Genomic DNA, 59,090 nt, shown 5'->3' on the forward strand with positions numbered 1-59,090 from the left:
CGGGGATGGGGACAGCGCTGGGACCAACAAGTGGCAGACGGAGGGGGGGGGGAGGGGGATTCCCGGCCCCCATCGGGATGGGGTGGGCTGAACCTGCGAGCCCATCCTTGTGCTTCACGTGCCCCGCATTGGCCTCGGGGTCACCGTCACCATGCCCACCCCCCCCCCAGCTGGGAGCCGGGCTCTCAGCACCCCCGAGCCCCTCGTGGATTTGGCATCAGCAATTTGTTTTCTCCCCCTCGCCGAGAGCCGGAGGCAGAACAGGAACTCCCGCGGTGCGCGGCGGTCCATGAAAGCCCATCTGTGCCAATAATAATAACAATCATAACGATATTTATACAGAGCCTAATGTCTGCGAGCGGCTTCCAGAGCCCATTTGGAGGCAGCCGCTCGCCTTTGCTCATTACGAGCTGCGCGCTGGAGCGGAATGGCTAACGAAGAGCTCGTTAGGGCGGCTCGTCGGGGATTTGGCCGGTCCGCACGGGCGCAGCGCTTGGTGACACCGCGGGGTCCCCGCTGTCCCCTCGGTTGGAGGCCCTGGGGGGCTGCATTCCTCTCCTTGCTCCCACCGCGCTCCAAGGAAACGGGTTTTGCTTTCTGTTCGCCGGGGTGGAGGAATAATTTGCGAGCTCTGCAAAGCACCTCGGCGGGGAAAGGAGGTGGATTTCCCTCCGCAGCCACACCGGGCTGCCGAGTCTGCAGAGCGGCGGTCGCTCTCTTTGTGATTATTATTTCTTGTAAAGCAATTACGTGGGAGCTCTTTGCTCGTGCTCCCGCCGCTGTGACCCCTATTCCACGGTAATTAACGGCCCCTGGGGGGGAGGGAGGGGGCACGGTGGGTGCTGCTCGCCCGCTGCCTCCCGCTCGGTGATTTGCAGAGCGCTGCGGGAGCCGCTTTCCCGAGGAGATGCAGCTCATGAGCTCGTGCTCCCGCTTTCTGCCAATAACTTCTGGACTGCTTGGCTGATGGAAAGAGAATTTCACAACCGGGAAGAGGCACGGGGATAAAGAGCTCAGCGGGGCGTCCTCGGGTTTCGGCCGCTTTGCTGCTCCGTTTCCCCACCAGCCAACGGTGCAGCAACGGCTTCCCCAGTGCCAGGAAGAGAAGAGCTTGGAGGCTGGGGCGGGGGGTGGGGGGAAGGTGCTATGGGTTTGGCCAGCATGCTGGGGATGGGGCCAAAATACCGGGGTTCTGGCCAAAATGTCCAGGGTTCGGCCAAAATATCCATGATACGGCTAAAACATTCATTGATTTGGTCAAAATATCCACGGTTTGCCCAAAATATCCGTTGATTTGGCCAAAATGCATCATCACCCTGTTGGGGGGAGGCTGCCCCATTCCCAGCCCTGCACGTTCCTCGCCTCAAACGCTCCACCCCTGATGTGAGCACCGTGGGAGCAGTGCCTCCATCCTCTATTTTTGTGTATTTGTGTAGGGTTTTTTTTGGTTCTCCCCCCCTTTTACATGGTAATTTCCTGAACGTGTCTCCAAACGAGGGTTTTATTTGCCACGTTTGTTTGTTTGCCTCCGGGGCGCTGCTCTCGGACAGAGGTGCTAATAAAGCAGACGTCTGTGGCAGGGGATCAGATTGTGTTCTTGTTAACACGCTGTTTCCTTTAAATAAATCATAGTCCCCCAGACTGGCATTCAATTATTAACGCAAACGCAGGGGGGGGGAGGAGGGTGGGTGGGTGTTGGGGAACATGGGATGCCTTAGGGCTTTCCCTCTGCGCCAGGGCGTTGCTGTGGAGTGGTGGTGAGGCTCTGCTCGTGGATCTGGAGGGACCCTTTGGTAGTGCTGGAGGGGATACGACCCCAATAAGTGGAAGAGATGCATAAGGAAGGGCAGGATCCGTGCTGCCCTGTGATCCCCAGGTCCCCAAGAAGTGACCCCTGCGGTTTCCCCCACCCTACACCACGGGGTGTAAACATGACATGGATGTAGGGAGGGAGTCCCAAGGAGCTCTCCCTCCCCATTGCCCTTTACCTTCCCACTCCCAATTCATAAAGCAGCAGAGCAGGCGTGAGGAGGTTTCCCAAGAGGGCGTTTAGACAGGAGATTGAATGAGTGATTTTCTGGGAACACGAAGATGGCACCGGATCACTTATTTATGAGAACTTTTTGACAGATCCTCCCGTCCATAATTCATGCCGCCTGGCGTTTTAGTTGGGGTCACCGGTAAATAATTCACTTCTTATAAACTGTGGAAGGTTGGACGAGATGCTGAGTTGTTACCTCACACCGAATTCGGGGCTGCGGGTACGAATCCGATGCTGACCCCATAAAGGAGGAGATCCCAGACTGGGAGTGATGGGACGCAGTGGGGTTTGTGTGGCCGCTGGGAGGAAGCAGTGTCACCAGGTTTGGGGCTTGTGCAAGAGATGATGAAATGCATCTTATGCCCTTATAGGGCATCACTGGGGTGAATGTGGCTTTTCCTGTCTGGGTAAATCTGGCGATCCTGGGAGAACAGTGGAGTTGTGCTGGGTGGGTTTAGACTTCGCTCTTGTCCCTCTGGAGCCCAGTGTGGGTCCTACTCATCCCCCAGTCTCAACGCCTGGTCACCACGTGCACAGCCACCAGTAACACCACCAGTGGGCCAAACACAGCAGCCACCAGATAACCCCTGAGTGTGCAGTACCCACCCTGTGCCCCACATGGCCTTGGAGACTCCCCAGCATCCAGGAGCTGCCCCTTGCCCGGGCCTGGCGTGGTCCCCTCCCCAGCATGTGGCTCAGAGCTCATTCCTGGTCCAGCTGTGCTCCTGCTGTGTCCTCCTGTGTCACTGCCAGTTGTCACAGAGGGGTCATCTGTGTGTGAGGGACATGGGGTCAGCGTGGGAGTGCTCTGCGGGGGGAAAATGCATCCATCCATCCCTTTCCCCCCCCCCCAGGATTTGGGTGTTAGCAGGTTTGGATGCACTGGGTGCAGTGTGGCGATGTCACCACAGAGGGAACGGGGATTTCTGCACACCTCCCAGAGGAAGCTGCAGGGCCAGCGGGCTGGGGTCAGGAGGTTCGTGCAGTGGTGATCCGTCAGCACGTCTCCCCCAGGGGCACTGGCACTCACCAAGAACCAACACACGGTAGGTAAACTTCCTGGGGCTGCTGGGTTTGGAGGCGATGTCTACCCCTGCAGAGTACTGGCCTGCATCTGTGCTGCGCAGCTCCGTGATCTCCAGCGACAGCAAGTGGGGATGGATTCGTAGCCGGCCTTGGAAGTCAGGCAGGAAATCCACTGCAAATTCCTTCAGCCCAGGCTTGGCTTCGGCGATGTGCGTGCTGTGGGTTTCAGAAATCCAGGTGATCCTCACGATGTCCTCAGCCAAGGGGCGCAACGCTGGGAAGGACAGCGGCTTTCCCTGCACCCCTCTCAGTACCTTGAGGGCATGGCAGCACTGCAGACCTGCGAGGGACAGGGTGACATGTGCTGGTGACATCCTCTTCCCCCCCCTTGCCCCAGCAGTGAAAGCAATGCCTCCATCCATCCCTCAAAGCCCCCCAAAGGCAGCACCCTTACCTGCAGCCATCGCCAGCAGCACGCAGCTGAACTGTACAGCCCCAACTCTGACCATGCCTGGGGGTCCTTTCCTGCAGACCCCCAATCCGTGGGGCTGAGCGTGGTGGTGCTGCAGCCAGGACTGGGGAAGGAGGAGGCGAATTGCTCAGTGTGTTCAGGGAAGGACGTGAGTGAGCTTTCGGGTGAGGAAGTGGTGATGGGGGGCAGTGGGATGGGCATCAGTGAGGAAGTGACAGCTGCTCTGTCAGGATGTGCCAGGACTGGGGCTTGCCCAGGGGGGACGGTTGGTGGGGGGAAGGCTGACTTGTTGTGCCATGCTGAGCCCATCAAACTGAGAGATGCTGGGAACCCGGGGGGTGATGGTGCTCATGGGTTGGGAGTGGTCATAGGGAGCATGGAGTATCCCAGCCCCATCCCATCAAATCCACCTGGAAAAGGGATCTCAGTGCTGTGCCCCACAGCATGAATGAGTTACATTTGGGGCTCAGAGGCATTGCACAGAACTGTTTTGCTCCCCTATGCACACAAACTCCAACACCCACCCCATTCACTTCCCGAGCTTTCTGCCGCCCCTGACCCGCTCGGAAATGAAACTCGTGCCCTCACCACGAATTTGGGATTCATCCACAGCACCAAAGGGTGCAAGGGGGTGCCCGGCCGGGTGACACTGAACGCGATCCCGTGCTGCCACCTCCCGGGCGGAGCCGCGCGGGGCCGCGAGAGCGCTGGGGCTGAAATCGCTCATTCTTCCCCCATTTCGTTGGCAGAGGAGAGAGGGGTGGGATGCTGCGGGATAAGGCTGCGCACGGGCGGGGGTTAAGGGCAGATAACGGCCCGATGCGGGACGGCTTCGTCCTGCTCCCACCCCGCACACTGTCCCATCGGGGGTGGCATTGGCCGCGTGTATCCATCCCCTCTGTGACCACACGAGCGGCGCCGCCTTCAAGTAAACCCGTCCCATCCACCCCCCCCTCGAGCCCCCTGCACATCTCAGGGGCCACATTTCGCTGGAGGGGGGATGAGAATCCACGGATGATGCACTGAATGAAAACACCTTCTCCTCTGCAATGCGGTGCTTCGAGCATGCAGCATCTTCCCTTCCTCCTCAACGCGGTCCGTGAGACGTGCCGAACGCTTCCCTTTCATTCCCATCCCTTTTTCCCCCCTCCTTCGTTCTCCTTCTTACAGCTCAGCTCTCCCCGGGCAGGCTGCGAGGAGCTCCGACAGCAAAGGGAGCGTCCCCTTGATGTAAATCGTTCCCTACATGTTGAATTCGGCCGCAGACAAAAGCGCTAATTAAGCGGCTCAGCCCCTGCTCTGGAATGGAGGTTTTCAACCTTGCCGAGCGCCGAGTTTCCTTTGTAGCCTTAATTAGTTTTTGCTCCTCTGCTTTCGAGCCGGAAGGGGGGGGGGGGAGGGGGGGGGAGGAAAGGGGGGGAAAGGGGAGATTGGGGTCCGGGTTCCACATCACTGCAGGAACACGCAGGGATCGGCCCGGTGGCAGCTAATGAGAGCCCGGCAATTAACACTGAATGATAAGCGTGGTTGTGCTGCATCCCACCGAAAGGAGAAGTGGAGCAGAGGGGGTTGATGCTGATTGCTGCATCGTTTCAGTTGTTGGGGTCCTATAGGGGTGTGGAGGCACTGGAGGGGGTGTGGTGGAGGAGGAGGAAGGAGGACTTCATGCATTGTCTGTGTGAAGGATGTGGGGATCTTCTCACTGCTGGGGAGATGGAGCTGAGCTGGGGATGCTCGCATGTAGTTTTCCCAAGGATTTGCTCAGGAGCTGCCTGTCTGCCCCTTAATGCAGTGCTCCCATAGAGGAAAGGCTGTGTGCAACAGGGTCCTCCTTGTGTTCGGCTCTGTGTCACCAGCAACGTGCACCAAACCCATAGGGGACTGCTGGGGTGAGCTGGAAGGGCTGCGTGGGGCTCTGCCTGCAGTGCTTGGGGCAGCCTTGAAATCTCAGGTTGGAAGAAAAGCCAAGAGTGGAATAAAGCTGCCCTCATCTCAGTGCTGCCGATTTACTGATGGATCTATGGAGCCCAATAAAGGCCCGACACATCACTGCATGCTCAGTTTGTCTGGACACAGCAGATCTGGAGTTACGGAGCAAAGAGAAGAGACCTCCAACGACGCACAGCGATGGGCTGAGCTTCCCCACGCAGTCGGGATGGAGGGAGGATGCAGGGCTGGTGCTGCTGAGGTCACCGCACTGCTCAGCATCACACTCACAGCGCTCTGGTTCCCTCGATTTGGGAAGCAGCTCTCAGTTCCTCCCACACCTCCCACATCCTCCAGCGCCCCGGGCTGGTGAGAAGGAGCGATTGCCAATACACCCACTTCGGGGCTATTTTTTTTTTCCCCGGAGAAATGCTTGTTACATGCAGCTGATAGGAAGGGAATGGCATTTTTTTCCATGGACAAAGAGAAGCTCAGCCCTAGCCTTTGCTTCTTCCTCCTTCCCATGACCCAAGAGCACACCAAAGCCCCACAAGAGCAGCACACTGTCTTTTCATAAGTGTCTTTCTCTTACAAATAAACCTCATCTTTTCTCACAACAACTCCTTCTTAACGACCCAAGTGAAGTAACACCCACAGCAGGGAGAATTTCAGTCCCTTGGAACAGCGTCCTCTGCATTCAGCACCACTTGATGGCAGCTGTTCTCCCCCAGCACTGCTGGGCGGCTGCGCTGCACGGTGCTGAGTGGGAAGTGCAGCAAAACACGGGGAAGTGCATGAGACAAAACCCCCCAAAGAGCTCCCACTTCATGCCATAAGGGGTTTCAGGTGGCCAGGGCCAGCTCGGCGCTCTCTGAGCTGCAGTGGTGGTGCTCTCATGTTGTAACACCCAGTCCTCTCACAACAGAGGCTCAAAAAGAAAGCAAAACCCCCAGAGAACCTCCTTGGGCCTTTAGAATGAGCTTCCTCAGAGACGCACAGCCACCGAGCCCTGCAGGAGCATCGATCCCCTGTGGTCACAGAGCCGTGGATGGCTCCATCCTCCCGCTGGGTGACGTGGGGACGGCGTGGGGGGCCGAGGGGAGGCGGTGACGCAGAGGGTGTTGCACAGCAGCACGCGCCCATGGGGGTGTGAGGGAGGAAGTTGCTGATGGCTGGGCGCCGTCTCCCAGCGCCGTCTCCTGCTGCAGGCAGCTCGCTCACACGGTTCGGAGATGCGGCAGCACGGGGTTGCATTGCATGCAGTGGAGACGCTGCTGTGCGTCGTGCTGGGGGTGGCAGGCAGCGGGCAAGGTGAGGAGGGGGGCACGGGGTGGGGGGAGTTGGTTGGGGGTTGGGGCCGTGCCATGCAGGACGGTGGGGTGGGCAGAGCGCTCACAGGGGCTCGGGGTACCCTAGGAGATGGAGCATGGATTTGGGGGTTGGCTTTGCTTTGCTCCCAGCCCCGCCCAGCCCAGGTAGAGCCATCCCCAGCCCTCACACAGCCACACAGACCTTCTGACTGCAATAATCCTTGGAGAAGGTTGTGCCTGAGTTTCTCCTCCCCGGTCCCAGGGACAGTGCTGCAGGGCAGCAGGGCGGCGCTGTGAGAAACCCCCTGACACCCCCAGACTCTGCGCACACCTCCAGAGCTCCCATTCCATTCCTACCTCTCACTTCAACTGCCCATCACCTCCTCCCCTGCTCTCCTCTCAGCCCCAACCCCACCACCACCTCTGTGCAAAGCATCCCCAGGGGCTGCACAAGGTGGGGTGCAGCTGCCTGGAAGCTGTGCAGCACAGCCTGCAGCGAGCAGGGGCTCAGAATAGCTGCATGCAAGCCCCCGAATGTGGTTAACACCACCTCTCACACCTCACACCTCTTTTGCTGCTCGCTGGGGCTGTGGTGGCCAGGCACGCACTGCTTTTGGGCTGCTTCTGCGTCCGATGTTGTCCCAAACATGCAGATGGAGGAAGTGGTGCACACCAGGCGCTGCTGACTGCTGGCTCGTATTTGCTTCAAGGGCTTTTCATCTCATCTCTGCCAGAGCCCCGGACATCCGTGGCTGCTTTGCGAAGGGAGAAAGCAGAGCAGAGTTTCTCTGGGAGGGAAGGGTCCTTTGGGTCAGATTCAGGCTGCAGCAGCGAGGAGGAAGATGGGGCATGAAGAAGAAGTGGACACTTCCTGTATGGCCTGAAACTGCCTGCTCTCTGAGCAGGGCAGAGGGGATGTTGGACGGGCGGCTGCAATATGTGTCCAGAGTGCAGGGTGTGGACAGACGCAGCACTGCAGGAGATGGGAGCATGCAGGGACCCATCCCTGCTCCATCTGCACCAAGAAGTGCTGCCCAGAGAGGATGAAGCAGCAGCACACGGGGTGCAGAATAGGGCTCCCCATCCCAGACTGTCTCTCTGCATGGGGACACTGTGCTCACCTCATGCCTTCCACAGGAGCTGAAGGATGCAGGGACACAGCAGTGCTCACCGGTACGGATCTGCAGCTGCTGCTGGAGGAGCCACTGCCACGGGAGTGGATAGCTGTTATTTGGAAAGTGGAGCTGGGGGCAGAACCCCGGCAGCGCATCCTGACGGTTCAGAAGGATAAAGTTGAATATTCAAACAGTTCTCTTTCTCGGAGAGCCATCTTCCACCGGGAGCCCCTCTCCCTGCAGATCACTGTTGTCACCCAAGCAGACAACGGCAACTATTCTGCAGAGATCGAAAAGTCAAATGGGTCTGTTTTGACCAAGTGCTTCCACGTGTCAGTGTGGGGTGAGTGCCTGGACCTCCTGCCCTCCTCCCTCCCCATCCCCTCTAACCTCTCTGTCCCTGCAGAGCCTGTGGGCAGCCCACACCTGGAGACACGCGTGCTGCAGCAGGAGCAGGGACGGTGCAGCTTCCAGCTGTCCTGCACTGTGCCTGAGGCCACCGCCGTGTCCTACAGCTGGTTCCGTGACTGGGAGCCACTGGGCAACCAGAGCGTGCTGGAAGTGCCCAAAGATGTGCAGCCTGGGCTCTATGTCTGCAATGTGAGCAACCCGGCCAGCTGGAGCACGGCCAGCATCGACACGGCCACAGCCTGCAGCCAGACAGGTGATCTGTCCTCTGCTCCACTAAAGCCAGGTTTGGGGTTGCATCGCTGCATATTTAGGGCCTTCATCTTCCCCCCAACCCCTTCCCTTCCCCCCTCCTCCCCCCCCCAAGCTGCTTTGCTGCTACCAGGGAGAAAATGTGCCCTTCTACTGAAAAGGGAAACATTACTGCTGGAAACTGCGTGCAAATGGATGTTGTGGTTTCCCTGGGCAAGTCTCTTCCCCATGCACCGGCCATGATGGGAGCTGTGCTTTGGAAATCGTAGAGTCGTAGAATCATCTTCAAATGTCCGCCCTCTGCTTTCATGTCACCCGTTCCGTTCATTCCTCCCCAGGGCTGTTTGGTGCCATCCCGTGGTGGGCAGTGACCGTGTTGCTGGTGCTGGCTGTCTGCATTGCTGGCTCCACTACCTACTGGTGCTGGAGGAGGAGGAGGAAGGACCACCCTGCAGGTTTGGATCCACTTGGAGTGGGGATTTGGCTGCGCATCTCCTCCTGACACCCCTCGTGCCCCTGAGTCCCCCCCTGTGCTGCCACCAGCCCCCGCTTCTACCCTGCTCTGGGGGACTATTTCCATCCCAAAGCTGCTGCTGGCACAGGAGAGTCCATCTCATGGTGTCTGGGGCACTGTTTGGATTTTGGTCAACATTTGCTCTATTTTGAGCTGGAGAAGCAGCCCCTTATCCCACGGCCGAGGGGCGCCTTCCTCCCCTGCTTCGCTTTGCTGGGATGTGTGGGACTGTGAGCTCTAACTTCTCTTCCCCAGCTCCGACCCCTTCAGCTCCCCCAGAACACACAGAGCCATCGCTGACTGTCTATGAGGAGGTGGGCAAACTCCAAACTGGTCAAGAGCCTGTGAGTGTTGGGTTCCCCCCCCCCACACTGAGCCCTGGGCAGCACATGGCTCCAGGATAGCTGCTGTCAGCCTGGACTGCGTCCTTTTAACCAGTTTGGGGCTGTTTTCTCCTGCAGAATGGGAACAGTGAGGCTCACATGGTGGGAAACACCGTCTACGCTGTGGTCAACCCCAAAGGACAGGTGGGACCCTGTGCTGGGATCCATCCCAGGGGAGCTGTGTGGCCCCAGAGGTGTAGGGTTTTCATCCATAATTTGCTTTTCACTCCATATTTCCTCTGCTCCCCACTGGTAGAGGCCCAGAAGCCCTCAAAAACCCGAAAGCTGCACCATTTACTCCACTGTTCAGCACAGCATGAAGGTGAGTGTTCTGTGCTACGGCTATGGCCCCTGTGCAGAAGCAGAGAAGCTCAAATCCTCATCAGTGCTGAGGACACCTGTGGGAGCTCACAGCCCCTGAGCTCTGGAGCTGCTCTTAGGGTCTCTGGTGGGGCAGCAGCCCCTTACCCCATCCCTAAGGGTAGATCCACGCTCTGCTTTTCAGTCCCCCTCCTTCAAGAGGAAGAAGTTGGACCGAGCTTTGGTTTCCACTGCCTACATGGAGGTAACGGGCACAGGGCAGCGGACAGACGAGCCCTGCACATCTCCTCTCCAAATACCACGCTCTTGAGCTTCTTGGTGCTGGAATTTGGGTGACTTTCTGGGTGATTTTTGGTGACCGACAGAAGCCTCACACCACGCACAAGGAAGGGCTGCAAACGCTTCTGTTGTACTGACCCTCACCCACTTACCTGCAGGTGACGGCACCTTTGAGACATTACCCCTCCTCTCAGAGCTCATCCACATCTCCCACGGACCTCCAAAACTCCTGAGCCCTGCAGGCACTTGGATTCCCCCCCCTTCTGCAGCTCGGGGACTCATTGGGGATGGGAAACATCTGGACTTGGGTTTTGCTAACACCACAACCACCCCCTATCCTGACTGCTGCTGAGGGTTCAGCCCTGCACCCAACGGTCCTTCCTTCCTCCGACGCCCTCCGACGGCACGAGAGGCTCCGGGAAGAGGGGAGGGGGGAGAGAAAGGGGACTCTGGCTTCAAAAAATCGCACCAAAGGCGAGATCAAGGCTTTTATTTGGGATTAAAATTAAACGTGTCTCTTTGATGGGAGCTCACTCCCGACGGCGCCGCCCGCTTCCTTCTGTCTGAGTCCCCCGCATCAAAATACCTTTGTGTCTGCTCCCTGCGAAAGGAGCGTTAATTGGGATCGTTAATGGGGAGCGTGCTAAGAGGCTGCTATGGTAGAGGGGTGGGGGGGGGTTGGGGGGCTGCTGTCACAACACGAAATTCGGGGGGTGGGCGCTGCTCACTGGGGTTCAGGCAGAGCCGTGCTGCTGCTTGGTGCCATCATCTGCACCTCGAGGTATCCAGGTGGGAGGGAGCAAAGTACTTCTGGCCCCAACGTAGGGGAAGGCAAAATGCAAACGAATGCAAAGCCACGTGGGATTTGGGCTTCTTCGGGCGAGCAAAGTCTTCTCCAGTGCTGTCAGTACCGACTTACTGCTGTTTCAACAGCAGGAGGTGGACCTCTGAATGGGGTCGGGGCAGAGTGCCGTGCTGGCATGGGTGGAAATCCAGGGCAGAACACACAGAAGGGGCTGAGGCTGCTACCTCATTTTGCAGGAGGGATAGGGAGGTGAGAAACCTCTCCTGCAGGCACTGGCTCTTTTCCCTGATGGATATGAGCTGGAGTTGGAAATCAGCAGCTCAGAGCTCTGCAGCTCTGCCACGCGTCCTTGTCCCATTGCCCCCACAAACAGAATCAGTCATTACCTTGGAAATAGGCTTAAGGTGCTGGTGCTCATCGTCAGTGGGGTCTCAGTGAGGACCAACCGCTTCAAACAGTGCAGAAAGATAACGAGCTAAAAAACTCATTTGTTAGTGACATTCCTGGACATTAGGAAGTATTACTCTGGACATTAGGAAGCATTACTTTTCAGAAAGGGTGGTCAGGCACTGGAATGGATGCCCAGGAAGGTGGTGGAGTCACCGACCCTGGGGGTGTTCAAGGAAAGGCTGGATGTTGTGTTGAGGGACGTGGTTTAGTGGGAGCTGTTGGGAATGGGGGAACGGTTGGACTGGATGATCTTTTAGGTCTTTTCCAACCTTGGTGATTCTATGATGGTCTCTCTGATGACTCCTTGTGACAGAAACTGGTTGATTGAGGAAGTAGAGCACGCCTGCGCTCTGCAGAGCGTCAGCAGAAGTTAAAACGGGCAGCTTTTGGTTTTCAGTTTTAGTGATAGTAGCTGGCGATCGCTATGGCTTCATGAAAATGTTTCTGTAGGTGGAAAAGTCAGACCTGCAGCTGGGGGGTGCTGCTGGGGGGGTTGTTTGCGATGTTCGGTGTGGATTTTGGACACCAACATGGAATGAAGGCGGCAGTGGTGCTCACGGGGCAGCTTCTTGTTTTCTTCGTGAAAGGTACGTCTGGGTTCCTCCGGGGCGATGCTGAGCGGGGGCCATGTAGGTTGGGTCCACGTTAATTGGGGCCATGGTGCTGCAGAACGTGCTGGTGAGGAACATGCTGGTGGGGATGGCGATGGTGGTGCGCAGGAAGGATGTGTGGGGCTCGCATCGCCACCCCATGCTCTCCTTTTACTCTTCCTGTCCCCATTTTGTGCCCCAGATGTGATCTGCTGGGATATCCTGCAGTCTGATCGCTCCCCATGGGACACCCCACTGTCCCATCATGCTGGACGCGAGTGAGCTGGGAGGGGAATGAGCAGAGGGAAAAGGGAAATTGAATATCAGGATGTTTTGAGCCTGTAAAGGAGTGGTAAGAGGTGGGGGCTGTGACTTGCTGTCCCAGCTGCCCCAGTAGATCAGCTCTGTGCTCTCCCAGCAGCATGGGCGCAGCAGGACCAGACACACGTGAAAGAGCTTAGCGGGGGGGTGGCCTACCTCATCCCCAGAACCCAGGGCTCCTTCCAGAAAGTTGAGTGGCGCTTTGGCAAGGACCTGAAAATTGCCATCCATGAGAGTGGGGAAAAGGTCCGCTACCCCAATGGCCCTTACAAGGGTCGCCTGAAACTCTTCTCCAACAACACCCTGAGGATGGACCACCTGAGGAAAGCCGACAGCAACACCTACTGGGTGTATATGGAGGATAGTGCGGGCACAGAGCACACTGAAAGCATCCAACTGCAGGTGTATGGTGAGTTGGAGGGGTGGTCCTAGCAACCCGCAGGGAATGGGGTGGCTGTGACATCTCCCCGTCTCCTGCAGACGCGGTCCCCAAACCCACCATAAATTTCGTGGTGGATGAGAGCAACCCGGAGAGCTGCAGAGTCACCGTGAATTGCTCAGTGGGGTTGATGGATGTCACTTACGAGTGGTTGCCTCCCAAGAGGATCGCATCAAATAACGGCAGTGAGCTGTTCCTCACCTTCAGCCCCTTGATGGAAGTCTACACCTGTGTAGCCAAGAATCCCATCTCCTCCAACAGCTCTAGGCTGATCCACAGGCATCCCTGCTCCTGGGAAGGTACTGAGTGGGATGGGTGGGAGAGAGCATTGGCTCAAGGAGTGCCCAGCAGCAGTGATATGGGGTCCCTGTGAGGCTGGAGGTGGTCTCTGGGAGGTGCCCCTTTTCCCCTGGGTTGGAGGTGGAGGAGCCCCTGGGCTGATGGAGAAGTGGGGCTGTGAGCCCTGTGGTGGTCCAACTTGCTGCTCCATTTCTCCCTCTACCTCCAGCTGAGTCCTCTGCTGCCACTACCTCCACCAAGACCAGTGTGCTGGTGTCCCTGGGATGTCTCCTCCTTCTCCTGCTCACTCCGCCATCATGATGCATCGCAGTTGATGCCTATCCTCCTTCCACTGTCACATTCCTGCTTTGGGACCAGTGTGGATGCAGCACTCTGACCATTGAGAGACTGCAGTTCTCCAGGAATCCATCACAACCAGCACCCAGGACACGCAGTCCAGTGACCCACGTGCTGTGCCAACATCTCAACCTTTGCTATGCAACCGTGAATGGTTTTTCATGGGTACTCCATATCATGATAACTGTTAGAGCTGGGAGGGGTTCCAGAGAGCTGCAGCCTTCCTCCCTTAAATATCTGCCAAAACTGTCAGTGCACCATAGGTGTTCAGCAGTGATATCCTAATCGTTGTGCCCCACATTGGGTGCCATTGGGCCACACTGGAATCTCTTGTTCCACGATGGGGTGGGGTGTTTGATTGAGATAAAGAGAAACTAATGTATGAGAACTGGCAAAGGAATGTGAGATGATACAGTATAAAAGGAATCAAGGGTAATAAACAAATGGGAGAGGGACACGGGCTTCTGACCATGCTGTGGGATGGTGGCACAGTCAGAAGTTTATGTCACATCCCCCCTCCTGGAAACTACATGGGAATGACCAGAGCTGACAGGATTTGTAGCTTTCAGCTCTCAGGAACCAGGAAACACAGCCCTCCCAGCTCTGACAGTTCACTGCAGGATGTTATGATATGGAATATCAATGAAAAACCATGACAGCCACAGGGACTGTCTTTCACAACGATGCTTTGAGAACACCAGCAAAACAAATCAATAAATTGATGGTTAACTGCTCAAAACCGGTCCATTCCTCAACCATAGGACATCCAGGGAGAGCTGAGCCCTTCCTGGAGGCTCCCCATGGCCCTGGGGCATCTCAGGGTCCAAAACCGGCCCCTGGGGCACCCTTGGGAGGCAGAGCAGGGGTTTCTCATTCTGAGACAGCAGCAGAGGGACTCCGTGCTGTGATGAATTAAATGGTTTCCTTTTCACTGTAGCTCTCACGTTTTTGGTGCACGCGTTTTGTCCCTCCTGCTCACTGTTCCCTTCTCTTCTTCCTTTCCTCTGGGCTGTGGTTTGATGTCGGGGACTGGGGGTGACGGGGGAGTTGTTTTTATCCCCACTGCCCTTATTGTGGACAGGAGCCATTCCACAGCAGTCCCTGGGCCACTTCCCAGAACCATCCCAAAGCACCACCTCCCGGGGGACCTTGGTGGCTCATCTGAGAACCAGGAACAAGCAGGAGTCATTCCAGCTCATGTTAAATTGGGAGGCCCAGGGTAATTCCTGGTGTGTTACAGCCCGATGCTTCCAGCACCAATGTGAGTTTGTGCAGAAATTCCCCTCTGTGATATTTCCCAGTGCCTCACATGCTTTTCCAGCCCGGAGGCATCAGCTTGCCCTGCCTGGTGCTCAGCCAGATGCTCTCTGAGCAAGGACAACCCTGCAGGACACGGGTTGGTCCGATGTGGATTTGGGCATAGCTTTGCTTTTAGCATCAGAAATAATTTATTGGTGACAAAAGTCATGGAGCGCTCAGAGCCCGGCTCCTCTGGAAAACGGTGGGAGGCATAAATTGCAGCTTTTATTTCATCCTGACACCTAAATGTGGTCTGTTTTAAAACAAACAGAGGAATTTGTGCTTCATGCTGCTGCCTCCGCTTTCTTCCGCAAAACAAGAGAGAAAAAGTAACAAAAACTTGAAAAGAGTAATAGGAAAAAACCCTTCTCCCATTGTAAAGCAGCGGCACTGAGCAGCGGCAGAGATGAATAATTCATTCCACTAAAAACACAAAAACAACCAAGATCTTCTCACCCCTTTCCAGCAATGGAACATGTAGGCAGAGTTTTTCCAGCCTCGGTGTGTATTGAGCGTTGTCCCTGCTCCATCCATGCCTCATGCAAGTCCCATCCATGTCTCACCAGTGTCCCATCCATGTCCCATCCATGTCTCACCAATATCCCATCCATGTCCCATCCATGTCTCACCAGTGTCCCATCCATGTCCCATCCATGTCTCACCAATATCCCATCCATGTCCCATCCATGTCTCACCAGTGTCCCATCCATGTCCCATCCATGTCTCACCAATATCCCATCCATGTCCCATCCATGTCTCACCAGTGTCCCATCCATGTCCCATCCATGTCTCACCAATATCCCATCCATGTCCCATCCATGTCTCATCAGTGTCCCATCCATGTCCCATCCATGTCTCACCAATATCCCATCCATGTCCCATGTCCCATCCATGCCCCAACCATGCTGCAATTGTGTCCCATCCATTTCACATCCACGTATCATCCATGCCCCATCCCTACTCCATCCACATCCCATCCCAGCCCCATCCTTGTCCCACCCATGCCCCATCCATGTCCTATCCTTGCTCCATCCACATTCATCCATGTCTCATCTGTTTCCCATGCATGTTCCATCCATATCCTGACTCTCTTCCATCCACGTCCCACACATCTCATCCACACCCCATCCCTGCTCCGTTCATATCCCGTCTTGCTCCATCCCATCCACGTCCCATCCATATTCCACCTATGTTTCACACATATCCCACCCCTGCTCTGTTCATATCCGATGTTTCTCCATCTATAACCCATCCCTCCTCCTTCAGCCAGGAAATGCCCACAGCAGTGAGGACAGCACCTGTATGGGAGCTGTTGAATCATGGCCTGAACCTCTGATTGACCACCTGAGGCAAGCAATGATTCAGCCACAGGAGCACAGACAAAGGCAATTCACCTGTGCTACTGGAAGGGGTAGAGCCTGGCTTCACCTCTCCTAGACCCCATTTAAGTGCTGACTGCCACTGAGCAAGAAGAATCTCTTCCTGGAGATTGCTCCTTGTGAGGAATGTTGTGAGCCTAAAGCATTGGTAAGCATTTTCTATTTATTGTCTTCCTGTTGCAATTATCTTTCTTAGCCTAAGTTTCCTGGCTATTTCTTAATTGTAACATCTGTATATTCCATTGATTATACTGCCCCAATCCCCAGACCCCACCAGAGTTGGGGGGTTGGGTTTAAGCACTGCGGGAGCAAACTGGAGCCTCGCAGTGCTCAGATTGAGGTTCTTGTGGGCTTTAAGGACCACCTGTGCTCCTGCTTGCAGCACAGCCTTGGAGCTGAGGCTGCAGACTGGGACCACGCTGGATCCCGTGCACCTGGAGTGGGTTAATCCCCAAATATTCACTGTTTTTCCTACTGCGAGGTGTGGGCTGTGCTCGTGCCGCTTTCCTCCACCCCAGCCGATGCTGGGCAGCCCCGGGAGTCTGTTACCATACATAAAGTGAACTTGGTGCTGGCCGTTTCACAGAATCACAGAATCACTGAGTTGTAGGGGTTGGAAGGGACCTCCAGAGATCATCGAGTCCAACCCCCTGCCAAAGCAGGTTCCCTACACCAGGTCGCACAGCTCGGCATCCAGGCAGGTCTTGAACATCTCCAGAGAAGGAGACTCCACCACCACCCTGGGCAGCCTGTTCCAGTGCTCCGTCACCTCACTGTACAGAAGTTCTTGCGCATGTTTGTGCAGAACTTCCTATGCTGCAGTTTCCAGCCGTTTCCCCTTGTCCTGTCTCTACCCACCACTGAAAAGAGTCCGGCCCCACCATTCTGCCCCCCACACCTTAGATATTTATAGACCTGGATCAGGTCCCCTCTCAGTCTTCTTTTCTCAAGGCTGAACAGACCCAGTTCACTCAGCCTTTCCTCATAGCAGAGATGCTCCAGGCCCTTCACCATCTTCGTGGCCCTCCGCTGGACTCTTTCCAAGAGATCCTTGCCTTTTTTGTACTGGGGAGCCCCAGATTTGGATGCAGTACTCCAGATGAGGTCTTACCAGGGCAGAGTAGAGGGGGAGGATCACCTCCTTCGACCTGCTGGACACGCTCTTTTTAATGCACCCCAGTAAGCCATTGGCCTTTTTGGCCACAAGGGCACACTGCTGGCTCATGGCAACCTGTCGTCCACCAGGACACCCAGGTCCCTCTCCGCAGAGCTCCCCTCCAGCAGCTCATCCCCCAACCTGTACTGATGCATGGAATTATTCCTCCCCAGATGCAAGACTCTACACTTGCTTTTGTTAAACCTCATCTGTTTTTTTTCTGCCCAGCTCTCCAGCCTATCCAGGTCTTGCTGAATGGCAGCACAGCCTTCAGGCTGTCAGCCAATCCTCCCAACTTCGTATCATCAGCAAACTTGCTGAGGGTGGCCATTATCCCCTCATTAAGGTCACTGATGAAGATGTTGAACAAGACCGGACCCAGCACAGACCCCTGAGGAACACCGCTAGTTGCAGGTCTCCAACCGGACTCTGAACCACCAACAACGACCCTCTGTGCTCTGTCAGTCAGCCAGTTCTCAACCCACCTCACTTCCTCTTCCCCAGTGAGTTAAGGGCCTGTGGCAGATGATGTACTTCTGAAGAAAGCTATAAATCGATGCTCTGGGCCCTTCATCGCTCTTCAGCGATGCGTTCAGAAGCGCTTTGAATACTTTCCACTCGAGACGGAATCATTCAGCCAAAAAAACAGGAAACGGCCCACAGCAGTGCCTGTGATCTGAGTACACCTGTTTTCATAATGAGCATGGCAGCAGATATTAACTCCACTCTAGCAGCAGCTCCGTGAGCTGAGGCACGGGCTGCAGAGCGTTGCTCTGGCTGCTCATCTCTTCTTGCTGGGTTTGGAGTATGTATATCTTTGCCATCTGCAAAATGTGTGGTTTGGATGGCTTGGGGGTCTGCAGGTATTAGAAATGGTGCGTTGTGGGCTGGGTGGACAGGTAGATAAATGTAAATATTCATCTGGAAGACAAACGGCTCCGGACTCCAGGTGGGATGTGTGGCGCATCCCTAATGTGCTCTATAGTCAGACTGAGGGAGGAGAGAATAAAAGGTGATGAATGAACAAAGGCAGTGATGGTTGGAGCATATATGTAGTGGTGAAATACTCTGCCATGGGTTTTCATGGGGTATCACTGATGCTTTGGGCTGGGGAGCAGGAGATGCAGTCCTGGCGGATGTTCTCCAGGGGTCTCAGCTCTGGGTGCTGGTTGGGATGGAAATGGTACTTGAGCAACAGAACATCTATAGGAGCATCAGTGCGTGGGGAGGTGGGCTGAGCCCCGACCCTCTTTACAGTGCCATTCCTGGAGGCAACACGCGTCCCCATGTGCTGCTGCACCGTCACCAGGCACGCAGTGAAAGGTCTGCCTGGCAAAGCAGCAGCGCGGGGCTGCCTCCTTTCTGTTGGCTCACAGTTACTAGAATACCTGCCCTCAAAATCCCCCTGGGTTTTTCTGCCTGGACAGAACTCTGAAAGTCCCATGAATGCAATTCCTGATGCAGGGGCTGCTCTGGACCCTGTACTATGCCTACATTCCCCCAGCTGCTCCACAAGGTTGCTCCTGGCCTCTCATAACCTCCAGTCCCACATCCCAGCGATCTTCCCGCAGGAGGCATCTCCTCTCCCTGGGAGCTGCAGCTTACCAGGCTGAGGGCTTTGCTACCATGTTTCAGAAAAGGCTTTTCCATTCAGTAATTAATCAGGAGCTTAACCGCTGTGCTCCATGCCACTGAGAAAATGCAGCCTCCAGCTTCATGCTGAGCTTTGCTGCGTTCCTGTGCAATAGCAGCCACTCTGCATGGCTGGGTCGGCATCCCGGAGATGTAATTCACAGGGACAGCACTGAAGCTGCTGTATTTCATGCCGTGGAGGGAGAAAAAAATAAGCAGTGGCAAGGACTTGTGCTGGGGGAGGGAAGCAGTTTCTGTGCGTTCAGTTGAGGATTTAGTGGATGTGTTGTAGTAAAAACAGATAGGGATATTATCTGTGCCAAGATTATCCTGCTCTGTGTTCTTCCCTTCTGGGATGAGCCCTTGCTCCATTGGAAAGAAGAGGGCAGGAGACATGAGGGTGATGTGGCACAGTTCCTTTCCACGCTCTGTCGGTGAGCAGTGCTGAGCTGGTGTCATCCCCACACTGTTTCCTACGAAAACAAGCCCACGGCTCACGGGGGCTGCAGGCAACTATGAATCACTGTCACAACCAGAGGCAACCCACGAGCAACCCAGGGCTGATTGGTGACCAAAGTGCTTTGGTGTGCACCAGGTACCACTGCCACTGGTGGTGCTCAGACACCCTCGGGGCACGCAGGGGTTGCTGGAGTGTGGGGCCACTGTCACTGGGGCAGGATGTGGTGCCCAACCCAGAGCTCGGGCTGAAAACACGATGAGGCACCTCAGTAGAGAGACGAGCAGATCATTGCACAGGGGTTGACATGAGATTACCAGGGCAATCCCAGCACTGTTCCCTGCTCATGCAGCTCTGTAACCAGAGGGGTCACAGCTCCTCCAGGCTCTTCCCACACATCTCTGCTCTCCTTCCAGGCTTAGGCTGTGGGATGATGGAGACACTGCTTGGCAACCTGGGGAAGGCAACGGTCCTGGGGATCCCCCCCCTTACTTCCAGAATCTCACCCAGCACTTTGGAACAGTCACATGGAAGAGGAGCATGGAAAACCCACTAAGCAAGGAATACTTGTGCACGTACTACAAAGGTAACTACACCAACTACAAGCTGGGACAGATTCTCTTCCACCCAACTTCTCACTGGAGATCCTCAGCACCCAACGGCTTGACCAGCAGCTCTGTGAATACTCTGTCACCATGGAAGCAGGGGAGAAAAACTGGCAGATCCGACTGGTGGTGTATGGTGAGACGCATTGCATTGATGGGATGGTGGGAGCGTTGGGCTGAGAGGTGGCGGTGAGCCCAAGACCCTTTTCCAGAACCTTCTAGTGAAGGCAGACCTCAGCCTCATTTGCAGAGCCTGTGGCAGGATTGGGACAGGAGCAGCACCTCCAGGTGATGGCAGGAGGGCTCGATAGGATTTCTCAGCCTTTATCCCTTCTCTCCATCCAGAACCCGTGTCCGATCCCAGCATCCACATCCTCGACTGGATGCTGGCCAATGACAGCAGCACAGTCACCCTCAACTGCACAGCAGCACAAGGGGACAACGTGTCCTGCAGCTGGGCCAGCTCTGAGGCCAGCACCTCGTCGCTCTGCACCCACAACAGCAGCCTCTTGCTGCTCTCCTCTGACCCCACCAACAGCACCCTGCCTCGCGCCTGCACTGCCAGCAACCCTGTCAACTGCTGCACCACCGCCCTCCATTCCTCCATCTGCAGATCCGAGGAGCAAGGTGAGCCCCCGGGGATGCAGCAGCCCTGGTTCCACTCTCTCCCCCACCTTCAGCCCCGTGGGGGATTTTTTCACATTGCTTTCTTCACCTCGAAGGAACCTTTGGCAGGAAAAGAAGCCACAGCACCTCTGTGGGCTGCATGGCCGTTCCCATAAGCGCTGAGCCGTGCTCGCTGCGCCCCGCTGCACCAGGCCCATTTGAAACGCATGAGATTTGCACACCAGGAGAGCTGGGGATGATGAGAACCTCAACTTCCCCCCAGGAGGCTCTTGAGGCCAAAATCATGCTCTCTGTCATTGGGTTTTTCTTGCCCTCCCTTGTGACGTGGGGACTTTTGCTGTGGGCTGTGTGATGCAGTGGCTGCCCCTCGCCCTTGGGGACACAACAGTGACACCACCTCTTTGTCCCCCACCCACGTGGGGCTCTCTCAATGCCTTGTGCCTGGCAAAGGTCCCCACATCATCTCTAGGTCTCACTGTAGAGGGGAAGATGCTGACACGAGGTGCTGCAAGGCGCATTTCCCAGCACTGGGTCCCTCCAAACCTTACACATGCAGGGACGCCCCTGTAACACTTACATGTGTGGCAGCCTCTGTCCCTTCAGGAGGACTGGAGGTGCAGAGCTCTGCCCCTGGGCTCCCCACAAAGCCTCCAGAGAAGCGTCAGAGCCTCATCCGCCCCTCAGAGACATTTTTATGCTGGCCGTTGCGTTTTTGTTGAGAGTTCAGCTCAAAAAAAAAAAAAAAAAAAGAAAAAGAAAAAAAGAAAGAAAAAAAAAAGCATTTCCTGCTCTTCCTCTCTGAAATCCTCAGCCCCATAAATAGGCAAGAAGGTACAGGGAGGGGTGGGGTTAACGATGAGCTCTCTCTGCTGGATGCTGACCCTCGCTCTCTCTGAGCCACAGGCAGCTGGAGGACAGGGATGCTGCTGCTGCTGGGGGTGGTGCTGCCCATAATGATCCTGATGGTGCTTGCCGGGGCCTTCACTGTGGCCTATGTGGCTGCAAACATGAGTGAATGCAGGGCGTGAAGGTTTGGGGGTGACAGGAGCAGCTCACAGCTCCCCGAGGCTTGTGTTGGGTTACCCTGCTCCCACGGGTGGAAGGCTGAGTGGGTCCTGCTTCTTTTTAAGCATCGGGTAACAGACAGGAAGGAAAGCAGCTTTAAAAAAAAGAAGAAAAAAAAAAAAAGGCATAGATACCTGCTTTGCCTAGTATGTGACCTGAAGGGCTTTGTGCGGATGCTGCACTTCTGTGATGATATCACACAGCTTCAAGGAGAAACGTGTGATCTCAGCCCAAGCTCAAGAGAGCAACATCTCTGCAGAACGCCCTGGTGAGGGTGAACACCCTGAGCAGTGACAAATTCACCAAGCCAATGAGCCCGTAGCCAAACAGCTGCGTCAGGGTTGGATGCAACATGGGAAACCACTGGGAACCTCACCGGGGGAGGAGTATGGGGTCAGTGGGGGTCCTGCTGCTCCCCCCATCCCCGTGGTGACTTTGCTGTGTTCCTGGTGCAGGACAACCAAGGGAGCAGTTGCCTCTGGCTGAGGATAGCACAGTGCACATCATCTACTTTGAGGTGCAGCGGGTGGAGGTGAGTGAGCCCTGTAGGGTACAATGCCCCAAAGCTGTGTCCTTGCAGCTCTATGGGTGGTGAGGTTGGAGCACAGGGTGCCAATGCAGCCTTGCAACAGGGGACAGTGAGGTCATACCCACTCTGAAGTGGGTGGCTGTGGGCTCCCCAGGTGTCACCTCCAGCAGGGCTGCTTTACTCTGGGATTGTTCTGGGTGCTGCATTCTCCACAGCCCTCAGCATCTCAAGGTGGCTCTGGGGATAACTCTATCAGGAGGCCTTGTAGTGCTGGAGGAAGGGGAGATCAGCAAGCTGGCTGCCATTGCTCACTTTCTGCTCCCTGTACAGAAGCCGAAGTCCCCCTGCAGCCCCTGGGCTCTGATCACCCCACCTGCACCACCACTTATGCTGCAGCCACTGGCACATCCCTGGCCCCCCACAGCTCTCAGGTAAGTGGAAAGGGGTTGAGGTGGGTCCCACACTGAGCACCCCGATCTGAGCACCTCGCTCACCCTCACTTTGCCTTGCAGAGCCCCAACACGGAGCCTGTGGCGTGATGCTGCCCATCAGCTGAGGCTCCGCCACTGCAACCTGCATCCAAATCCCTGCAGGGGATTTTGCCCATCCCTGCGGAAATGGGACACGCTGCTCCCGGCCCCGAAGCATCGCGCTGATGATCGCTGGAGCAACGCGTATGGCCGAAGGAAGGAAAGAAAGCAAAGAGAGCAGCGCCGGGACAGGACGAGACAACAGCAGCGCTCGGAGGGACGAACTCGCCAGGGGGAGCCCATAGGGGACAACGTGGAGCGCCGAACTACAGAAGAAAAAGAAAACCAACGACTCAGAAGGTGCCCCTTGGGAGGTTTCGAGGTGTCACAGCGAGGAGCCCCCGCGGCTCTCCCAGCTCTCCCGTGGCCGTGGGAAGCGCCACATCGCTTCTCCATCCCCTGGGCCGGGTGTCCGGCTGAGTTTAGGGGTATGGGCAGCTCCGTGTGCCCACCATGTACAGCACCAGGACAAGGGGTGGTTCAGGGCTGTCTGCTCTTTCCAACTGTGCCGCTGCTGGGCTCGGGCAGCACGGCCGATCTCACCTGCTAGAGAAAATAAAGCTATGGGGAAATCTTTCAGGAAGGCTTGTGAAAGAGCATGCAAGGGTTGCAGCTGGGTAAGGCTCTGGGGGGAAAGAACTGCATTTCTACACATCTCAAGCTTCCTCTTCCCATTACTTCAGCAAAAATCAGCTGAGCTGCTTTCTTGGGAGGTCCGCAAAGATGCTGCTTCCCCAGGAGCACATCCTCATAACTCCTTCTTTGCCTTGTCCTCCACCAGCATGGGACAAAGAAGGAGCTTCCCTTAAGGGCTTGGTAACTATTTCTGTCTTGAGCAATGATAACTTGCGTGCTGAAGAAGTGCCTGCATTACCCCACAGGATGAGTTGATCACATCCACTGCTCCTGCTCACCCTCCCATAGCTCAGCACTGGGGAGGAGAGCAACAGCTGAGCCTGTTCCTTCACCCCAGCAGAGGAATCAACACAAGTTTGAAACCAGACATCCCCATCTGGCCTCGCACACTTCCCTCCAATTTTGATATGATGCCAGCGTCAGACCGCTTCCCAAAATAAGCCAAATTGGGGAAGTGGCTGCTGTGTTTCAGCTGACCCTCTGCTGTCCAGCCTGGCACAGCCATCCATGCCCCCAGCACCATGTGGGTCCTCCCTCTCCATCCCTTTACCCTGGGAAGTCTGCAGAGCTGTGCTGCTGCTCTAAGGACCACTGCCAGATGAGCACACAGAGCAGTTTGTGCAGGTGGACAGCTTGGCTGTCATCTCCCTTACACTGCATACCCCAGTGATGGAGGTCCATGAGCACCAGCATGCTGCTGGGTGCGACACTGCTCACACACACGATCATGCCTTGTGTCACTGCTGCCACGCTCTGCCTGGAGGCTTCTCACCTTTGGTTTTCATTCCATGTGCCCTACGGGATTTTCTTGCACCTCAACCCTCTTTGCAATGGGAACATCAAGTTGAAGTGATGGGGGGAAGGAAATCCGTGGGTTAAGCTGCAATGCTCTCTTCTCCGGGCTTCAGGGACCAGCCTGAGCACAGCCAGAAGCAGAGCAGCCGGCACTGCAACCTGTGGATTCTGCTTCGAAAGCTTTTGAACCCTCTGGATCAGGGCCTAAGATCACCAGGAACACCTGGAAACCCTCTGAGAAATAGAATTGAGCTTAAGCAGAAGGACCTGCAGGTGGGCAGTGAAATGCCTGCCAGGTGTGGTTAATGCAGAAACCCCCCAAGCACCCTATCACCGAAAAGGAGGCCCAGGGGAGACCTTATGACTCCCATTCTCTAAAAGGAGGATGTAGCGTGGATGGGGGTTGGTCTTTTCACCCAGAAAACAGCGATGAGATGATGACAGGTGATGGCCTCAAGCTGCGCCAAGCGGGAAGCCGCGGTGGCTGCCGTCCCTACATGGAGATGGCAGCCACCAGGGGGACCATGCGCACCTCCATCCATCGGTGCTCACCGGTGTTGAAATACACCGCTCCCCATTGACTGCTCCGTTCTTTCCCAGCCTACCAAAAAGTGCACACACTATGGGAAGTTCCGTCACGCATCTCCTGCCAGCTTGCTGGGCTCAGAAGAATTCCGTTATCACACATGCCTTCCTTAGGGATGGCATTTGGGGTGAGCCCAAATGGGGTTGGATGCAGAGGGTGGCATCAGAATGGACTTTAGGAACAATTCCTTCTCCAAAGGAGTGGTGGTGCATTGGTCCAGGGGGGTGTCACCATCCTTTGAGTTTTCCCAGCACAGTGGGGATGTGTTGGAGCTGGGCTGATGTGAGAGTTCTGTTTCTGATGATTCTGTCATACTCTCACTTCGTTTTGTCATTGCAAGCAGTGGTTCTTATATGAGCAGAGCACACCCAGCACACACATATTTTGATGCCTGTTGCTCACCTTCCACCTCCAGTAAGCAAGCAGGGGTGAGATGTGTGCTTCTCTCGTGGATGGGAGGGAGGGTGGGATCCCAAAGCTAGGGCTGGTTTGGGAACACCCAGGAGAACAGAGTTCTGGCAGCTCTGTCTCATGCAGAGCCATCAGCACACAGTGCAGTGCCTTCTGTGAGGACAGATGTTGTTTTTTAACTCATTATTAGGGCTTTGCTGTGCTGTCCCAAAGCAGTTGGGCAGATCCCAGATCTTGTCCTGATCCCACTGCAGATAACGATGAGTGCCAGCTCCCAGCTCCAGCCTTGCCACCACGCTGCTGCTCTCTGCATCCTTCTGCAGCCCTCCTGTGTTGAGCTTGGGGTCTTTGCCCTGTTGCCACCCATGAGCTGCTTCAGAATTTTCAGTACCTCCAGCTCTCAACGTTTTCATTATGGGGTATTTAGGTCTGGTTCCGAAAATGAAGCACAGCTTTCTGTCTGATTTCCAAGCTGCCACAAACACTGGGAAGATCTGTGTGTCTCGTTATGTCCTGGGCACGGTAAGTAAACCTGAGGGAAGTGCAGAAGGGAAAATCACATGAATTCCCAATCAGCACTGGAGAGCCAGGAGAGGTCCCTGAGTCCTGCTGGGGTCCTGGCTTTGGCCAGGTGCTGGCTCATGGTGGGGTTTGCTCCCCTGCAGGACAGAGATGCTCTTTGTAATCAGAAACCAATGCTTCATGTTGGGTCTGCAGCTGGCTGTGACACTTGTAGGGGCAATGGGGTGCAGCTGTGATGCTGGTGGTGACTCCATGCCCTTGTTATCAGCCTGGACAGGAAACTGAAGGACATGCATCATGCAGCAGCACTTCCATCCCTTCCATCCTTATCTCCCCCACCAACACTTCCCCATGGCCACGGCAGCTTGTCCTTGGAGCCTTCACCAGGGAAGGGGTGTGGGCAAAACTGCCTTTGCTTGGCTTCAAAAATGAGCATTGGAGAGAGAACACCTCCCGGTGCCAAGATCCATTCTTCCCAAGCTGTAGGGAGGAAAGAAGCTCCACTCCAGGTTCAAGCAAGGCAGAGGGGATTTAAAATGGAAGTAGGAAAGATAACAGGACAGTGTCTTCTCCCTCCTCAGAAGAGGGAAGTGTCAAATTCAAGGAAGAGGCCACCTGCTTTCCACAGGCTCCTTTAGGTGAACTTGGCCATCTCATCTGCCATGAAGAGGGAACCTGCTCGACTTCTCCAAGCTGATCCCAATTCCTCCTTGCGCTTTTGCTTTACCCCTTGCATGTTCCTGGTGCAGCCACCTACTTAGGGGATGTGAAAGCACAAACAGCACGAAGGGACTCAGGGAACAAAGATCCATCCCCTAGGGTGGAGGGCTCCACAAGCAGCACCCTGAAGCCTTGCACCCCTCCTCTAGTCTCAGCTGGGTTTTTCTACTCAGCAATGGGATGGACGTAGCCGGGGCAGAGGGCAAGTCTGTCACACTCCACCTTCAGAACCTGATAGGAGAATACTTGACCTGGAGCTTCCGTGATGAACCCATATTGGTTATCAGATTGGGGGCATCTCCTAAACTCGTGTTTTGTGACAAATCCTTCGTGTTCTGCGTGGCCTTTCCCAACAGCAGCTCACCATCTAGCAGCTGAGGAGGAGTGGCACCTACTTAACAAAAAACGACGAGGTCAAAGTGAACTTCACCCTGCATGTGTACCGTGAGTGTTTTTTGCTTCTGGCCCCAGGCTGGAAGTGGGGTGGGGGAATTTGCTGACAGCCCCTTCACTTCTCACAGGTGGAGCTGCTGGAGCTGATGGTGAGCTGCACCGGGTGGAACTGCAATGCACTGTGGACCCCCCCAGGGGGCAGTTCCTTCTTTTGGAGCTACAAAGATCAGCCAGACAGACAGGGATCTGAGTGGTGGTGGTGATGGAGAGGCAGAAGAACCCTGCAGATCTGAAGCACCTGCACAGCACAGAACCCCGTCAGCAGCTGCAACAGCACTGTCTTTCCCTCTGCCCTTTGTGCAGGTGAGAGCTCTCAAAGGATGCACACGTGGGGGATGCTGGGGATGTGCTGGGGATGTGCTGGGGGCAGGACACATCCTGCAAAAGGTCCCCAGTCAGGGGCTTTATCGAAGCATTCATTTCTCTCCTCTCTTCCCTGTTCTCTCCCCCACCCCACCAGAAAGCACAGCTTGCATCCCTGCTCTGGTGAGCTGCCATCTGTCTGCATCTGGTCCCCAGATGTCACAGGGTCCCCAAGGCACCACTGCCATTGCCATGCTGCCCCAAATCCATGCTGGAGACTGAGGAATTTGAGGCCGGAGCAGTTTACCTCTTCCTACAGCTGCTGGGGGATATCCAAGCTTTCTGAGCAGCTTCAGCATCATTCACTCTTTTTGCCACTGGAAAATCAAGAGGGGAGGTCTGGGTTGGCCCACAACTGTCCCAGAGTGGAATGGGGGTGTGCAGCAGGGAGGCAGAGCTGGGGGGAGCAGTGGTGCAAGGTAGGAAGGGTTTAGCAGGGTTTGAAGCATCCCTGCTCTGATGTTGAGCAGAGGTGCTTTGGGATGTGCCTGGCATATCCCTTTGTCGTTACCAGAACCTCCTTCTCTTCCCAACAGCCACACAGTCATCATAGCAGGATTGATGATTGGACTTCTCTTACTCTTGGCTATCATCATTACCACTGTTAAATCAAAAGGTAAGGTGCAGGTCCACAGCTCCCTGCCTGGCAGTGTGTGGGCTGCTGCTAACAGGAGCCTCGTGTCGCTTCTCCCCAGGCAGGAGCAGCCATGACCTATCTGGTTCCTGCAGCTCCAAGAGCAGGTAAGATTCCTGTCTCCCTCAGCCTCCTTCCTTGTTTATTCTTGAGATCTGGAGGAAAATCATCCATCACCACACCTTGGGAGTGTAGTTGTTCCCAGAGCTGCAGATGCTTTCACCCCTTTTGTCCTTGTGATCCCAGTGTTGGTTCCTAGTCGTGCTTAGGCTTGCAAGCCCCCAGTGTTCCCTGTGCCTTCACCCTGCATGCACAGTGACAGGGAAAGGTGCCTATGGTCCTTTTTTGGAGACATTTGTGCCCTCCCCATGAGGAGGCACAAAGACCATGAGGGCATCTCCAAAGCTTGAAGGTCTCTGGAGACAGGAGGGAGCCAGGCAGGGTGCAGAGAAGTCGAGCAGCAAGATGGCTGTGCCCCATCCAGAAAGAGAAATGAGCCCCTGCAGCACCTGCCCAAACTGAGCATCCCCTGCCTGCAACAGCCGCCCAAAACTCATGCTGCCTGGATTCCTTGCTTTTGGGGGCTTTGCAGAAACATTTGCATCAGTTCTGCCAGATGCTGAGGCTCAGGGTCCACATCCAGCACTGAACTGGGTGCTGTTCAATCCTACGGGACCAACTGTTGTTTCCACCTCCCTGGCATCCAGGGCCGTTCAATGGTGGATGCGCCACGCACATCACTGCCACAGCTGAGTGCTGATTCTAAGAAGGGATCTCGTGGACCTCTGTAATGTGCATGTTTTGTTCTTTCCATGAGCTGAAATAGAGCTGATGTAAACAGGGGAGCTCCTGCATGAGTGGGGTGTGCAGGCACATCCAGCACCTGGAGCAAGGGTTTCTCCTTGGCTGTTCTCTGGGGCCCAGCCCTTCATTGGCAAACAGCAAAACGCAGCACAAACAGAAGTCCATGTGGCTGTTTCAGATGATAGAAACTGAAAATCTGGCCCCAAACCCCAAATACAGGATGTAAACCCACTCTCCTTCTCTGTTTGATGTGCTGACACCCATGCTTTCTGAAATGGTACTTAAAATGGAGAAGAAAAGGCATGAAAGCAGCCGTGGATCCTGCACGAAAATAAAAAGCTGACTGTCATGGCAAGTTGCTTTAGCTGCCTTTGGCTGCAGGTGCATGGTTGTGGTTTTGCATGGGATCCTTGCAGCCCTTAGCGAGGAGAATCCCAGTGGTGCAGCAGTGATGCTGCTGCCAGCACTGGGGCTGCCCCCCTAATTGTGTGTCTTTGCAGGGGCTGCAGCAGAGTACATGACGGTGTATGCTGAGGTGGGTGCTGTTCAGCAGGTGAGTCCATCCCTGTCCTTTTTGTGCATGGCAGGATGGTTCTGCACAGCCCCGGGGTGGGGACAGCACAGGGGATGTGTGGTGGGGACACAGAGGAAGGACAGCCCCAACTTCAATTGCTGCTTCCTCCTGGAAACTCAATGGGGGACAGCCTCAGCCACCTGCCTGCGCTTCCCCTGTGCCACCAGGGACCACCTGGGATGTGCTCCTTCCCACTGAGCTCAGGGGGCCTAGAGTCATGGTGCTGTGCCCATTCTGTGCCCTGAAAACATTTAAATAACATTTTCCACAGATGCACGCATGGAATTTCCCTCAGGCACGGAAAGGTGACCCAAAGAAGTCGCCAGCCTCAGGGGTGGAGACCTTCAAAACCACTTATGCCATCATTCAAGACATAGCCCAGGGTGGGTTGATGCTCATGGGCATCTCTGGGTGCTGAAACCCTGAGACCTCTTGGCTGGGCCACAGTTGGATGGAGCAGCTCATCCCATAGCAGCATCACAGTGCCTTGATGCAGAGAGGCATGGGATGGCACAGCTCCCAGGAGCCAAAGCAAAGCTTTGTCTGTTTGCAGTTGCAGACAGATGATTAGAAGATGAGCAGCAGCACACTGGGGTGCTGGGAGCAAGAGAAAAGCCTTTACTTGATGGTCGTTGAGCTGCATCCCATGGAACAGCCCTGCAGTGCCCACAATGCCTGCTGAGAGCATAGATCTGCTCCCTGCTGCTGGGGAGCCGTCCCCATCACGGACACAGTGCTCATCTGGGACAAGAGATCTGATGCTGTGTTGCCATCTGGGTGAGATTTGGGATCCTATATCTGTGTTCTGTGGCCACACCAGGGGACATGGATCAAAGCTGTGGCTGCACACCCAGCCCTGCCCTGCAGAGACGTTGCTCCTGGGGTGCTCCTGCAGCGAGAAGCCTCAGCAGAGGCTGTGCAGAGGGACAGGAGGGTTCAGTGAGACTCTTCAGCCACATTTTGTTTTTAATTTTTTTTTTTTGCTTTTTAACTTGCTGAATACTTTACTGCTTCGGTTACTGAGCAAAGAAAGTAAAAATAACACTTTGCAAAATGTGGTAGAAAACCAAGTGTGAGAACACGCACCTCTGCCGTGCACTGAGTTTCCACAGCACCGCTTGCAGCGACTTCACAGCCCCCATTGCTACACCCAGCATTGCTCTGTGCTGCAGTTCAGCTATGTGTGGTCCTGCAGGAGATGGTGCAAGGATGCACTGGGAGGGAGGGGGGTTCAATCTCAGCGGGAAACGTGGCAGGGAATGTGGCCTGGTTGCCATTCTGCACAACTCCTTTTATATACTGGTATGTGAAGCACTGGAGCTTTGTAGCAAGCAGCTCTGAACCCCCCCCCCCCCCCCCAGCAGACCCCAGCCTTTAGATCCTGCATGGGGAGCACAGCTGGGGCTGCTCCTGGGCAATGGCTGGGCTGCAAGGGGGGAATGTGTTGCTTTGCATTGTCCCAGTGCCCCTCGACATCCATTTCCAGACGGACACATCTTCCCACGTGCTGCTTCCCCCGCTCTTTGTCTTGTCTGCACGGATACTGAATAATTCAGGGATGGAACCGGAGATCCTTTGAAGTGCCTGGCACAGGAGAGCCCTCTAGGAACTGCCAGAATAGAAATGCAAGACACATCTGAGCTCCATTTCTTTCTGCTTCTTCTTCTTTTTTTTTTTTTTTTGATGAAAAGCATCTTATTGACAAACCCACGGTGCATTTTCTGCATTTTCACAGCGTGGTCATACACGGTTCATTTTTCTGTTTCTTGGATTCGTACCCATCAATTAAAAACAGATTTAATGCTCTGTGGATCGTGTGTTTATCCAAAGGGTTCATCTGTGTGGTACCAAATCTGTCCCAGCCCTCTGCTGCCGGATGGGGCTGTGCACAATGTAGTGGCACCGAGGCATCGCCACCTCCATTGCCCTCTCTCCATTGCCCCATCACAGCTCCAGAAATGCCCCTGGGGATAATTTTAGGCCATGAATCACCACGTGATGTTGCCAACACCTTCATGCTCACAAGAAGCCGTTGGCAGAAAAGGGGAAGGAAGGCACTGCGGGGCCACAGGGGAGGGGCTCTCAGGAAAGGATGGAGGCGAAAGGAGCGGGGCTCGGGGGACTCTGCCTTGCTGTGCTCTGTGTGGGTGTTGGTGAGTGAGATTGGGGGTCGGGGGCTGCTCCAAAACCCAGGGTGAGGTGGGAAGAGGAAGAGGAGGAAGTGGGAAAAGAGTGGGTGGTGTGAAGGCAGCAGGTGTGACGCCCGGCCCGCAGAGCGACGCTGCAAAGCCAGGCTCCAGGAAGCCAAACTGCGAGCTCAATCTTTGCTTTTGCCCTATGCACATCTCTGGGGCTCTCTGCATGCTCCCGTGCTGTCCTGGCCCTATTGCACACCAGAGTGCAGCCATCCCCACTAACAGCTTCCCTGCCTCCAGTGGCTGCGTCACCGTGAGCGCATGGCCACGATGTCCCCACTGCTGCAATGTGTCACTGGGCACGCTCAGCCTGCTGGGAAACATCCTGCACACCCCAGCCAGAGGTGTAAAGCCTTGCGGTACAACCACCCTCACACTTTCCCTGCCAGCACAATGCTGGTGGCTCCAAAAATCCCCCGGTGTCATTTCCCCACCATGCACAGCCCCCACTGCAGTGCTGCTCTCATTAGCGCCTTCTTCGTTAGCGAGCAGTTGGGAGATTTGAATCGCTCTTACCCGCGAGCTCCTGACATTTGAAAGCACGGTCTTGGTGTTGCTGAGGCTATTCAGCCCTAATGTGAATTAATGAACTTTGTTCTTAGCACTCGCCCTCAAGGGAGAAGATCAGGGGGGCAACAACAACACTCTGCACAGCGATATCTCGGAGGCTACGGGAGCTCCCACCACAGCCACCAGGGATGTGAGTGGGCTGACAACGAGACCAGTGGGCTTCCCCAGCCCCTCTGATGCTGGGAACCTCACCACCATCACTGTGCCACTGCAAGCTGATGCCCCAGGGAACCAAACCCGTGAGTCTCATGAAGAGGAGACGTGGCTCAGGGATGCACCACTGCCCTGGAGGGTCCTGCAGGCCCCAGAGATACTGGTGCTCTGTTTTGGGCAAGGAGCCCTCAGCTCTTGTCTCTTCCCATAGGAAATGAATCGGGCTTCCCCATCAGGTATTGGTCCCCCATCATTTTTGTGGTCTTTGCTCTGCTCGTGCTCTTCTTCACCTACCGCAGGACCAAAGGCGACGGTGAGTTGCTGTGCTGGAGTACCAGCACCACCCATCCTCCACAGGAAAGGGTGTTGGCAACCTCAGAGCACCCAAAAGCATCACAGAAATGCTGCAAAGCATCACCTCCCCTTGCACGGCTCAGTTCTGCTCAGTTTGGCACCTTTTGGGCCACCCTGGGCCAGCTTCGGTCTCAACACAGAGCCAAGCAAACCCCAAACTTTCCCAGCTCATCTCAGAAGGAGCTGCCTGGCTTTCCAGTTCTTTTCCAGCCTCCTTATTGTAACATGTGTCTGCCCTCTCCCACAGGGTCACGAGAGCCAACCACCTCCATCAGTGACTTTTCAGGTGAGATTTTTCAGCTGCTTTCTTGCTGGACCATCCTTTATTCACTCCTACTGCTTGGATTCACCTCCACTCATTGCATTGCAGATGAAGCCGCCCCAGAAAACGACACAGCTTTGATTGCTCCTCGTGCACAGGTGGGGCTGCTCCCCAGCTGCTCTTCCTGATCCCCCCCCCTCTTCCCAGTACTTGCTTTGGACAAGCTGCATTCTGTGCCTCAGCTTCCCCTCTGCGGTGTGCAGGGATGAGGATGCTCAGCATTTTGTGCTGTTGTCCCTCTCTTGCAGAAGAGATCAGACAACCCTCTGCCCCAGGAGCAGAGCAAAACCACCCCCTGCCAGCCAGACCCCCCTCAGAACAGCCTTCCCAGGTATTTCACCCCATCCCTGATGCCATCAGCCCAGAGCTTCGGGGCACAACCTTGGGTGCACCCAAAGCATTGTGCACGGGGGGTTTCAGATACTCTCAAAGTGTTCCAGGACTTGTGTCCCGCTCAGCACCTCCTTTTGCTTCTCAGCAGCCCACAGATCCCACCACTGTAGGCAGTTCCCTCTGCTCTGGGGTTCCTGTTGATGACTGAAGGTGAAGCAGGGGAACCAGAAGCTTTTGGACACCCTGAAGGAGCACGAGGCCACTCCAGAGGGACAAACTGTGCCAACACACCTGGGCAGAAGACAGATGGATGCTAGAGGATGTGAGCATCCACCTTGGTCCAGCAGAAGGATGCTCGGATGCACGGCCACCTCACTGCAAAATGAGGACCTGTGTGGGACACGTGTACATTTACTGCACCCAAGGATAGGTCACAGTGGAACCAATAAAGCAGCCTTTTGCCCCAGAAACCCTGGGTGGATTTTCTGCACCCTGTGCATCAAGCTGTCGTTTACTCCCACGTGGCCCAGCACACAGGAGGAGTGGGGGCAGCTAAGGACTTACACACAGAGAAAAGGAGTATGGTTGGAAATGCTGGTGCTAAATTACTCATCTGGGGGAGAAATCATGTAGCCTCCTCTGCCTCTTACTCTGCTCCCTCCAGGCACAGCAAAGTGCAACGTGCAGGCCCCCAGGGTGATGCTGGTGGGGGCTGAGAGTGGGGACTCAAAAAGCACTGAAAAAAACAGCAAAGGGACCACCAGCATCCCCTCCCAGTGACACGGGTGGAGGTGCAGGTGGGTGCTGAGCTGTGGGCATTGTGCACATCTGCTGCTTGCATGCAGCAGGGTTTGCAGGCTGTGGGGTGGGAAACACACAGGTCCCAAAGGCTTTGGGTATTTCTTCAGCCCTCTGCTTGTGCTCTGCTCACCCCGAGCCCTTGGCCCTGGAAAAGCTCAAAATCCCCATCATCATCTCCAAATCGTTGGTCACATAATCCTCAAAATTTGGCTCCATAAAACTCCAAACCCACAGCTCCATAAAGCAAAAGACTGGTCCCATAAACTGCAAGCCCACAGCTCCATAAATCCCAGTTACATCCCCCAGAAACCCTGACCTTGGCACCATAAATCCCCAACCATTGGCCACGCAAACCCCAAATCCTCGCTACCCCCATCCCCAAATGTTTGGTCCCATAAATCCCCAATCATGGCCTCATCAAACCCAACATTTTGTCTATACAACCCCCAAACCCACAGCTCCACAAGCCACCAAATCCTTGCCTCCGTAAACACCGAGAGCACGGCCCCATAAACCCAAACACTTGGCTCCATTGACCTCAAACCCTTGGCCGTGTCAGCCTTAGACCCTGGGCTCCACAAACCCTAAATCCTTTCCCCCACACACTCCAAACATCAGCCCCACAAACCCCTGTCCCATAGATCGCAGGGCAGGATGCCATCCCCCCCCCCCATCGTGCTCTCTAGAGGTCACATATGGCACTGCAGATGTCAGGTGGGAGAGGGGAAAGGAGGTGGGGGGGGGGGGAAGACAAAGGCAAAAAATATCCAATGGATTTATTAAAAAAAAAACAAAAACAAAAAAAAAATGATCATTTTAGTTCTTCTATTTAAAAAATAAAACAATAATAATAACAAAAAAAAAAAGAAAATAAAACCAACGAAAACACCATCCGACTTCCTAACACTGCAAACCGTAAAAAAAAAATGAGCTTTTTTTCTTTTTTTTTTTTATATATTAAAAAAACAATTTTACAATTCTGTTTTTTTGGGTTTTTTTTTGTTTTGTTTTTTTTTTTCTTTCTCCCTCTACACACATGCACAAGGTCTCGGCTCCGCGGGGATTTAAGAACAACAAAAAGAAAGTTTATTCCTCTTTAAATTCCAAGAGTGGAACACCTCCCCCCCACCCCCCCAAACCTTCCCAAGGCCTCCAGATCTGCTCTTGCTCACTGAATTCTTTTTTCTTTTCTTTTTTTTTTTTGCAGTAAAACAACCCCAAATTGGGCTCCTGGCGGCACCAACCCCAAAGGGCTGCGTGTGTAAACGGGACTGGAAGCTGCACAGGGCTGAGCGGAGTCACAAAGCCACAGAAAGTCTGGAAAAATAGAAGAGATTTCCAGAAAAATCCCTGGGAATTTGGGACAGTCCCCCCCCCCTCCCCATACACACGCTACATCCCACCCATTTTGTGCTGGGAAAGCCCTTGAAATCCACTTGGATCTGTTTTCTGCTACTGGTGCTTACTGGGAAGCCCCCAGCCCCTCGGATAGGGGGGGATGTGTGTGTCACAGTGATGAGGTTTGGTAGCTCTCAGGGCCAAAGAAGCCCAAACCTGGCTTGGGGTGACCCCCAGCATGACAAAAATGGATAAATACAGGAACCCCCATGAGGTATTGGCAGCCCTCACACAGCTGAGGGAAGGCAGAAGCTGTGGTGCAGCCCTGAGCATTGGGGTCCCCCTGCCCCGCATCCCTGGGGGTCACCTCATCACCACCTCCATGGGACAGGAGCCGAGGAGCCCACAGAGCACGGTCTCCATGAAGAAGCCCTTTGGGGTCAGCACCAAGGCCTGGGGGTAACTTTGGGCTTGTCCCACTGCAAGCCATGGGGTGCTGCACCCCAAACCCCACAGCCCTTCACCGGCCCTGTTGGTGGTGATGACGGACGGGTGGACTCCATGATCTTCTCCAATCTCAGTGATTCTGTGGTTCTGGCAGCCAGCACACTTTGGAATGGGGTAACGGCCCTATGTGAGGGGTGTGCTGGGAGCTGGAGGTGGCCTGGGGTACCCACAGCGCTGGGATGTTTCTCAGCTTCATCGTCAGACCTCCTGCTTCTGTGAGGAGCTCCATGCCCAAAGCAGTGGGGAGCTGAGGGTCTCCCGTGGCAGCAGCAACGTGCCTGTGGGGTCTGCCCCGGTCACGGGGCAGAGAGATGGTTCCATAGCAGCCTCAGATCACAGGGGTTTGCAAAACACTCCCAAAGTGTCGTTATTACCAACCAGCCCAGACACAGGTGGTGCTTTAAGACCGGAGACGCAGCGGTCGCAGCAGAAGAGGAAGACGCAGGAGATGCTTCAGACCTGGCCACGAGCGAGGCTGCTGGTGCAGAGAACTCAGCCAAAGGTCAGCCCTTGGGGGGATGGCACTGAGATGCTGCCCGTCTGGCTGTGACACTGTGCTGTGCTGGCAGTGCCTCCTGGGGATGGCTGCGAGGAGCTGGGTGTGGGAGCGTGGGGATGGGCACCGAGCGGCCTCGTGCCAGGGATGGGGCTTGGTGCTCAGGGACCTGCATGACCCAGGCCACCCTGGAGCCCCTGCAGCGCTCTGTGTGCTCACACGGAGGTCTCAGACTGCAGCCTCATGACGAACTTGTGCGACTTGGGGTCCACAAACTCCTCCGAGAGCTTGAAAAAAGGGATCTTCTTGGCGCTGATCACCAGGCTGAAGTCGTGGCGCTTCAGCACGAAAACCACCCCGTCCTTCAGACCGTTGGTCACTGGCTCCTCGCTGACCAGCGTCCACTGCTTGGCCAGCCAGCGGTCCTTGTGGTATTGGATAGTGGGCCCGGCGCTCAGGTACCGCTCCAGGAACGCCTGCAAGAGGACAGACGTGTGAACATCACCTTCACACTGCTCACATTTCTATTTATTTGCAGCCCCGAGCTGCCCAGCAGGTCCTGCAGGAAAAGCCTCCCAGCAGCTGGGAACCTGCCCCATCCATCCCTCCCTTGCTGTCACACCCGCTTTTCCAGCTGCACAGCACTGCTCTCCCACCCCTCACCCTGATGAGAGATGCTCTCACGTAGCTGGGCAAACCCACCCCAGGATCCCCCAGCCCACTCCACACACCTTGGGCGTCATGTCGTGGGTGATGCAGAACTCAAGGTGCTGCAGGATGCTCTCCATGGTGTGGTAGGGCTGCTGCTTGGTGGTGCGCAGGTACTTCTGCATGGCCCGTGCCATGGAGGCGAAAATGGCCTGGGCTGCCTCCCGGGGGTCCATGATCTCCCGTGGGTTCTTCTGGTCCTCGTCCTGCAGCCGCTTGATGTGGGTGAAAGCCTCTTCCACTGCCACCACCAGCCTGTCGAGAAACACTCATGCTGTCCCCTTTGGAGACCTCCAAAAGCCACTTGGATGTGGCCCCGTCCCCAGGAGCCTGGAGGAGCCACCTGGCACCTCACCACCCCGCAGCCCAGACTTGAACTCCTCCAGCATCAACCCCAAAAGCACTTCACCCCAGCACCACCACCCTGCTCCAACTCCCAGCCCAGCACCTTTGGGGAGACTCAAATCTGCTCCCTCCATCCCAGCTCCCTGCGGCGGGGAGATCCTGGGACGGTTCTTTAGAGCCCCCCATAGCCCACTCCCCACTGACGTCCCCATACCTGGCGCGGCGTTTCCGCACCCTGCGCTCATGCTCTGCCTCCTCATAGTAGTACTCATTATGGCTGTTGTCACGCCGGCGGGCAGCCGCAGCGATGACGGCCCGGGACTGCCCCGTGGAGTTGTTGGTGGTATTTTCTGCAGGAAAAGGGGGTGAGATGTTCCCCTTCCCAGTGCTGCCAGCACAGCCCCATCCCATGGACGCGCCCGACGTGCTCCTGCTTGCAGCAGGGCGGTACTGCTGCGGCTTGGAAACCGGCACCCAGCTTGCCCGCGACAAATGCATGCAAATCCGGAGAGACCGGCTGGGAGCTCAGCATGGGATGGAGCCTGCGGGGGGTGAGGGGGGGGGAAAACACTGGGACAGGAAGAGGGGGAACAAGAGGAGAAGTCAAGGGAATGGGAGCTCACCCTCGCCGAGGGAATAGACTTTAAACCCGGACATTTTCTTGGACAGGACGGATTTTGGCAGGTTGAGGAGGGCAGGATTGTAGACTGGGAAATCGTGGTAATAGTTCTCCAGGATCCAGATGGCTGCTCGTTGGATGCTGCAGGGAGACACAGCGGGCTCAGGGCACAGAGAGCAGGTTAGCACATGGGGACAGGACAGGAAGGAGGAACAGAGCTGGCATTCCAAACACAGATCTCACTGCAGGGGACACCCGGGCACTCACAGCTCCTCTGGTCAGGGATTGCAGGAGCGCAGCAGGACGCAGCATGCACACATCCAGCTGCACGTGCACGAACACACACACAAAACACGCACGGATGCAGATGTGCACACAAAACGCACACGTAAAGATGCACACACACATGGGAGTGCACAAGCACCCGCACAGCCTGAACCCACCCAACCACCGGTGCCTCTCCCCAACCCCGCACCTTAGGTGCCCGACGTTGTAGAAGCGGCTGGCCCCGTCGGTGGAGCGCACGGCCTTGAGCGTGAACTGGGGCTGGAGCTGGCGCAGCTCGAGCAGCACCACGGCCAGGTAGTGCACGAAGAGCAACGCGTCCACCAGCGAGACAGCGTACTGCACGATGCCCTGGTAATTGCGGTCCCGCGAGTCCAGGATGCGCACGCCGTAGAAGAGCCAGTAGGAGACGACCAGGAGGAAGACGAGCACCATGAGCAGCGCACGGAAGACGAAGACGCGCGGGAAAAAGGCCTTGGGGCGGCGAAAGAAAAGCGCCCAGCTGCCCAGCAGGAGGATGAGGAGTTTGAAGGCCACCGAGATGAAAAGCCCCTCGCAGGGCGTCCCACAGGGCTCCAGCTCCTCCCGCCACAGCAGCTGGGGCAGCAGCATGAAGGCGAGAGGGGTGAGGAAGGCGAGCAGAGCCAACGCCCCGGCCAGCGCGACGCCCAAGTGCCGTGAGCAGTCCAGGTGCGCGCTGTCCTCCATGTCCTTGGTGATGCGTGTGATGTCATCGTGTGAGATGCTGTGCTCCGACGTCCCCGTCACCACCGTGGTGGTCTCGCCCCAGTTGTCATCCTGGGGAGGGGAGAGGGTTACAAAACGTGAGGCTGCAGCACCGCGGGATCCCAAAGCAGCCCGGTGTCCCCCCCCCAGACTCAGACCTCCAAGCCTGGCGTGCTGGCAGGAGCCATCACCCCCATTGAGCAGCCGAGGGACAGCGCTGCAGGCAGCGCCCTGCAGGAAATCCCCGTCGGAGGCTCCGTGCTGCGCTCCACCTCTCCGCCCCGCACGCGCGACGCGGCCGAGAGCGGCTCTGCAAGTGGAAGGCATTCTGTTTCCAGGCAAATCCCCTCATTAGCAGGGCCAGAGCCAACATGCCCAGCCCCGTCCTAACGCAGCCGCTGCCTCCTCCTCCGTGCAGCTCCAGCACCAGGCAGAATGAGATCGGTGGTGATCGGCGCTGGCGGCCAAACGCCGGCTCCCCATGAGTGCACTTTGGGGTATGCATCTCTCCCCGGAGAATGCAGCAGTTTGCTGAGATCTTAAGCCTCTTTTCCTTATTGGTATGTTGGTTTTTTTTTGTTGGTCTGCTGCTTTCTTCAGAAATATTTACTGCAAAACCTCCATGCAAAAGATCCAGCAGCTGGCACATCCCTTCCCAAACACAGTGAGGCAGTCCTGCAGCTCAGCTGCCCCGGGTCCATTCATTTCTTTTTTTTTTTTTTCCACTGAAGTCACACAGGTGTGGATATGAGCTTCATTCCCTTCCCAGTTAGCACACAAAGCTTCAGCAAAGGGAAAAGACGTCACCACACAGCCATAGGAAACACCATTCTGACACACCGAGGGTTTGTCTGTCCGTCCATCCTCTTGTTCTGCTCTGGCATAACCAAAGCTGGAGGTTCTATTGTATAAGATGAAATTGTGATTTTCGTCCTGGAATTTCCGCATGCTGGAGGCTTCGTTCCATACTGGAGCAGCAGAATCACCCCCAGCAGGGGCTCTCTGGAGGGGTGGGGAGCGAAAAGGATGGAGGAGCTGGCACACAGCTTGGACCCCTCCAAGCACCCTTTGTGTCCATGCAGAGCATCGCTTCTCAGGGTCAGTGCTGCACAACTTGGGCTGGAGCAGCCCTCTGGAGGCTGCAGGTCTCGCACCACCAGCACAGAGTTCACCCAGCTGCACAAACCCGCTCGTCTGTTTGATCCTCCCAAAGCTGGAGCTGGGGTTATTAAAGCTTGGCAGGGCCAGGCGGCGTCGCCCTGCAGGCGCTGAGCAAAGAGCCGGAGTGGATCCGGAGTGAGCTGATTCCAAAGGCACCAACCCCAGGGGAGATGATCCCAAAGGCATCAATCCCAAGGGAACCGATTCCGAAGGCGGCCATCCCAAAGAAACCACTCCCAAAGGCACCAATCCCAAGAGAGCTGATTCCAGGGGAACCGATCCTGAAGGTGCTGATCCCAAGGAAATCCATCCCAAGGGAGCTGATCCCAAAGGCATCAATCCCAAGGGAACTGATTCTGAAGGCACTGATCCCAAAGAAACCGCTCCCAAAGGCCCCAATCCCAAGAGAGCTGATCCCAAAGGCATTTTCTACCCTGGGCAGCGGGAGGGCAGCTCAAGCAGCAGCCCCATCTCCTTCCACATGCCCCCCTGCCCTGACACCCACAATTCACACCCCCCCACTCCATCCTCACCCTCTCATCCCCCCGGGTCGATTCGTTGTCCAGCAGAGGCTCTCCTGGTGCTTGGATGGTCACTGACTTGTCCCCACGGCTCCCATCCCGGCTCTTGGAGCGGTGCCGATCCCTTCGGTCCCTGCAATGCATAAAGGGGGGAGGGGGCACGGTGGGTGCACATCCAGGTTGGAGACCTAGGACCCCAGAAGCACACACCAGTCCTCACCTGTGCTTGCGGGAGCTGCGGGAGTGCCCGGATTTATAGGAGTAGCCCGAGTACTGCGACTCATTGTCCATGCTGTCGGCACGCCGGGGTTTGTGCCGCTCCACGCCGGGGGGCTTGGCTTTGCCTGACCCCGGGATGGCCACGGCCTCCTTCAGAGGGGGCTTCTTCAGGCCAAGGGGCACCTTCAGGAAGTCGACCGTCACCTTGAGGGACTCTATTTTGAATGCTGGGCTGGGCTGTGCTTGGAGAAATGGGAACGGCCGCCTGCAGGGGGAGGAAACACGGGCTCAGGGCACTGCCATGACCCCCACACCCACACCATGGGACTCCTGGAGTTTTGCTGCCCGTAAGCATCCCCATGGCTGCGATAGGGCCAGCACCTGCCTGCAGTCCCTATGAAACAGGAGCTCAGCGGGCAAAGGATGGAGAAATTTGGGGCATTTTGGGGCATCTTGCATTTTAGACCCAAACTGGTTCCAGGACTGCCACCTCGTACCGTGAGCTTTGAACCGAGCTCTTTCGGGTGATTTACACTTTAATGAATATCACAATCGTTTTAATTTGCCAAGAGAGTGCCTGGGGTGGGAGCCAACTTTAAAAAGAAAGAAAAAAAGAAAAGAAAAAAGAGCCTGGCGCAGGCTCCAGCCCCACTCACAGTCTGGGGCTCTGCCCAAACAAGTTCCCAACACGGAGCTGCCATCTCACACTGATCAGTGCAGCCCCGTGGACACAGTGAGGCTGGGGGCTCTGGGCACAAGGATGGGACCCCAGCCTCAAACTGCAGCTGTGTGCATTGGAAATGCCCATACACACATAAGTGGGGATGCATGCGGTGTGCCCACCTATGCCTGCGTTGGGCTGTATCTCTGCTGAACTGGGAAAACAATGCATGGCTCAGGGGCTGGAGTGCTGCTCGTGCCCCATCTGCTGCAAGAGAGGGACTCAGATTGAGGGGTGGCCACAGTGATACCCTTGGGGAACATCCAGACCCACCAGGGAGGTGGCAGCCCCCTGCTTGCCTCTCTTGGATCCCTGATGACCATCAGCACCCTGACTCCCCACTCAGCCCCCCCCCTCCCCACCCAGTGCACACCAGAGCCGCCTGTATTTGGGTGGGTAGGTTACCAGGGAAATGCTATTTGGACCAAATAAAACCCGAATGTCTTTTGGCCTTGGAGAGGGAGAAATGGGGTCAAGGAGGGGAAAAAGAAGCAAAGGGGGGTGGGGTGGGGTGGGGGGAATGGACAAGGACCCCCTTTTGTCCCAGATGCTGGATGCTCGCACATTTATCACTATGGAAACAAAAGCCCCCCCATGCCGGTTGTCTAGGAGATGGCAGCGGGGCTGGGAGCTCGTCCCGGCGTCCCCAGCGAGCGATGGGGGAAGGGGCAGGGAGAAAGGGACCCCCCCTCGGCCCCCTGGAGCAACCCCCCCCCCCTTTCTTCTGGGCTTTGTTGGGAGGCCGGGATCGGGTTTCTGGCAGGAACAATGCTTGGCGCAGGGGGCCATGGCTGGGCTTTTCCCCAACCCTATTCATTAGCGCCATTAAGGAGCTGGACACCGTGGGCTGGAGGAGGCACGGGGCTTGGGGACAGCTTGGGGACAGAGCAGGACTCACCAGCCGAGCTGCAGACGGGTGCTGTCCCCGTCTGAGTGGTCACCGGGGCGCGCGGGGCATCGTCAGCATGCAGAGGGGACGGCATCCAGCTGGCAGGCAATGGGGCATGGGCACTGCTCACACGTTGGGCTCCAAGCTGAGGGGAAAAAGGAAAGGGGAGTCAGGAGGGAAGGAGGATTCCTGCCCCACCACGTCCTCTCCTGTGGATCTTCAACATGAGCATCCTAAGCAGGTCACCTCTCCGGCCACCTGCAAAGGACAGGCTCACCTCGGGGGACCGAGCCCAGCAGCCTCATAGCACAGCTCACCGTGCTGTGCATCGTGCACTGTCCCCTCCCTGCTATCACCCATCCTGCTACCCTCCCTCCCATCCCCACTCAGGGAAGAACAAAGCCCCTCCTGCATCACCCATGGGTCCCATTCAGACCCGATCCCTCCTTGAGCCAGTATCAGGACAGGGATTTATTATTATTATTATTATTGCTGTTCAAAAAGAAAAGTTCACCCGGCGGGGGGGGTGGTGGTGGTGGGGAAAGCCGGTTCGACAGCACAGGTGGAGGAGCTGGAAATGGTTCCCTTGGCTCTGCCCTCCCCTGCGCCAGCAAAGCAGTGCCGAGGGCTGGGAGCCACAGCCAGACACAGGCAAATGAGGAGGAAAACTCACTTTTCTAATAGCGAGGTGATTAACTATTAGAACAAACTCCCCAGGGGAGGAGAGGCTTTGCCATCTCTTGACATCTTCAAGTCCAGACTGGATGGCGTTTGGGATGTGGCTGCAGTGCATCATGGCTTCAAAGTGCCAAGAGCTTGGATGGGGCTGAGGGCCCCCAGCACATGGGGGCAGAAGGAGCTGCCATCTCCCCACCCCTGAGCCCATACATCTCCAACACCAATGATCCCTTGTATTCAAATGACCCCAAAAGATCCAAGTGCTTCTGTATGGGAAAGCTCTCTGATTTCAAACAGCTCCGGGGAAAAGCCCAACAAGCAAACCTGCTCTTCCTCTTCCCAGCAAGGCAGAGCAAAACGACGTTATGGGGCACTCTCTGCCCATCCCATTCACCACTGGGACTGTAAGCATCACGGGGACCATGAATGTGCAAGAGACAGAGATGGCATTTGCTGGAGGGACAAAGCATTGCTGTTTCCCACCAGAGCAGCTGAACAGAAGCAGCAGCAGGGAACACCTGCAAAGCATGGAGGGGTGAGCATTTCCCTCCTCAGTGCAGTAAAGCATCAGGGAAACTGGGTCAAGCAGCATCACACTGGGGGCCTGGGGTCCTGGATTCCAGCGTAGGGCTCCACTGCTGCTGCAAGCCCAGAGGACTGCCAGAGAAAACTGAGGCACAAGCAGGAAACCTTACAGGACACTCAGCCATGCTTCACATCATGACTTTTAGGCTGGCCTTGGCAAGGCTGATCCAGGAAACAGCACAACAAGCATCCCTCTGTGGGGTACCAGGTGGGCACAGGCTGTGGCTCCAGCACAGCCCCCAAAACAGACCCAATGCAGCCTCCAAACCCACAGCTCCCCACAGCCTGGGAACCAGGGCAACTCCTGCCCTGGTGATGGCTCTGCCAAGCCCTGCACCCAGCACATCTGCTCGCTCCACTGCATCACCACGCCTTGCTGCCTTCGCTCAATAGGCACTGGTCCCTGGGCAGCCACTGCCTTGGCTTTTTACAGTGACAGTCACCACTGCCCCCCTGCGCCCCACAATCAACGGGGACAGGAACAGAGCAGCGGCTGTGGGTGCATCCCTGGGATGCAGGAGGCTGCCAGACACCCACAGGTGACACACAATGCAGAAAGCTCCGTGGGTGCTCTGCAAGGAACTGGAGATGGAGAGGACCAGGCAGGAGCCGTGACCACTTGGCACAGCATCTCCCCACTATGGCACGAACACAAAGCCCTCTCCCCACCTGGCACCTCCTCGTCACGTCTCCTCCTGCTGCCTGGAGCCCCATACTGGGAAGCAGCCCTTGCAAAGGGGTTGCTCTGCTCTGTTGGATGCCGATTGCCCCGAAGTGCCACCATCACTCTCCCACGGAGGACTCTGCAAACTTCCACGTGGGAAGAGATCCGTGGGCCAGCAGCTTCAGTGGGACGCACAGACAGCCCATGGGAAGACCAAGCAGCTTAATCCAATTCCCCCATGGGGTCCCATTCTGCTCTCAAATTGCTCAGCGTCAGCTTGGATGCAGAAGGTTTAATATCCTTTCCCAACTGCCAGCTTTAATTACGATCACGCGGGATTGTTACAATATCCACAGGAACGTCCTGTGAGCACCCAAGGATTCCCACTGTGCTGCAACAGACAAAGCACAGCCATCCCCCTGCTGCTGCTCCACTTCGGAGCACCCGCTGCCTCCATGCAGGTAGGAAGGGCCGTGCCAGGTGCAGAACCAGAAAATGCACCAAAAGCAAAGGATTTGCATGAGGGCTCGCTGCAAAGAGAAAACCATTTGCATTGCAAAATGTGACAGCTCCCAGGAGCCTAACTGAGCTGCACCTTTCCCTGCCCTGCAAAACGCTCTGCTTGCTGCTGCATTGCTCCAAATGGGACAGCACTGTGGTGCTCAGCCCAGCGCAGGGCATGCAGCTCCCAGGCCATCCCCATGTGCTGCTCCTGCTCCATTCGCACCCATGGAGTGACAGCCTTGTGGTCACATCAGTCCCAGATGTCCACGAGGTGCTGGGGCAGAGCAGGGCTGTGTGCTGTCCCACACCGTAGTTTTGGGGCGTTGCTTCTCCAAAAGCATCGTGGGAAGCTCCGATGCACCACAGCGATGCCACAAAGCACAGTTCCTACCCCAAAGCAACACTCGCTGGATAAACAACGGCGCTTGGAGATGTGTTCTAGCTCTGTTTAATCCATTCCAGGTGCCTGATGCTAAATCCTGCAGGGCTGCGACGGGCAGACGGCGGTGTCCATGGCTCCAAGCTGGAAAGGCAGCACAGGACTGGGGGTGGCAGAGATGTGGTTTGGTCTCGCAGTGACTCCAGCCCCATTCCATCACCCTGTGACAGCTCCATGTGGGGCAGCCAGGTGAGGAGAGCTGTGCCTTTGCTGCTCCAGGGCCTTGCCCAACATCCAGGCCAAACAATAAAGCCATAAAGCATCCACTGGCCACACCAGCCCTCAGGAACAGAGCTGAGATCTCAGATGTGCTCAGACCGAAGACCTGGAGCTGCTTCAGCTGTGCTTGATGCTGGGAGATGAGCTCTCACCTTCCCCCATGTCCCCCCCAGCCCCATTGTCTGCGATCAGAGACACCGCATCGCATCACCCAAACAGCCAAAGCAATCCTGGCAGAGGAGTGAGCACCAGCAATGCCCTTCCTGGGGTAACCCTTCCCAGCAGGGAATCCCCCGGGACAGGACAGCTTTCCTCCAACACTGCCAGCTGTGAAGCATTCCCAAAGCACCACTTATCCCAGGAACGTGTGGGTACCACGAACACGGAGCCATCCCAAAGACCCCAAACCCTGCAGGGATGATGGGCGCTGCTGATGGAACAACAAGGGGGGGTCTGGGCTGCCCCATATCCCACAGTGCCATGAGCCACGGGCACACAGCATCCCAGGCAGCTCCCACGGAGCCCTCTTGCCATGACCCCCTCCCCGCCCCCCGGCCCGACCCAGCACTCCCCCAGCACAAAGGCAACACCGGGTTGTGTGCAGATCGCATCGCGCTGGGGCTGCCCCCGAGGCCGGCTCGGTCCCAACACAATCCCAACCGCTGTGATTAAGTAACAGCCGTCCCCAGGGACCCCGTGAAGATAATATTTAATTATTCTCTCTAGTTATTATTTTTCTCCCCAAGCCTCCGCCTCGGTGATTACAACACGGCCTGGCGGGGGGGGGGTGTGGAGGGTTCAGCTCCTTGCTCCCAGAGATCGCAGCTCCACACGGGACGCGGAGCTCACAGCATCGGGACAGACCGAGCCCGGCCCGAACGGGGCTGTCCCAGCAGGTGAGCGGTACCGGGCAGCCCCTACCTCACCGTTCCCCTCCCTATCCCGACCCCAGCCCCGTGCCCACCCCCGTGCCCCGCTTTGCTCAGAGGAAACACAAAGAGCTCAGGCACGGAGGGTTGAGATCCGCAATCACTGCACGGCAAAACCTAACGCCGGTCCGGCTGGGCCCGAGCATCCCCCGCGCTGCCCCCCGCGTCCCCTCCCCGCCCCGCAGCGCTTCCCCCCGCCGGGCCGCGGCCCACGGAAGTCTCCGTATCCCCCACCCCCCAACCCCTCCAGCGCACCGCTGAGCCCCGGCCCCGCCGCCCCCACCCGGCCCCCGCCCCACGCTCCGCACTCACCGCGCCCCGCACCTTTGTGAGCGTCCCCCCCGCACCGAGAGCCGCGGGATCCCGGGGCTGCGGCGGAGGAGGCGGAGGAGGAAGGAGGAGGAGAAGGAGGAGAAGAAGGCGGAGGAAACCCCAGATCCCGGCGGAGCGGTCCCGCAGCTCCGCACTCTCCGGCCCCACCGCGCCCCGGGCCGGCAGCTCCCGCCCCGCCGGCGGCCCCGCACCGCCCCGCAGCCCCCGCCCGCGCCGACGCTGTTCCCGGCCGCTCCCCCCCCCCCCATAATGCGCACCGCCCATTGTCTCCGCGCGGCGCTCCCGGCGCCCCTCCGGGGCTCAGCACGACGGGGGGAGTCATTGTCTGATGCGGCCCCGGGGCTCCCAACCCCGGCTCCGAGGGGACGGCGCGGCTAGGGGGGGGTATCCGCCCCCCCCAGGGGGTGTTGCTCGCAATGGGTGTGGACATGGGGAGGCCCCGGCGCCGCTCCCCACCCGCGGGGGCTCCCATCCGCCCCAGCGGAGACCTTGGATGAGCGGAGTTCCTTTGCACAGGGACAAGATTTTTGTCCGTTGGGAGGCGACCTGGAGGGGTCTTGGGTTGTGCTTCCCACTCCCAGCTTTTTTTGCCCAGCTCTGGGTGCTTTTGGGGTTGGAGCGTGAACAAATAGCTTCGCGTGGCCTCCCCATAAGTCTGCCCCTATGAAAGCTGCATGCAGCACGGTGACCAGGGCTGCCCGGCTCAATCCACGTCCATCATAACCAGAGCAGAGCATCCCAGCTGAAGGCGCTGGTGCAGGGCCCAGCTCTGAGCTGAGCGAGAGCACCTGGAAGCCCCAGGAACGAGGAGGTTACTCAGCTGAACTCCGCAGGGAACGGATAGGGCTACAGGGGGAAGCACGTACAGGCAAACCCCACCCTCTGGGAGAAGGAATGCAGGCAACCAACGAGGAAAGAGCAGGCTGAGCCCTGCAGAGCCCTCACTCCAGGATTTGGGGTCCCCAGGGGGGCAACGAGGAACAAGCACTCGGAACAAGCACTCAGCAGCAGCTCCGCCCCTCCAACCCCAAGAAACGAGGTAGGAAAGCAGCAAGCTCTGCTCCCCCCATCTATTGGTGCATCGGGGGTGCCCCAAATCCTCTATTAGCTGCAAATGCGCCCCCTCCTCCCCCCCCAAAATGGGCTGGGTACACTCCTGCGGAACCTCCTGCAAACCCAGGTCCTACTGGAGGACAATTACCAGGCTCTGAGCTTAAAGTGGGGGGTGAGCAAAGGGGGGGACCCCCCCCAAAAAAAAATGCATACAGCAAGGATACCGCGGTGGGGGGCACGCCCGCTGCCTGGAACAGCCGCCCTGGGAGCACGGCCCTTTATATCAATGGGAAACTGGGATGGGAGGGGGCCGGGCCGCCCCCCCCACGCCGCCCAATGGAGAGCCGCGCTGCCCTCCCGGTGCACACCATTGGCGCGATTTAAATGGCTTGTTTGGCCTTAAAGGGGAGGGAAGAGGCGTTAGGAGATGAGTTTGGGGATTTTTTTTTTTCTTTTTTCTTTTTTCCACCCGGATGCTGTGCTGGTTATAGGCTGGGGGCCTTCGTGGTCACTCGCCCCCCCCCCCCCCCTCCCCCCCCCTTTTCCATGCCACTACCGTAGAAGCGTTGGGCAGGTGGTGCCTGGCAGCGTTTCTTCCCCGCAGCCCTCCAGAGCACATGGCTGGGAGCGGGGAGGAGGATGGAAAGGGCAGCTGGGGGATCCTTCAGCCGCACCGTTTGTCCCTCCTTCCATCTCTCATCCAGGAGAAACCAGCCCTGCGTTTTGGTTTTGTTTTTTTTTTTATCTTTGGGTGACACAGTGCCCGTCCTCTGGGGTTGCTGGGGATAATTCTGTCTGTGTTGTATAATAGCGATGCTGCATCCAGCAGCACTCCTGGAGATGGATCCCAGCTCGTTCGAGCCTCCTGGCTCAGAGCTGGGGAAAGGGGGGGGGGGGGGGGGGGGGGGGTTTACTGTCACCCTTATACGTGGCTCAGTGGCTGGATTGGGGCTTTAGGGCTTGCTATGGGATGGGTGCCTCACTGTTCTCCCCTCCCTTCCCCCTGCAGCCAGCTGCCCCGGGCTGTCCTCCTGCTCCAGGAGTGATTAATGGGCCCTGGGAGCTCATTCCTGGCCAGCTGGGGGTGCAGGAGCCTCCTTGCCATCTGGGAAGGGCCACATTGTTCCACCTGGTGATTTACAGGGTCTGTCCCCTCTCTTAAATCCCACGTCAGGCAGGTTATGGCACTGGGGCTCAGCAGTGTAGCACACATCTCTTGGGGACAGTGGCGTCCCCAGCACCAGCTCTGTGATGTCTCATCCTGGAAATCTCCTCCAAAGAGCCTTTATTCCCCACCTTGTGTTACAGGGAGGGCGCCTGAAAACCCCTCTCTTCGCCACCACCCCAAAGGCTGCACCCCGGCAGGTTTGGCCCCAGGACCCTACCTGTGTCACAGCTGCATTTGTTGCTCTATGGGGACAAAGAGAGGACCACAAACAAACAGCTCAGGAAGTCTGAGTGTCCTGGAAAGCAGCATCCCTGCCACAGGCTGGATCAGAAATCCACACCATCTTCCCCCTCCCCCCCCCATCCCACCGCACTGATGTTTGTCTGCAAACCCCTGGGGCAGCACAGTCCGGATTGCCCTCCTGACTGCAGCCCCACAGCTGCAACTAAACCTGGGGACACCCGGTGCTGAGCAGCTGTGCACCCCCTCCCCTGGATCCCTGATCTGCGCCGATGTCATCATCATCATCATCGCTCACCTCTGCTGATGTCATCATCTCTCATCTCTGCCAATGTTATCACCGCACCGGCGCGAGGCCCCAGATGGTTTTCCCTGCTCTGAAAGAAAGGGGTTCTGCTCTCTGTTCATCCCAGCATCATCCCTTCAGGTCCAGCATTGCCCCTCTGCGGACCCCGAGGGCATTGCTGGCTGCTGCGAGCGCTGGGGCAGCTTTGGGAACATCCCCCAGGATGGACCCCCCCCCCCTCCCCTTCTCACCACCCAGCCTGGGGTGCCAGCAGCCGGCGTCAGCCTATAGGACCCTGTCATGGGGACCCAGCAGATGGCACTGCCGCCTCACGTAGAGGAGATGGGGATTCAGCTGCTGCCTGTGGTGACATCCCTGGGGTCAAGGCCACCTGCTGGGGGCACGCCAGGCCCTGGCAGGCTGAGACGAAGGGATTGCTTCCCCCTTCCCAAAGTCGGTTGTGCCCTCCTGCACCGCTTCTCTTGGGGGACAGAGAGCAGCAGGGAGGTGGTTTCATGCAAGTCCCCTTTTTGGCATGTTTGGGGCTATTTTGCATGGTTCCTTTTCAAATTGTTGGGTGAAGGCTTCCCTGTGCAAACATCCACCTGTGCACTCAGTATCACCTGGAGAGTACAAAGAGATGGATACGTGCATGGAGAGAGCAGGAAGCAGCAGTGGGAACAGAGACAGAGCAGGGAAGCACCCAGGGAGTAGAGACCCTGAGCACAAAGAGTGGATGAGGGACCCGATCTGTCTGAGGCGACAGTGAGGCCGGGAGGAGAGTGAATGAGCATGAAGTGCTGCCATTGTGCGTGGCACAATGAGGACCATATGTCAGGGCCGGGGCTGGCAGCCGGGGACAACAGAGGTCTGGGAGCCACGCAGGGGCTCGAGCTCCCCTTACTTCATCCCCACCTCCATGCTGGTGGGGAGGGATGGGATGGGGATGTGTCCGGTGAGTGGGGCAGGTTGGGAGTGCTGGGGGCACCTCCGATCTCCATCAGCTGCCCCCGGCTCCCCCTCTTTCCCTGCCTCCTTCCCCTGCTCCCTCCCCATCTTTATTATTTCCCCTTTGACGCATCTCCGTTGAGCCGAGCGGCTGCCGAGGCCAATTGATTATATGAAGAAATTTGGAGCAAGTCGACGAACAGCTGCAGCCTGCCCCCCGGGGGATGCTCGGGAGCAGCGCAGACAAAGGAGCCGCAAACTTGCTTCCCCACATCACACGGGGTGGGCTGAGGGAGCAGGAGGGCACCGGGGGCTCGTGGGGACAGGGCAGGGGACGTGGAGAGGGAACAGAGGGGTTCAGGGAAGTGATGTTGGCTATGGAGCTGAGGTTGTGCTGATCGCTCAGGGAGAGCGAAGGGGGCTCAGTTGGGGATGCTGGTGCCTGGAGCAGATGTCCCCATCTCTCTTCTGACACTGGGGGGGATGCTCATCACGTTGCCACCACCGCTTCCAGAACCCCGCGGCTGCTGGGAGGAGGTGGTCAGAAAGAAAGTTAAAAGGAAAGAAGAAGGGAAGCGGGCACTCCGAGTTCAGGATCTCTTTTGCTGGCAGTTTAATTCATTTCCCCCTCCCCGACTTCCTTGTGAACTCATAAATAATAAATCCTCACACAGTCCGAACAGCCGAGATGAACGCACGCTGGGGCACACGGGGGTGGGTTGGGCTGCTTTCCACCGTGGTCGTTTCTGTTTGTTTGTTTGCTTCCTAAAGATTCCTTTCCGAAAAGTGCACAACACAGCAAATAAATAATAACATTTATCAATAAATTAATTCAATAAATATCCTCGTGGCGCAGGGGAGTGGGCTGAGTGGAGGGGACGGGTGGGCTGCCCTGCTTTGTGCATGTCCCTTGGGGGATGCCACATCCCCAAGCACGTCCCATGGGATGGGGGCAGCGCTGGGGATGCAGGGAGATGGGGTCTGGAGCTGTGGGCAGTGCAAGGGTGGGGATGGAGCTGGGCCATGTCCCACCCTGCAGTGAGCAGCACACTGCCTTTGGGCACAGCGGCCACTTTCTGCTCTGTCCTGGTCCCTGTGGAGCTCTGCTCGTGCTCCTGCCACCGCCAGTGCAAAATTAATTCTTAGAAAATAAAGGGGGAGGAAGAGGAAGAGGCAGGGTGTGAAGATTGCTCCGGGGTTCTCAGGGATGTTGGTGCAAAGAGGGTTTGTCAAGGGCCAGGGGTCCCATGCTCACTCTGCTCAGAGCTGAGGGAGGTGCAGGAAAGGATGCACAGCTCTGGGATGAGGTGCTCCCACAGTGGGAGGCATTTGGGGAGGTTGGGTGTGCAGCAGAAGGACTCAGCCAGGCCCCAGGTGACAGCAGCTCCAGCCAAGCATAGGCCAGTGTGGCCTCAACACTGTGCAGCTGTCCATGGTGCAGTGTGGCCGGATCCTGCCCTACATCTGCAGCACTCTTGGGCACTCTGTGCCCCACCAGGATGGAGCTGGAGGGGCTTCTCTGTGCACAGGGCAGAGTGCTGGGGAGGTGTTCTGGTCCCCAGGTGGTGTCCTGTGGCCGGAGGGGCAGATGGATGGGACCTGGTGCCTCATGGGGGCAGTTTGTGGCTCGTAGAAAAGAGGCGGGTGAAGATGGAGCAGGTCATGACTGTGGGGATGGATGGATGTGGGCTCAGGATCCTGCTGGCGCTATCAGCGGGACATGCAGCAGAAGGACAGACAGACGTTGGGAACAGACTGGCTTCAGGCAGCAGGTCCAGCAGGACAGACAGACGTCTGATGGGCTGAACAGCCTGCTCTGGCTCAGGCAGGACAGACAGACAGATGGATGTGGGCTTGGTGGTGGGGAGATGCAGTTTGGATAGAGGCAGAGTGGGCAGATGGGATTCAGTCCATCCAAGCAGTCAGACAGATGCAGGTGCAGCGCAGTTGGGTCACATCTGGACAGACGTACTCAAGCCCTCGGCCCAGCATGTTTGGATTGGAGACGGATGGGTGGCCGGACAGACAAACAGACACAAGCTGAGAAGCTCAGACATCCAACACGTGGTTCAGGTAGGAGATGTAGCAGATGGCCAGGCGGAGGATCTCGATCTTGGAGAGCTTCTTGTCGGGCGGCAGCGTGGGCAGCAGCTTGCGCAGCTCGGCGAAGGCCATGTTGAAGGCTTCCACGCGGATGCGCTCCCTCGTGGCGTGGGCCGTTCGGTATTTGGCCGTGGCTCGTCGCCGCCGTCGCCGTTCCTCCCTGCTCAGGTGCTGCAGGTCCTTCTTCACCGCCTCCCCCTGCTCAGCCCCGCGGGGCTGAGGGCACAACGCAACGCCGGACTCCTCCGCGCTGCCCATGCGGCCGCAGTCGCTGAAGACGGATTCGGGCTCGGAGTGAGCGGGCGGGAGGTCGAGCTCTGTCTGCTCTGAGTTGAGCATGGTGGGTGCGGGTGGGTGGACGGACGGACAGGCGGACAGATGCTGAGCTGAGGACGGAGCCAGGTGAAGCGAATCCACTGGGACAGGACCTCCGGCTCACAGCACAGCCCCGCTGGCTCTCCTCCTCCTCCTCCTCATCACACGGCGTCTCTGCACGACTTCAGATTGTTTCCCTTTTTCTTGCTGGAGGGGCGATGGCAATAAACTGAGAGAAAGACAGGATGCATAAAAATACAACAAAAATACAAACATCAGCAGCTCTCCAGCAACTGAACCGGGCCGGGGGCTGTCAGGTGTCAGAACCGAGCTGCAAAACAGAGAGAGGGGCTCAGGGTTGGGAGGGGGGAAGCATGGACAAAGTTGTGCCCCTCTCTGCTCCATGGTGGTGGCTGGGGAATGGGGATAAGGCTGGGACAGGGACGGGGAAGGGGATGGGGAAAGGGGAAAAGGGGAAAGGGGGAAAGGGAAAGGGGGAAAGGGAAAGGGGGAAAGGGGAAAAGGGATGGGGAAAGGGGATGGGGAAAAGGAGAAAGGGAAAAGGGGAAAAGAGGAAGGGGATTGGCTCCAGTGGTTGAGACAGAGCTTCAGAGTGGCTCTGGGAGAAGGTGGAAGCTGCTCCTCCCGGCTCTCCGGAGGGATGACAGGTGGTGGATGAGTGAAGGGGAAAAACAGACTGCGGGGGTGAGGGGAAGGGGGGCTCAATTGTATACTAAATGAGCCCGTATGTCATGGATCCTGGCACCCCAGACATATGGAACCCAACACAGCTGCTTTGCTTGATATGTCCAAATAGGAGCTGGCTGCGTGCTCCCTGAGGGCTCCTGGCCCCGGGCTCTTGGTGCTGCGAGCAGGGACCTGCACAGGTGCCCACAGCCTGGGGATGGCTATGGGGACAGTGATCCTGGGCAGGGGATGGGGAATGAACTTTGGAAGGGGAAATGCTGCTGAGCAAAGAGACAGCGGCCGGACTGGGAAGAGAGCCAGGTGGAGATGTACAACATATTACATCTCTCTGGCCTGACAAGCTTGTAATGAGCCATATGACTGAGAAATGGAAACCAAACGAATACAGACAGGTGATGGCTGGGGAGAAATAGCCCACGTCCCATTCTGAAGGACGGGTGATGGACAGAGCGCTTGATGTGCTCTTGCAGAAGCACATGCATGCATACAGTCTCCACCAATCTCACATGCAATTATGTCCATTATTTCCCACCCTTGTTCATATCTCAACCCACCAGGTCTCTGCTCACTCCTGCACATGCCCTCCCTTGCACTGAGATATTCAGATTTTGCTAAAATAAATTACCTGGACTTTTTCCTAGAACACAAACCAGTGAGGCAGTAGAGGTAAAGCACCAAATGCTGAACAAAAAGTTGTTCCTGCAAAGTCCTTGGCCTGGAGAAGAGGGAAGGAGCTGCTTTAGGTATGTGCTGATAGAAAGGCAACTCTTGGGAAGTGACCTTAGGGCTCCGAGTGTCCAATAAACCCATAATAATGGACTGCATCCTTGGGGGAAGCCTGAGCTGAGCTCTGTGTTTGATGTGCTCTGCTCACTCTCAGCACAGATACAGACCAGTCGTGTTCCAGGCAATGGGAGAAGCACGGAGCTGTGCACCTGAAGTTCCTGAAACAGCCATAGGGACAGCAGTTCCTTTCACCTCCTGCGTTCCTTTCACCTTCTCCAGCTCCGTGTTCCTCTCATCCCACCATCCTCTCACCCCATCCCTCCTGCTGGTGGCTCTGCCTTGGAGCATCGCTCCCATCCACTGCCTGGACCTATCGGTGCGGGGTGAGAGAAAGCAGATGGCTGGGCTGCCTCCTTGGATGCTGTCACCCCTGTCAAGTGGCACTCCTGTGCCATGGTGTGCAGAGGGCTGTGGGATGCAGGGTGGTGCTGCCTCTGCATCCTCGCATGTAAGTTGTAGTGTCAGCGATGAGTTCTGCACGGGGCCTCTCTCCCTGCTCTCAGGAGGATGTTGGCAGTGGACACCGCACTACTTGCACAAAGGCAAGTTCCAGTGCTGCACCCCCAGTCCTGCTCAGCCTTGCTCCTTCTTTGCAGGGTTGGTCCCCCCTCAATAAGCTCTTTGCATGGGTGCCTTGTACTCTGAGCTGCTCCCTGCTCTAGATGAGCCATAAGCTGTCTCCTCCTAAATCCATCTGCAGCAAGAACTCCCCTTGAACCCACACTTGTCTCAGTCCTACCTCCAGCAGAGCTCTGGTGATGCCCCAAGAGAAGCAACGCTTCCAAACCTCATCCTTTTCCTTGTCCTCCATTCCAGCAGTGTGACCATTTCTGAGCACTCCCCACCAGATCCACTCTGAGGCCGTTTGAGCGGATGCTCCTTTCCTTCTTTCTGCTCAGAAATCCCTCTCCTGCCCCTCTTTTACCACCCGACAACCCCACAGCATCGCATCACCGTCCCACCCCAGCAAAGCCGCCTTACCCCTGAGTTGACGACCATTCCCAGGCTCCAGCTTTCCTCTTCCTGAAGCTCAAAGTAATCCAGGAACCGCTCGCTCATCCGTCCATGGAGGAGGCAGAAAGTTGGCGACCCGCTCTGTGGGATGAGCCCCAGGATCCTTGGGGCCCGAGCATGCCACGAATGGGGCAGGAGCTCAAGGACCGTGCGGGGAGATGGACACCAAGGAGGCATGTGCCCCACGCGCTATATATGCACCCCGGCCTCGCACACCGGGTCCGACCCCAGCTGCCTCATTGGCCGCTTCGCTGCTCCCCCCCTCATAAATATTAAAGCCAAGAGAGGGGATGCCATTGGCTGTGGGGGAGGTTGGAGCCCCCGGGAGAGGAGGGAGGTGGAGGTTGGATGTGGTCCTGGAGGGTGGATGGAGGTGGTGGGTTGGGAGGAGGGAGGGAGGAGGGTGGGGGTGCTCCGGGAGAAGGCGACATCTGTTCTCCATGCATATTTCATAAAGGAGAAATGGAGAGATGGGAGTGAGCGTAGGAAGGGGAGAGATGGGCAGGCGTAGCGCTGGGTGGGACGGGAGCGGCGGGGCCGAAGGCGCAGCCCTGCCTGCTGCGGGGTGAGGCGGGCTGCGCTGTGCATGCATCACCCAGGAGTGGAGATCCTGTCCCAGGCAGCTCCAACAGCATCACCGTCCCCCTGTGAGCCGTTGTAAAATTCACCCGGAGTAAAGTTTGGGGAGGAGAGAGAAAGTGAAAGGAAAGGGCAACCAGAGCACGCAAGTGCTGCTTTGACACACTGCTCACCACGAGACAACGATCTCTTTTGGGGGTCAGATTCATCGGAACCTCTCGCCCATTCTCCGATTTCAAATTCTCCCATTAAACTCTGCCTTGAAAAAAATCCACTCTGTTAACAGTTCTCTCCCGGCTCTGAAAGCCGCACATCTCCCACCCCACACTCCATTCCTGCATGTGCTCTCCTGCCTGCAGCATCCTCCCTCCATCCCCTCCGCCCTTCATCCCTCGGTACTGGCTCCCTGCCCCACTCCTGGCCCCTGGGGCAGCTTCCTCCCAGCACGATGAAGCCCAGGTGATGGGCATGGGCACCTGGGCCAGCTCCAGCCCGCGGCACGGCTCAGCAGATGGGCTCAGGGTTTGCAGAGCGAGCGGCGGCCGAGGCGGAGGGATCAGGTGGTGGTGAGAAGAACTGCCTCACCATTGCTATGGCACCGATTAGCAAACAATATTCGCCTAATGAGCTCATGGCAATCATTGCATCCACCCCGAGAACAACGCACAGCACCCGGGTACCGCACGGGATGCAATGCACACCCATCCACCCCGCACACATCGCTCCTCACGTAAGGGAGAGCAGCACACACATGTCTGTAGGGTCCTCAGCCCCGCACCCCCTCCTCCCCACACTCGCAGCCTGGCCCCATCTCCCCCGAGAGCCCGCTGGGCTGTTTGCATTCACTTCTTTCTGCCTCCTCTGCTCCGTGTCCCTGCCAGGACGCCAGCAGGGCCCCCCCCTCTCTCTGCAGCTGATGCCGGGCTGCTGCGGGCACCCTGCCGGGTGTGGGCAAGGATGGAGCAGAGCTGCTCCCAACAGGGAAGCCAGGACTATTCTGCAGGGTTCCTGCTTCTTGCAATGGGTTCCCACTCCCGTGGCTCCCCGCTCTCTCCCCACCGCGCTTCCAGGGACAGTGCACAGGATGTGGGTAGGGGACGTCAGCCAGGGACAGCCCCTTGCTCAGAGCTCCATCACCTTAACTCTGCCCTCCCAGCCTTCCTCCCCCCACAGGTGCTGAGCTGAGGTTACAAAGGCCCCTTCACTTCTCAGCATCCATTGCCAAGAGTGAGGTTTGCTTCTGGGGATACCCCTCAGGTGAAGCCACGGCCCCAGGTCTTGCAGGAGGCTGACATGAGAAGCTCAGGGCCATCCTCCTGTAACCCACCTCCATGTTTCCCCTTGGCTCTGACCTCCCCTTGCTCAAGGCCCATGTGAGCGACCACGGTGCCTACAAGTTTGGCTGCTGCTTCCTTTGCAAGAACTTCTGGGCTTTGGCTGTCCTACAGCTGGCCAAAAACTGATGGGAGTTGGGGGAGGAAGAACAAGAGGGCCTTTGGCTTTGCTCTTCACTTCTGAATTTCCCAATTTCCTTCTGGCAGGAATTGGTATTCCTCATCACGACCACCTGGGCTTCTCCATGGCGATGCTCACACACCACAGCTTGCAGGAACCCTCAGGATTCCCAGGTCTGCTGTTCAGTACAGCACTCAAGGAGCAGCGAATGGCAATGGAAGCACAGTCAACTGCAGCACTCCCTTCCCTCCCTGCGCCCTGCGATGCTGTGGCTGAGGGAGGTCCGTCCCTGTGCCCACCCCAAGGGCTGAGCTGCTCCCATCTCCATGCTCAGTATGGAAGAAGGCTCCGAGAGGCAGCGTTTGGCAGGAGAGGAGGTGACATATTGTACAAAGCCACCCGGGACCATACTGGCCTCTGCTTGTCAGGGAAAACAGGCAGCATTAACCCTTGGGCTGCTGGGGCCAGACCCAGCTGGAGTAACTTTCCTACAGTGAGGGGCCACACACCCAAAGGATGAGTGAGAGAGCTTTGTGGAAGGGTGGGGGTCCCTGCCACACGCTGCCATTGCTAAGGGATGGTGCTGGGGCATCATCACTTCTGCACCACGGACTCCATCTCCACGCATGAGGTGTGAATGCATCCACCTCTCCAGCGAGAGCCCTCTGCAGAATCAGAGGTGCTGAGCTGCCTTTGCTCCTGCAACAACCCCACTGCTCCCTCACAGCAAAGCCTCCTGCAGCAGCTTTGGGCTGTTCCCTGCAGCAAAGCTCCTCCGGCATCAACAGGGATGGTTTGCTGCTGCTGCTCTTTTCCAGGACTGCACAAGTGCAGTTGGTAAAGTGGACAGCTGCCATCCCCATCATGCCTGGTTTGCAACCAACTGCTGCAGCTGAGCGGGCTGCAGAGGGCACAGTGCTCTGCATGGATGGTGCAAGGCCTTGCCAACCATATCACAGTGCACGGCTGGAGCTCAGCAGGGTGATGCTCCAGCCCTCGGAGCTCCAGCCCAGGGCTCGAAGCCTCTTTGGACAGCATTGGAGCATGTGTTAGAGCAGGCTGGCCATGCAACCTGTGCACACTAATGTGTGCAGGAGCAAAGTTGCGCTACAGGACACCTGGGGAGGTGGCAGAGCATGGCTCAGCACCTCTCAGCATGTCTGTGTGCACACCCATGTTTCCCTGTGCGTGTGCTCATGTACCAGCAGCCCCTGAGCCATGCAAAACACCCCAAGCCTGACTTGTGTCCTCCTCTCCTCTCCTCTCCTCTCCTCTCCTCTCCTCTCCTCTCCTCTCCTCTCCTCTCCTCTCCTCTCCTCTCCTCTCCTCTCCTCTCCTCTCCTCTCCTCTCCTCTCCTCTCCTCTCCTCTCCTCTCCTCTCCTCTCCTCTCCTCTCCTCTCCTCTCCTCTCCTCTCCTCTCCTCTCCTCTCCTCTCCTCTCCTCTCCTCTCCTCTCCTCTCCTCTCCTCTCCTCTCCTCTCCTCTCCCTTTGTCTCCCTGCCTTTTATTGAGTGCAGGTTTTGTGAGCGGCCGGTGACAGACGGCCCCGGTGCTCGATAACCAGACAATCTGTCACCACCACCACTGACAGCTTTCACAAGGAGCCCCTTTCCTTTCATCCTTCCCAGTTCCCTTCGCCTCCGCTTGTCCCCCTTCCACACGTGCTCTCTGGCTTTGTTCCCCCTAAAAGCCAAATAGCGACAGAAGCTCCTGATCATAATATTGCTCTAATCGAGTCTGTCATAATCGGATCCAA

At 56.8% G+C, this 59,090-nt stretch overlaps 7 protein-coding genes across 20 annotated transcripts; 4 read left to right on the forward strand and 3 right to left on the reverse strand.

Annotated features, from left to right (window-relative positions):
* Positions 1 to 2,092: 2,092 nt before the first annotated feature.
* LOC128090613 (uncharacterized) lies at positions 2,093 to 7,434 on the reverse strand. 2 transcript variants are annotated; one of them, XM_052703020.1, is made up of 4 exons: positions 7,342 to 7,434; positions 3,522 to 3,642; positions 3,072 to 3,407; positions 2,093 to 2,812 (listed from the first exon to the last, which is right to left on the reverse strand). In XM_052703020.1, the coding sequence occupies exons 2-4, from the start codon at positions 3,574 to 3,576 to the stop codon at positions 2,553 to 2,555; spliced, it is 651 nt and encodes a 216-aa protein (XP_052558980.1). In that variant the 5' UTR covers positions 3,577 to 3,642; positions 7,342 to 7,434; the 3' UTR covers positions 2,093 to 2,552. The 2 variants fall into 2 exon arrangements, with proteins under 2 accessions (XP_052558980.1, XP_052558979.1); XM_052703019.1 differs by having other exon boundaries at positions 7,335 to 7,424.
* On the forward strand, positions 6,584 to 10,587 carry LOC128090611 (natural killer cell receptor 2B4-like). 6 transcript variants are annotated; one of them, XM_052703018.1, is made up of 9 exons: positions 6,584 to 6,776; positions 7,913 to 8,233; positions 8,297 to 8,554; positions 8,889 to 9,005; positions 9,320 to 9,408; positions 9,526 to 9,591; positions 9,704 to 9,769; positions 9,953 to 10,012; positions 10,206 to 10,587. In XM_052703018.1, exons 1-9 carry the CDS (start codon positions 6,698 to 6,700, stop codon positions 10,278 to 10,280), a joined length of 1,131 nt encoding a protein of 376 aa, XP_052558978.1. In that variant the 5' UTR covers positions 6,584 to 6,697; the 3' UTR covers positions 10,281 to 10,587. The 6 variants fall into 6 exon arrangements, with proteins under 6 accessions (XP_052558978.1, XP_052558976.1, XP_052558977.1 ...); XM_052703016.1 differs by having other exon boundaries at positions 7,913 to 8,554; XM_052703017.1 differs by lacking the exon at positions 6,584 to 6,776 and having other exon boundaries at positions 7,689 to 8,233.
* A 927-nt stretch (positions 10,588 to 11,514) lies between these two features.
* On the forward strand, positions 11,515 to 14,027 carry LOC128090614 (SLAM family member 8-like). Of its 2 annotated transcripts, none has more exons than XM_052703022.1 (4): positions 11,515 to 11,889; positions 12,311 to 12,622; positions 12,694 to 12,951; positions 13,161 to 14,027. In XM_052703022.1, the coding sequence occupies exons 1-4, from the start codon at positions 11,805 to 11,807 to the stop codon at positions 13,250 to 13,252; spliced, it is 747 nt and encodes a 248-aa protein (XP_052558982.1). In that variant the 5' UTR covers positions 11,515 to 11,804; the 3' UTR covers positions 13,253 to 14,027. The 2 variants fall into 2 exon arrangements, with proteins under 2 accessions (XP_052558982.1, XP_052558983.1); XM_052703023.1 differs by having other exon boundaries at positions 11,519 to 11,889; positions 12,314 to 12,622.
* A 727-nt stretch (positions 14,028 to 14,754) lies between these two features.
* LOC128090586 (signaling lymphocytic activation molecule-like) lies at positions 14,755 to 22,819 on the forward strand. Its single transcript, XM_052702992.1, is given in 12 exon segments — positions 14,755 to 14,789; positions 16,349 to 16,405; positions 17,887 to 17,927; positions 19,628 to 19,692; positions 19,695 to 19,836; positions 19,839 to 19,952; positions 20,162 to 20,443; positions 21,347 to 21,454; positions 21,964 to 22,040; positions 22,368 to 22,389; positions 22,392 to 22,468; positions 22,631 to 22,819. Coding segments are annotated over 12 exon segments (1,083 nt in total). The 3' UTR covers positions 22,694 to 22,819.
* A 2,148-nt stretch (positions 22,820 to 24,967) lies between these two features.
* LOC128090615 (uncharacterized) lies at positions 24,968 to 33,462 on the forward strand. 3 transcript variants are annotated; one of them, XM_052703024.1, is made up of 13 exons: positions 24,968 to 26,681; positions 26,759 to 26,993; positions 27,590 to 27,669; positions 27,749 to 27,794; positions 28,992 to 29,044; positions 29,337 to 29,448; positions 29,619 to 29,842; positions 31,863 to 32,069; positions 32,195 to 32,296; positions 32,585 to 32,623; positions 32,708 to 32,757; positions 32,908 to 32,990; positions 33,138 to 33,462. In XM_052703024.1, exons 7-13 carry the CDS (start codon positions 29,737 to 29,739, stop codon positions 33,160 to 33,162), a joined length of 612 nt encoding a protein of 203 aa, XP_052558984.1. In that variant the 5' UTR covers positions 24,968 to 26,681; positions 26,759 to 26,993; positions 27,590 to 27,669; positions 27,749 to 27,794; positions 28,992 to 29,044; positions 29,337 to 29,448; positions 29,619 to 29,736; the 3' UTR covers positions 33,163 to 33,462. The 3 variants fall into 3 exon arrangements, with proteins under 3 accessions (XP_052558984.1, XP_052558985.1, XP_052558986.1); XM_052703025.1 differs by having other exon boundaries at positions 28,992 to 29,026; XM_052703026.1 differs by lacking the exons at positions 24,968 to 26,681; positions 26,759 to 26,993; positions 27,590 to 27,669; ... (2 more) ...; positions 29,337 to 29,448; positions 29,619 to 29,842 and adding an exon at positions 31,112 to 31,218.
* A 1,457-nt stretch (positions 33,463 to 34,919) lies between these two features.
* Positions 34,920 to 48,002, reverse strand: VANGL2 (VANGL planar cell polarity protein 2). Of its 4 annotated transcripts, none has more exons than XM_052703085.1 (9): positions 47,946 to 48,002; positions 42,338 to 42,473; positions 40,720 to 40,983; positions 40,512 to 40,632; positions 38,282 to 38,889; positions 37,811 to 37,947; positions 37,402 to 37,537; positions 36,866 to 37,097; positions 34,920 to 36,610 (listed from the first exon to the last, which is right to left on the reverse strand). In XM_052703085.1, the coding sequence occupies exons 3-9, from the start codon at positions 40,788 to 40,790 to the stop codon at positions 36,350 to 36,352; spliced, it is 1,566 nt and encodes a 521-aa protein (XP_052559045.1). In that variant the 5' UTR covers positions 40,791 to 40,983; positions 42,338 to 42,473; positions 47,946 to 48,002; the 3' UTR covers positions 34,920 to 36,349. The 4 variants fall into 4 exon arrangements, with proteins under 4 accessions (XP_052559045.1, XP_052559043.1, XP_052559044.1 ...); XM_052703083.1 differs by lacking the exon at positions 47,946 to 48,002 and adding an exon at positions 46,937 to 47,263; XM_052703084.1 differs by lacking the exon at positions 47,946 to 48,002 and adding an exon at positions 46,671 to 46,856.
* Positions 48,003 to 50,974: 2,972 nt separating this feature from the next.
* Positions 50,975 to 56,579, reverse strand: NHLH1 (nescient helix-loop-helix 1). Of its 2 annotated transcripts, none has more exons than XM_052703099.1 (2): positions 55,268 to 56,579; positions 50,975 to 53,021 (listed from the first exon to the last, which is right to left on the reverse strand). In XM_052703099.1, the coding sequence occupies exon 2, from the start codon at positions 52,814 to 52,816 to the stop codon at positions 52,424 to 52,426; it is 393 nt and encodes a 130-aa protein (XP_052559059.1). In that variant the 5' UTR covers positions 52,817 to 53,021; positions 55,268 to 56,579; the 3' UTR covers positions 50,975 to 52,423. The 2 variants fall into 2 exon arrangements, with proteins under 2 accessions (XP_052559059.1, XP_052559061.1); XM_052703101.1 differs by lacking the exon at positions 55,268 to 56,579 and adding an exon at positions 54,126 to 55,227.
* Positions 56,580 to 59,090: the final 2,511 nt, after the last annotated feature.

This window comes from Tympanuchus pallidicinctus, unplaced genomic scaffold (genome assembly GCF_026119805.1).
Source record: "Tympanuchus pallidicinctus isolate F22 unplaced genomic scaffold, pur_lepc_1.0 scaffold48, whole genome shotgun sequence".
Classification (NCBI taxonomy): Eukaryota; Metazoa; Chordata; class Aves; order Galliformes; family Phasianidae; genus Tympanuchus; species Tympanuchus pallidicinctus.

What these genes read in the sequence shown, in the direction of transcription:
- LOC128090611 (XM_052703013.1), top strand. Translation starts at nt 7,819, where the DNA reads ATGAAGCAGCAGCACACGGGGTGCAGAATAGGGCTCCCCATCCCAGAC. An exon ending in TGGTCAACCCCAAAGGACAG is followed by an intron (nt 9,592 to 9,703) that starts GTGGGACCCTGT and finishes CCCCACTGGTAG; the next exon opens with AGGCCCAGAAGCCCTCAAAA. An exon ending in CTGTTCAGCACAGCATGAAG is followed by an intron (nt 9,770 to 9,952) that starts GTGAGTGTTCTG and finishes TCTGCTTTTCAG; the next exon opens with TCCCCCTCCTTCAAGAGGAA.
- LOC128090614 (XM_052703022.1), top strand. Translation starts at nt 11,805, where the DNA reads ATGTTCGGTGTGGATTTTGGACACCAACATGGAATGAAGGCGGCAGTG. An exon ending in TCTTGTTTTCTTCGTGAAAG is followed by an intron (nt 11,890 to 12,310) that starts GTACGTCTGGGT and finishes GTGCTCTCCCAG; the next exon opens with CAGCATGGGCGCAGCAGGAC. An exon ending in GCATCCCTGCTCCTGGGAAG is followed by an intron (nt 12,952 to 13,160) that starts GTACTGAGTGGG and finishes CTCTACCTCCAG; the next exon opens with CTGAGTCCTCTGCTGCCACT.
- LOC128090615 (XM_052703024.1), top strand. Translation starts at nt 29,737, where the DNA reads ATGCCTGCTGAGAGCATAGATCTGCTCCCTGCTGCTGGGGAGCCGTCC. An exon ending in GATGCTGTGTTGCCATCTGG is followed by an intron (nt 29,843 to 31,862) that starts GTGAGATTTGGG and finishes CTTTGTTCTTAG; the next exon opens with CACTCGCCCTCAAGGGAGAA. An exon ending in TGATTGCTCCTCGTGCACAG is followed by an intron (nt 32,758 to 32,907) that starts GTGGGGCTGCTC and finishes CCTCTCTTGCAG; the next exon opens with AAGAGATCAGACAACCCTCT.
- LOC128090613 (XM_052703019.1), bottom strand. Translation starts at nt 7,424, where the DNA reads ATGTTTGGGACAACATCGGACGCAGAAGCAGCCCAAAAGCAGTGCGTG. An exon ending in AGCAGCAAAAGAGGTGTGAG is followed by an intron (nt 3,643 to 7,334) that starts GTGTGAGAGGTG and finishes CTCCTTCCCCAG; the next exon opens with TCCTGGCTGCAGCACCACCA. An exon ending in GCTGCTGGCGATGGCTGCAG is followed by an intron (nt 3,408 to 3,521) that starts GTAAGGGTGCTG and finishes TGTCCCTCGCAG; the next exon opens with GTCTGCAGTGCTGCCATGCC.
- NHLH1 (XM_052703099.1), bottom strand. Translation starts at nt 52,816, where the DNA reads ATGCTCAACTCAGAGCAGACAGAGCTCGACCTCCCGCCCGCTCACTCC.
- VANGL2 (XM_052703085.1), bottom strand. Translation starts at nt 40,790, where the DNA reads ATGGACAATGAGTCGCAGTACTCGGGCTACTCCTATAAATCCGGGCAC. An exon ending in CGACCCGGGGGGATGAGAGG is followed by an intron (nt 38,890 to 40,511) that starts GTGAGGATGGAG and finishes TCCCCTCCCCAG; the next exon opens with GATGACAACTGGGGCGAGAC. An exon ending in TACAACGTCGGGCACCTAAG is followed by an intron (nt 37,948 to 38,281) that starts GTGCGGGGTTGG and finishes GTCTCCCTGCAG; the next exon opens with CATCCAACGAGCAGCCATCT.